Raw genomic sequence first — 72,089 nt, 5'->3', positions numbered from 1 at the left:
CTTGAATCTTTTAATTTACACAATACTTCATATCATAAAGATAAGCAATTAATCTGCCACTAAGAGACTTTGTTTAACTCTTTTAAATTTATTTGGTATCTTTAAACTTGAAGTCCTTAAGAAGGGTGCAATTTACTTCTTCTCTATTTGAACTTTTCTTTATAATTCAACCTATCCTCTTCTCTGTCGATCAAGTTACTTTCAAAAGATTTGAACTGAATATTTTAATCTACACAATACTTCATATCATAAAGACAAACAATGGATCTTAGACTAAAAAACTTCATTTAACTCTTTTAAATTTATTTAATCTAAATTTGAAATCCTTAAAAAGAATGCAATTTACTTATCTATTTTAACTTTTTTTCATAATTCAAATTGCTTTTTAATAATAAAAAATTAGTAAAATTCTTATTTTTTATTATCAAATTGCTTTTTAATAATAAAAAATTAGTGAAATTGTTATTTTTTATTATTGAAATGTTTTTTAGATGTATGAAAAATCCTTAAAATATTTACATTATACAAATTTTGTACCTCAAAATTTTGATTTCAGTTGATTAAATAATACTCTTAAAAATGAATTAAATGTTAATAATAAATTTGTGCATATCTTAAAGTACCCATATATAATAATTTACCCATCAAAATTTAATTGCTATACTAGTGATTTTTTTTTACCTATCCACTTTATTTGCTGAATAATAAATTTAACCACTGACGACTAGTCCCATCCAATTCTCTCAATTTGCAGACTAATTAAATAGCATAGAATTCAGATATCAATTATGTTACTGTTCAGATATCAGTGAGACGTCATATTCGAATTTCTGAATTATGTAGAATCCGTAGGTATATTTATTTTCTGAGCCAGAGTGATAAATGTAGTGCGCCGTTTCAGCCGGTCTTCTTCTGGAAAGCAGTCGATTAACTGGATAAGTTGTTACTTAATTTTATAATAAAGCAGATTCTTGATAAGTAGGTACCTGTTTAAGTAAAAGTTGTTCCTTAATTTTTATAATAAAGTAGATTCCATTAAGTACTTATAGAGGAATTTTAATGTAATAAGTTTTGTTTGAAATTGAATAAAATATTAACATTACACCTGTATCAAGTTTATGTATAAAGTTGGTTATCTAAAATAAATTGTTTTCCGTTTCCGCCGACATAGATTATCTCTAAAAATTGGTTTTAAGCAAGTTTCAGAATTACAACTTTCCCATACGAGTAAGTTAATTATGCCTAAAAAGTTAGGCTGCTTAATTTTGTTTTTTAACGCCATATAAATAATTTTTTACCATTATTTATACTTATATGATAAAATATATAATAATTTTATTTAAAAATAATTTTAATTTATTACATTTTAATTAAAAATTAAGAAAAAGTTGATTTTCACTAATATTCCCTGAATCAAAGAATATATGTGTTTTGAGAATGTTGTAATAAATCTAAATTTTTAAAAAATCAATTAGAAACTGTCACACACCATTACTGTACTAATTTTTTTTTTTACTTTCCAACATAGAATTATGCATATATACCACGTTGATATTCTTCACACGCCACACAATTATAATATGCTACTGTTTCTCGAGCATTACAATCAAAGTTTACCTATTATAACAATCATTTATGATATGTATACCTCTACCCGCTCATGTAAGGTTTAATATTATCTCCCTATATGCATTTTTCCATACCCATGACATTGGATAAGCTTTGGTTTGTGGCGAAATTCTAATAGGTGGGTTACAAATCCAAAGTGTTTACAAAGCACGGTAAACGGTTCTCATTCATAAATGTTTTGGTTTATGCCATTTACTATTCATGAGCTGGTTTAAGTCCCCGAGGGAATTGAAGTTGTGGCACTCTGTCCGGCCCTAGCGCTCATCTAGCTGGCTTGATTTGCGTCGACCATTTGGCTTGATGAACGGCTAGCCAACAGGCCGTCATGTGCCATTGCGTTCCCGGTGCTCCAAGCGCCATACGGCATGACATCTCGAGCTTACCAATTCGCGCTTGTTTCTTTTCCCGGTTCTAACCTGCTGATCGGACGATGGCAGACAGGCTCGTTCAGATCTAGGGCTATTATTGAGCCACGAGGTGGAAGGAAAGTTTTGAAGTATTTAAGAGGTGATTCTCCTTCCAGCTTGTTTCTTGTTTTCATTGTGGAATGATTGTATGCCGCTTACAGTGTTGTGGTGCTCTGCCTTACCCTGAAACCTTCTGTCTTCAAATAATTCGGCGCACAACAGCATGCCTCCGCTATTCTTCTTGGTATCAGGTATAATTCCCTTCTTCATCAGGTTCCGCATCTCTCTTTTCAATACTTGTAATTTGTCAGATGCATGAGCCTCTGCAGCTCCAGTCTTGGTTACAGTCTCTGCTAGCTCGTTTTATTTCTCTCAGTGTTTTGTTCAAGGTTCTTAGTTTATGGTTTAATGTCATACTCAGGAGGATGGCTCGACGACTAACCAGCGACGACGAGAGACTTCTCCACACCTCTGTCAACCCAAAATCAGGTAAGAGTCATGTGTTACCAGAGACCCCTTATTTGATTTTTGCAAGGTAATGGTTGAACCTTTGTTCATTTGAACAGGAATGTCGGGGGTCCTGCTCTCGCATTTGGAGTCCCTCCGCTATACTTCAAGGGTTTCCTTGCTTGACAGTTTCTTTGTCCCATTCTCATATTTAATGGTTTCTTTATGACTGGTTTCCTTGCCCATACTCAGGCGGGAACCACTGTTTAAGAGGCACTGTACGCTGAGCTTAACTGTTACTGTCTTTCATTTAAATTGTATAAATGTCTTTTATTTGTGATCTACGCCGCTGAGCGCATGCAATGCTTTTGTTAAACGACGTTATCGGTCGGTGTAGTGCCATTTCTTGGTTTAGACTTGATTAAGAAATCATGAATGTGGCATGGGAGTTCTGGTATGGCTCTAGCTCTGTTTTATGGTGTTTTCGGCTTACCCGTCTTCTCTGTAGCTTGACTATGAACACAGGCTTAAATTTAATTTATAATCGTTTCCTTTCCAGAGTAAATCTGTTTTTTTTTTAAATGATTAGTTCATCTATTTAATGGTTCAGCATTTGTAGCCTCTGCTGGCTAAGCACATGCTTAAGCTCAGCTACGGTGACTCTTCCAGAGCCGGGACAATTTGTTAATACCTGTTGTGCATGCATATTATTAAGGGTTATTCTCTCGTTCCACGATGACAAGGATGAATCTGTTTGTTTTATATTCTAACCGCAAGTATATGTGTCTTTAGTCAAATGTCTCAGTTATGAAATTTGTGAAGGAATGTTGTCGTTCCGGAACTTGGCCTTATTCTGCCAACGATCTGTTCGGCCCGTGATCTCATTGGTGGAAGGTTAGGATAGTTCGTTGTTTTTATTTTAACACTGTTGTAATTTGAAATATGAGCTCATTTATTCTGTACCATACTAGATTTTCTTCCCATTTGAATACAGAGAATGCTAGAGTTCCTTTTCGTTTTTCACTTCCATTTGAATACAGAGAATGCTAGAATTTCTTTTCGTTTTTTCACTTCCATTTGAATACAGAAAATGCTAGAGTTTCTTTTCATTTTTTTTTCACTTCCATTTGAATACAGAGAAGGGTTTACAGTATTCATTTCTATTAAAAAATTTTCTATCAACGGCGCCACAGAGCTTCTAGCTCGATTTATTCTATGTTTGTGTTTTGACTGGAAGATCCAGATTCTGTCTCTGCCGGCTGCGCAGAGACTGGATCTAGAAAGAAAGAAATGAATAGATTGCTTTTTCCGTTATTATTTACTTGTCTATAAAAGATCATAAAAGGATTCCACAGTTATATGCTTAGCAATCCATACCTGTTTAGCAACAGCAAACCTGTTCGTAATGCTTGTCAACCTCCCGTCCGTAGGAAGATCCTTCTCGATCTTCCACCCCCAAGCACTTCTGCAGATCTTCTTGTCTGCAATTCCTCTGGCTATGCCAGGTCTCGCTATCTGATCCTAACCAGACGTAGCGGATTCAGGAAGTTTCTACCTTCCAACACATGCTATCTGGTCACTACCAGACATAGCATCTTCCCCTTTCTGCCATCTGATCCTAACCAGACTTGGCATTTTTCCCTTTTTCCTCACCTTTCATCCTGGGGTCTCAACTGTCCCCTCAAGGTGGTTAGGTAGGTTTTTTCCATTTAACTACCTCAGCAGTTATTAACCAATATTAACCATACACTCAAATTAAATAGTGAAGACACAATTAGTTATCATAATAATTAACAACACTAACAACAGAGTTTTTATACTTATCAAACAGAGTTTTAGCTCACAGTTAAATTTACTATTTTACCCAACATTATCACTTCACGAGGAGCATTACATCTCCCCCTCCTGAAGTTCAACATCGTCCCGATGTTGCTGTTCATCTGAAAACAGTCTGGGGTAAGCTTCCTTCATACTCTGCTCATCCTCCCAGGTGGCCTCATCAGGCCCAAAGTGCTGCCATTGCACTTTAACCTGGTTGATGACCCTTTTCTGCAGCTCGACTCTTCTCCGATCTAGTATGTTCACTGTCTCGACCATGAACTCTCCTTCCGGATCCACCTGAAACACATAATATTCAGATTAGCTGCTTTCTAACATTTCATTTTAGTTTACGTTTATTTACAGCCTTTTCTTACCTGAATGTCCTGCCAACTTATTATGTGCCTAGGGTCATAAACATATTTCTTTAAAACTGATACATGGAAAACATTATGGACCCGGATATGGTTGGGTAGGGCTAGCTGATAAGCTACCGACCCCACTCGTGCTAAAATCTAGAAGGGCCCACAGAAGTGAGGTGCCAATTTGGCACAAGCGTTCCATTGAAGAGTACTTCTCCTTGCTCAGATTCGGACATAAACATGCTCACCTACCTGATATTCTCTAAATGTTCTTTTCCGATCTGCAAAAAAAATTTGTCTGTCCTGAGCCATTTTTAAATTAGCCCGAACCCTCTTGACCATGACTTCCATCTCTTCCAACATTTCAGGACCCAGCAAGAGTTTGTCCTCCGGTCCACCCCAACTGGATGGCGTACGGAATCTTCGGCCGTACAACACTTCGAATGGACTCATCCGCAAGGATGCATGATGTCCATTGTTATAAGCGAACTCTACAAGGTGTAGGTACTCCTCCCATCGGGTAGGTTGTTGCATCACATAAGACCTCAGCATGTCTTCCACCACTTGATTCACCCGCTCAGTCTGCCCATCAGTCTGCGGATGATAAGCGGTGCTAAAGTTCAATTGAGTACCCAGACCTTCAAACAAGGTCCTCCAAAAAACTGATGTGAATTTAACATCGCGATCAGATATTATTGTTTTTGGCAGCCCATGAAGTTTAAATATATTTTGCATAAAAACATTCGCGATTTGAGCCGCACGATATGTAGATTGGACCGATATAAAGTGAGCTGACTTACTGAGTTTGTCTACTACAACCATTATAGAGTCATTGTTCTTTTTGGATTTTGGCAATCCCATAATAAAGTCCATGGTAATGGTCTCCCATTTCCATTCAGGTATGGGTAATGGCTGTAGCAAACCCGCAGGGTGTTGATGTTCAGCCTTAACTTGTTGACATTCTAAGCATCGCGCCAAATATTCTACCACATCCCTTTTCATGCCTGGCCAATGGTACTCCTTCCGGAGCGAGGTGATTAATTTTTGGTAGCTCGGATGTCCCGCATAAGGGCTTTTATGATATTCATCCAGAATCTTTTCTTTAATACCGCCCTGATTGGGTACATAAATTCTTTTCCGGTAACACAGAATTCCGGCTGCATTCAAATTGTAACCTTGTTGTATTATGTGGGTATTTAAATCCTGCACCAGCTGCTTCTTTTGTAGATAAATTCGATCTTGTGCTGCAGCCTCTTCAATTTCTTTGTCAAGGGTGGACCGTCCTTCACTAATACCAATTTCATAAATGCAATGCACTTTTCGGCTCAGTGCATCAGCTACCCTGTTCTCCTTTCCTTTCAAGTGTTTAATTTCAAAATCGAAATTTCCCAAAAAGTCCACCCACCTAGCTTGTCTAGCGTTTAAGGTTGGTTGACTGAAGTAGCTATTCAAACTATGGTGATCGGTCATCAGCAGGAATTTCCTTCCCACTAAATAATGGCGCCACATTTTCAGCGCATGAACTACCGCGGTTAATTCCAGATCATAGGCAGAATACTTATGCTCGTGTTCCTTTAACTTTCTGGATTCGTACGCGATCACCTTACCTTCCTGCATTAACACCCCACTTATGCCCTCTTTACTTGCATCTGTGCAAACTACATACTCCTTTTCTGGATCTGCAACACTCAGCACAGGTGCAGTGGTGAGCAGGTGTTTGAGCTGTTCAAAGCTCCGTTGACAATCTGCTGTCCACTTAAATACCTTTCCCTTCTTTTGCAAGGAGGTGATAGGGTATGCAACCCTGGAGAAGCCTTCTACAAACCGCTGGTAATATCCAGCCAGCCCCATGAAAGATCTGATATCTGCCACGTCCTTAGGTATTGGCCATTCTATTATAGTTTTGATCTTTTTGGGGTCCCCATCTATACCTTCTTTTGTAATGATATGTCCCAAATATTGGATCTGTTCTTTATAAAAATCACATTTGCTAAATTTACCATATAGCTGATGCTCCCGTAGTGTCTGTAACACTATCCTGAGATGCTCCTCATGCTCTTCAATATTCCGGGAGTATATGAGTATATCATCAATAAAGATTAACACGAATTTGTCTAGGTATTGATGAAATACACTGTTCATCAAGCACATAAATGTCGCAGGTGCACTGGTCAACCCGAAAGGCAGTACCACAAACTCGTAGTGCCCATAACGAGTACGAAAAGCTGTTTTGGTTATGTCCTCATCCTTAATTCTGATTTGATGATAACCCGACCTCAAATCGATCTTTGAAAAGATTGTCGCCCCCCTTCACCTGATCAAATAGCTCATCAATGCGGGGTAGTGGATATTTGTTTTTAACTGTCAATTTGTTCAGCTGCCTATAATCTATGCACATATGGAGAGTTCCATCCTTTTTCCTAATAAACAACACAGGGGCTCCCCAAGGGGATACACTGGGACGGATATACTTCTTGTCCAACAACTCCTGCAGCTGCATCTTTAACTCAGTTAATTCCGGCACACTCATCCGATAGGGTGCTCGGGATACTGGGGCTGCACCGGGTACCAATTCAATGGTGAAGTCCAAATCTCTTTTGGGCGGCAGCCCTGGTATTTCCTCTGGAAATACATCTGTAAAATCTTGCACTACTGGTATATTTTCCACAGTCGCAACTTTATCTTCAGATCCAGCATACCCTACTTGTATTGCATATATTTGACATTTCTTCCGAACACTTTTAGCTAGCTGTGAGGCCGTAATTGGCCGGATCTGCACCGGTTTTTGGATACCTTGAATTTCCTTTTCCATTCCTAGTTCATCTCGGTAAGAAATTGTTTTTGTCTTGCAGTTTATTACAGACCATCGCTTTTCCAACCAGTCCATTCCTATCAGCACATCATATGATCCAAGAGGGAGTACATTCAATTATGTTATTATTGTCTGACCAGCTAACCTTAGTGGACAGTTGCTGACCTTAGTCAGTACTCGTCTTTTGGCCCCGGTAGCTAGCTGTACTAACCAAGGATTTTTAAACTTAATAGTTTGCAATTTACAGCTTTCCACGACTTTGGGACTTACATAGCTTAAAGTAGCTCCTGGGTCTACTAAAATGGAAACAGTTCGATCAAAGATCTTACCTTCAAACTCTATCATTGTTGGCTGGTAATCAGCTTGTCGATCCTCAAGTGCTGCATTTATTCTGGGCATGGACCGGGCCACATCTCCCACCGTAGAAGCTTCGTAGATCTGGGACACCTGATCGCTTTCCTTCCGATGAGGGCAATTTTTAATATAATGGGGTCCGCCACAACCCCAGCACTGAACAGGTGGCCTAGCTGAGCCCTCATTATCCATTCTCACCGGCTGTTCACCATATTTAGATTCAGCAGGTGGCTTAAATCTGATCTGACTTCTTGATGGGTTTCTAGTGCTGGCCCCTTTCGAGAATCCCTTGTGAAAATTGTTGCGAGTTCCCTTAGCTCCCACAGTCATTCTGCTGCTCTTTTTATCTGTCCAGCGCTTCCCAGAATTTTCTCCTCTTTGTTTGCTCTGCTGATAACATAGTCTAGCCTTCCGAATCGCTTCATCCATCGTCCTCGGATTATCAAACTCGATTCTTTCCCGCATTGCCAGGGGTAGGCTACTAACAAACCGCTGCACCTTAGCCTTCTCCTCTCGAATGTACGGTACATAGCGAAGCAGGGATGTGAATTTAGTTATGAACTCATCAATGGTCTGTTGTCCAAGCCGCAGATCATGAAATTCTCGTGCTTTTTCATCGTAAAAGCGTTCTGTCAGGTATTTTTCCTTAAAATATCTTTGAAAAGTTTCCCAAGTCACATCTTGTTCACTCACCCCCCACACCATCTTGACTTCTTCCCACCATAATGTGGCCTTGGCCTGCAGCTGGAAAATAGCCAGCCGTGCCTTAAGATGGTGATCATACTCGTACACTTGGAAATACTTGTTCATATTGATTAGCCATGCCTCTGTGGCTTCTTCTGATTCCCCATCGAAATGAGGTGGTTTAATCTTCCGAAACTCCCCTTGTAATTCTATCTGCGGTCTTTTTGAAGTTTGATATTCAGAAGCGTTAACAGACTTCTCTCCTCGCGTCTCCGCCCTTTCCTCTGCTTCCTCCTGTTCAGTGTGATAGCTTTGTTCATCTGTTACTCGTGTCTGTTCAGGCCTAGGATGAGACCGTTGTTGATGTTGTTTATCAGATAAACTTTTCAGAATCCTCTCTTGTTCCATGTTTAATCTTGCGTTGTCCTCACGCAAACGGGCCATTTCGTCCTTCAGCTCCTGGACTGTCCTCAATATTGTCAAATCAGTGTTGCGGCCTTCTGCTCCCAGTTGTACCCATAACTCAGGATTCCCCTGAGGACGAGCAACATTATCTGGTTGATCCAAATTTCCATGAGGAGCGCTACTTGTTCTCCTCATTCCGATGTTACCTGTACAGGATTAGCTCATTCAACAGATGTAATTTGTATATTCCAGTGTACTCTTACTTGTTTGCTAAGATACTATTTATGCATTGTTGTTTATTAAAATTAACCCGAGGTCACAGAGTAGTAACCTGGGCTCTGATACCAATTTGTCACACACCATTACTGTACTAATTTTTTTTTTTTACTTTCCAACATAGAATTATGCATATATACCACGTTGATATTCTTCGCACGCCACACAATTATAATATACTACTGTTTGTCGAGCATTACAATCAAAGTTTACATTTTGTAACAATCATATATGATATGTATACCTCTACCCGCTCATGTAAGGGTTAATATTATCTCCCTATATGCATTTTTCCATACCCATGGTTCGATAATGTTTATACATTGGATAAGCTTTGGTTTGTGGCGAAATTCTAATATGCGGGTTACAAATCCAAAGTGTTTACAAAGCACGGTAAACGGTTCTCATTCATAAATGTTTTGATTTATGGCATTTACTATTCATGAGCTGGTTTAAGTCCCCGAGGGAACTGAAGCTGTGGCGCTCTGTCCGGCCCCGGCGCTCATCTAGCTGGCTTGATTTGCGTCGACCATTTGGCTTGATGAACGGCCAGCCAACAGGCCGTCATGTGCCATTGCGTGCCCGGTGCTCCAAGCGCCATACGACCTGACATCTCGGGCTTACCAATTCGCGCTTGTTTCTTTTCCCGGTTCTAACCTGCTGATCGGACGATGGTAAACAGGCTCGTTCAGATCTAGGGCTATTATTGAGCCACGAGGCGGAAGGAAAGTTTTGAAGTATTTAAGAGGTGATTCTCCTTCCAGCTTGTTTCTTGTTTTCATTGTGGAATGACTGTATGCCGCTTACAGTGTTGTGGCGCTCTGCCTTACCCTGAAACCTTCCGTCTTCAATAATCGGCGCACAACAGCATGCCTCCGCTATTCTTCTCAGTATCAGGTATAATTTCCTTCTTAATCAGGTTCCGCATCTCTCTTTTCAATACTTGTAATTTGTCAGATGCATGAGCCTCTGCGGCTCCAGTCTTGGTTACAGTCTCTGCTAGCTCGTTTTATTTCTCTCAGTGTTTTGTTCAAGGTTCTCAGTTTATGGTTTAATGTCATGCTCAGGAGGATGGCTCGACGACTAACCAGCGACGATGGGAGACTTCTCCACACCTCTGCCAACCCAAAATCAGGTAAGAGTCATGCGTTACCAGAGACCCCTTATTTGACTTTTCCAAGGTAATGGCTGAACCTTTGTTCATTTGAACAGGAATGTCGGGGGTCATGCTCTCGCATTTGGAGTCCCTCCGCCATACTCAAGGGTTTCCTTGCTTGACAGTTTCTTTGTCCCATTTTCTTTATGACTGGTTTCCTCGCCCATACTCAGGCGGGAACCACTGTTAAGAGGCGCTGTACGCCGAGCTTAACTGTTTAACTGTCTTTCATTTAAATTGTATAACTGTCTTTCATTTATGAACTACGCCTCTGAGCGCAGGCAATGCTTTTGTTAAACGATGTTATCGGTCTGTATGGAACTATTTCTTGGTTTAGACTTGATTAAGAAATCATGAATGTGGCACGAGAATTCTTGGTATGGCTCTAGCTCTGTTTTATGGTGTTTTCGGCTTACCCGTCTTCTCTGTAGCTGGACTATGAACACAGGCTTAAATTTAATTTATAATCGTTTCCTTTCCAGAGTAAATCTGTTTTTTTTTTAATGATTAGTTCATCTATTTAATGGTTCGGCATTGGTAGCCTCTGCTGGCTAAGCACATGCTTAAGCTCAGTTACGGCGACTCTTCCAGAGCCGGGACAATTTGTTAATATCTGCTGTGCATGCATATTGTTAAGGGTTATTCTCTCGTTCCACGGTGACAAGGATGTATCTGTTTGTTTTATATTCTAACCGCAAGTATATGTGTCTTTAGTCAAATGTCTCAGTTATGTGATTTGTGAAGGAATGTTGTCGTTCCGGAACTTGGCCTTGTTCTGCCAACGATCTGTTCGGCCCGTGATCTCATTGGTGGAAGGTTAGGATAGTTCGTTGTTTTTATTTTAACGTTGTTGTAATTTGAAATATGAGCTCATTTATTCTGCACCATACTAGATTTTCTTCCCATTTGAATACAGAGAATGCTAGAGTTTCTTTTCGTTTTTCACTTCCATTTGAATACAGAGAATGCTAGAGTTTCTTTTCGTTTTTTCACTTCCATTTGAATACAGAGAATGCTAGAGTTTCTTTTCGTATTTGAATACAGAGAAGGGTTTACAGTATTCATTTCTATTTAAAAATTCTTGCTATCAACGGCACCACAGAGCTTCCAGCTCGATATGTTCTATGTTTGTGTTTTGACTGGAAGATCCGGATTCTGTCTCTGCCGGCTGCGCAGAGACTGGATCTAGAAGAAATGAATAGATTGCTTTTTCCATTATTATTTACTTGTCTATAAAAGACCATAAAAGGATTCCACAGTTATATGCTTAGCAAGCCATACCTGTTTAGCAACAACAAACCTGCTCGTAATGCTTGTCAACCTCCCGTCCGTAGGAAGATCCTTCTCAATCTTCCACCCCCAAGCACTTCTGCAGATCTTGTTGTCTGCAATTCCTCTGGCTATGCCAGGTCTCGCTATCTGATCCTAACCAGACGTAGCGGATTCAGGAAGTTTCTACCTTCCCACACATGCTATCTGGTCACTACCAGACATAGCATCTTCCCCTTTCTGCCATCTGATCCTAACCAGACTTGGCATTTTTCCCTTTTTCCTCACCTTTCATCCTAGGGTCTCAACTGTCCCCTCAAGGTGGTTAGGTTTTTTCCATTTAACTACCTCAACAGTTATTAACCAATATTAACCATATACTCCAATTAAATAGTGAAGACACAATTAGTTATCATAATAATTAACAACACTAACAACAGAGTTTTTATACTTATAAAACAGAGTTTTAGCTCACAGTTAAATTAACTATTTTACCCAACATTATCACTTCACGAGGAGCGTTACAGAAACTCACCATTGTATTAATATTTAATATTTTTAATTTAATGTTAATTTTATTTAAAAATCAATCTAATTATTATTATGTATAATCACAATATAAATAGGTCTAGAAACACTAAAAAAATATGGTAAATAAATAAAAATATAAATAAACTAGAGGCATAGTCAATAATTTATTTATTTTTTATATTTACTCTGGTAAATAACCAAAAATATAATTAAACAGATATATGATAAATAAATATTTTATTTATTTTTAACTCCATAAACCTCTTTATATTTAAGGAAACTCAAAAAGGACCTCATTATATTTAAGAAAACTAAAAAAAAGGGTTTTATTTAGGTGAAACATATGGGCCAAATACCAGGGGACAAATAATAATTAATACCATAGGCTAAATACCATGGGAAAATACCATATTTATAAAAGAGGTATGGCTATAAAAGAGGTATAAAAATATATGGTAAATAAATAAAAATATATCAAATAAGATTATAAATCAATAACTAATTATATACAAAGTCTATGGGCCAAATACCATGATAAATAAAAGAGATATGATAAATAAATAAAAATATAAATAAACCAGAGGTATGGCCAATAAAAAAGACGTTTTATTTAGGTGATAGAAATTATTTTAGTCTTTGGATGTCAAGAACAAATATTGTATGATGATCCAATGTTCATTGAACAACCAAGCACTGGAAGTGAGGACAATGATGGGTTATTGAAAATTTAAGGGCCTTATTTAAAGATTTTATGATATTTATTGTGCTTCACAAATGGCAAGTGTTTTTCAAAATTTACATTTTTTTAAGGTGTTTCTTGAATTGCTTTCGTAGGAGTTAAACCCCTTGTAAGAGATAGTAAGGGTCAATTTTGATCACTAGAAGCAAGATTGAAAATTGGGAATCTCTTCATTTTTCAATATATTAGTATAAATATACAAATAAAGGTGGTTCATACATATCAATAACTTAGTAAGAAATGATGCTATATGATTATTGGTGAATGTGATAAGAATTATTTAATCATTTTGAGAACTACAATGTGTTTTCAAAGGATAACTCAAAGTTAAGGATATTGGGATTTCATTATTGAAGATGGGATCGTAATTCTCGAATGAGCAATCAGACAGATTATGGAGCAGTGTCAAGTTTAGGTATTGGAGGAGTTTAGGTATTGGTCCTCCAGTGATAATGGCACCAAGTACTTCATTACTAGTTCTAATATGGTCATATTTGAGAGTAAGCATCTCTTGTAAAATATAAGCAACACCAAAACCTTCTAGAGCCCAAACTTCCATTTCTCCTATTCGTTGCACCCCTCGTTTGGATTTTCCTCTAAGAGGTTGTTGTGTAACCCGTGCATAAGGTCCACTCAAGGTGCATGTATTTTCTCATCAACTTGATGACTCAATTTCGACATATAAGCTTTTCCTATTATAACAGGTTGTTCAAAAACATCTCCTGTTCTTCCATCAATTAATCTATGTTTTCCAGGATGATATGGTTCGAATACCCATGGATTAGTTGTTTGCTCACTAGCTTTGTAAAGTTCAGGAAACACTAGTTTTCTCGAAGCTTCTCGCTCGTATTTTTTGTCAAAAGGTGTTATTCTATAATGTTTGTTCATCGGGTTTCCTGCTAAACCGGGCAAACATTCAAAGATATGTCCTACATTCATTCGTGACGGTACCCCTAATGGATTCAATACCATATCAAATGGTATTCCATTTTGCAAATAGGGCATATCTTGTTTGGGCAAAACTATTGAAATAATACCTTTATTACCATGCCTTCCAGCTACTTTATCACAAATGAAAGTGAAGTGAATAAAAAAAGATTTCAATTTTTTGATGTCTTTAAAGTTTGAAACATGGGTTGTAACAAGAATTTTCTTAGCTCAACATCATTTTTCATCCATTGTAACACGAGGAGGGAATCCCCTAGGACTTGTATTTGAGAAATTCATTTTTCAAGAGAAAGTAGTAGAACCAATGTAGGGGCAGTGAGTTCACTATGGTTGTTTGAAGAATGAATAGTACCAGATTTGAAGTTGAGGAAGTAATTTTGTGTGAGGTAGATTAATCTCCTTGCTCTTCTTCCATGTGGATCTTCTTGTGTGAGGTAAAATAGTCAATTTACCATTGCCTTTGGGCTCGGGATTTTGACAATCCATGATTTTGCCAACAATAGTGCCAACACTATTATTATTATGCAAAAGAGTGTGTATATATATATACTTGTTAAATCAGAAGCTAAAATAAATCTAAATTGATTTATAAAAATAAATTATTTAATCAAAACAAATTACACTAACCCAAAAAAACCAACCTACCAATCTTAAATTATTAAATTTAAATAAATTAAATGCACTGAGAAATACACACCCTCATATAATTATAATTACACCCTTATGTAATTAATAAACCCTAAAAGTAATCACTAAAATGAAAATTTGAATGGTCCCTCCGTTTTGGAAAAAAAACAAGCATTCCCAACTTAAAATAATTATAAAAAACCCAACTTAAAAAACCTTTGCTAAAAATAATCATAAAATAGAAAGTTTAAATGGTCCCTTCGTTTTACTAAAATCCTTCCTAAAATAGAATGCCCAATAGATCTATGGGAATGCATGCAAGGTACCTTGCCCAATAAATCCGTGGGAATACATGGAAGGTACCTTGGGGCTTTTAAGATTGTGCAAAGGAGGAGATCTTCGCAGGAACAATGTGGGGGTCGCAAATAAAAAAAAACTATATTAACGCATAACAAAAGTTCATCTTCATGCCGCCGACTTCCAAGGGGGCTTTTCAATTTTTTGGCCCCTGCCCTAATTGTGTCTCTTTATATAGAAAGCAGTAAGATTTGAACATATAGAATTTTGCGGTGTCTAAGTTCATAGGAGCTGAAGCTGTGTTGCCAATCAGAAATCATAACAGCACAGTGTTGACCTGTGGAGAAATCAAATTTCTGAACTCTTCGACTCGCCCAATTTTGAGCTTCGGAACCTAGATGATCGATCTTCAAAGACTTGTCGGATCCTCCTCGAGAAGCACTATGGACAATTTTAGTCCCCTTTGCATTGGAGTTGTCTATAATGCGATTTTTTGGAGATTCCGGAATTCGGCGAAAGAAATTGAGGTTAAATCGTTAAAATGGTTTTTTAACTGCATATTTCGATTCAGCACCCTGAAAAACTCCTGGTACACTTTAATTGTGGAGAAACTAACTATCAAACTTGCGATTCCAATAAATTACTGCTGGATTTTGACCAGAAAAACCCATCAAAAAAAACTTCCAAAAAGTCGCATTATATAGACAACTGCCTTCGCATTTCCCTCAGCAAGGTGAGGGGTCGTTGTAGGGAAGCAATTTAGGCTCAGTGTCGGAAGTGGTCGGCGCCTTCAACGCCACAACTCATGTTCTTTTATCTAATCTTTCGGTTCTTCAATATAAAGCCCGACAACTGGAGGCATTCGTTCAACAAGGCCGCCATGACCAACCAGGGAATGTATCCTTGATCCTGTATGAAATTATCCTGTTTTAGCCTCCATTCAACGTCGGGGGATTGGGAATCCAACATCAGTCGACTCTGATGTTGATCTTGAGGGTTTCGGTACCATTAATGTTCAATTCGAGGCGAGGAAATAGGGGTTAGGGTTCTGTCTTTGCTGATAACCTGCCCACCCGCGGGATGTAGAAAATTCTCAATAGCAACCAGCAGACCATCGGTTCAGCCGCAGGAATTTGGTTAGTGAAGCCTTGAACCCTTCAGTGATGAAGGCCTTTGGGGAGGCGAGGCACTGGAGCATAGACTGCCTCATAGAAAACCTGCAGAACGAAGAGACTCGTAATGGGGGATTGGTGACAGTCATGGAGCATTATCGAACCGCAGTCTTCTGCATGCTCCTATGCATCTGTTTTGGCAACAAGTCAGACGAGGAGATGCTGAACTCCATGAAGCGTATCTTGTGAGATATGGTGCCGGAAAACATTCAGCGGCGCAATATATTTGGCGGGATACCATTTAGGATTTTGGAGTGTTTCTTCCAGCGGCGCATGGTGCATTTAGTGGACTTAAATCGGAGGCACAAGGAACTCTTGGTGGGGCTCATAAACAAGCGTCGTGACGCACCGCTTCTAGCCGGTTGTGCATACGTGAACACGTAGATTGAGGCTGAACGGAGTCTGAAGCCTCAACGATGACGAGCTTGTTACGCTGTGCTCGAAAATCATGTTAGCCGGTGGTGACACAACCACATCAGCCCTACAGTAGTTGTTGGTGAATCTAATGATCTGTCAAGACATATAAGTGAGATTATATGATGAGATCATCAGCGTCACTAGGAACAAGACATCGGTGGAGGAAGATGACTTGCCGCGGATTCCTTATCTGGAGGTCGTCGTGATGGAAACCCTGAGATTCCATCCTCGCTAATAGAGAAAAAAGTATTGACTCATGTCTATAGACATGGTTGTGCTCGACCTTTTTGGATAAGAGAGGCGAGAAGGACAACCCACTTAACCCATGCACGCAGATCAGAACGAGAGAAGAGTGGGAATGTTGTTGGGTTCTTTCTACCAGATCTCTTTTACTGGAACAGATGGATTCATGTATTTTAGCACTCATATCCAGCCTCCAGCCACTCTCTATTCTAAAAGGTATTAAAATTGCCTTCGAATCCTGTTTAATCGCATATTTCAGTACTTTATAATCTTTCGTTATTATACGTTTAAATTCCCCCATAAATTTGAAGAAATTGACTAACTGCAATAGAAATTTAACAAAAAGAATTTATTGGTTTTGGGACTCACGAAGAGCATTAGAAGCAATAAAGTATTTTATGGAAGCAATTGCTAGAGGAGTGCAATTACCTATTTAAACTACGACAAAGTTGAAGAAGTCATTGAGTCAAGCAGGTATGCAAGATGCATATGCACAACTTTGAAAAAAAATGAAAAGTATTTAAATTCAGACGAAGTAATCACTATTTAAATTTTTCAAGCTAGTCCACTTGAGGGTTGAAAAATTATGAAACATTTTTGGTTTTAGGTAATGGTAATATTATTAATTGAGCTTTTCAATATTTCATATGGGTGGGGTTTTGTTCAGGCCCTTCATTTCATATTGTTTCAACATTTAGATGAGGGCTTAGAACTTTTTATTTTGATTGAATTAATAATTTGAGGGTGTCTTGGCCTGTCCAAATTTTCCCTGGACATCATTTTAGTGCCTTTGTTTTCTACGAAGGCACAAAGCAACTCAATGTCTTGACTCAATTAGCAATGTAGTTTTGTGAAGTTAGATGTTGTAAAAAAAATTAGTGCATATGCTCTTGAAATTGGGTGTTGCCAAACATGGTTGGATGGAACTTCAATCTGGTTGAAAAGTTGTGAAACAGTTTTGGTTTTAGGTAATGGTAAGATTATTAACTAAGCTCTTTAGTATTTGATATGGGTGGGGTTTTGTTCATGCCCTTCATTTCATATTGTTTTAGCATTTGGATAAGGGCTTAGACCTTCCCATTTTGATTGAATTAATAATTTGAGGGTGTGTTGGCTTGCCCAAAATTTCCCTAGACAGCAGTTGGCATTGGTGCTCTCCCTCGCCCTTCAACTAATCCAATCTTGAAGTGCATAGCCCCCATATGAAATTAGGAGGCCCAAAACTCCTGGCAACAAATGGTGTTGCTCATCTAACTGTATTTGATGATTTACAAGGTGTCTCAATCATCTTGAAGTGGCTTAGCTATATTCCTCCATATATAGGAGGACCTCTTCCTGTCGTGAAGCCTCTAGATCCTCCAGATAGATTAGTTGAATTCGCTCCAGAGAATTCATGTGATCCTTGTGCAACTATTAATGGTGTAGAAGATAATGGTAGGTGGCATGGTGGCCTCTTTGACAAATAGTGCTTCATAGAGACATTAGAAGGGTGGGAAAAACAGTGGTTACAGGGCGAGTGAATCTTGGGGGAATCATTGTGGGTGTATTGTTGTTGAGACCCAAACAATGATCTAGGTGATTCTTGCAGACCCTAGTCAACTTGATTCTACTGAGAGAGTAGTACCTCAAGTAGGTTCAACGTTACTCACAAGCGTGTGTCGTTCCATAATGTTGTATAATCCTCCGGCTGATAGGGGAAAATCTAATGATAGACGTAATGTTTAGAGGCTCCTTGTTCACCAAATCTTGTCCAACTTTGTGATATTGAAATTTCATAAATGCGAGATGTGACAAGAAGATAACTTAAATGAAAGCAACCAAACAACTTCCATGCAATTAATTGCTTTGAAAATAAAGCATTGGATAGGTTATAGGGTGACAACAACACTGAAAGTCAACTTATCTTCTGCACAACTTTTTTTAAGCATGTTACATGGAGTGAGAATCGACAATAAAGAATAGTAGTGAACTTATCCTCTCCTACACTCTACTATGCATATCCACATATCAAGGGATCAACAGTGAACAATATTGTACCCAGCTTATGGTGCATGCATCATCTACTCTCCTTCACTAACGTAATTTTTTCTAATCAATTTTGTCAAAAAACATGGCCCCATTTTGGTTCTACATATGTCATAGTTTCATAATTATTATTCTCAATATAAATATACTATTATTCTAATTTGATTTTAATTAAATCATTAAATTATCCACATATATTATTAATTACACCAGAGACATTTTAAAATGAGATAAATTATCATATATGACTAGGCATATAGAAGTAATTTATCCCTAAAAAAATTTAAAAATTAGAATTTTATCCCTCCAAAAATAAAAATAAAATTTAGAAATCAAAATTATTTATGACTTAACTCCACCCCTATTTACAACATTTGACAACCATTATCTAACCATGTGGTACCTCCACGCATAATCGATAGGGTGGGAAACAAAACATTTGAAAACCATTACCTGACCATGCATTACCTCCATGCACAATCAGCTAAGGGAGGGAAACAATGTGGTTTCAAATTTAAAACGCGACTTTTCTATTAGACCACCTTCACACATAATCGATAAGGGTGGGAAACAAAGCATTTGAAAACCACCACACATTACCTCCGTGCAAAATCAGCTAAGGGAGGGAAACAAAGTGGTTTCAAATTTAAAATACGACTTTTCTATCAAACCACCTCCACGCATAATCGATAAGGGTGGGAAAAAAAACATTTGAAAACCACCACGCATTACCTTTATGCACAATCAGCTAAAGGAGGGAAACAAAGTGGTTTCAAATTTAAAACACGACTTTTCTATCATACCATTGATTTAGAGTCGACGAAGAAGAAATATAGAGAGGCTTGGCTTCTCTCATTTCTTATCCTAATTGTAAAAGACATTGTCAGTAATTTAATAGAGTTTTGGTTTGGCTCATTACCCACAACCAACTTCTGAAATCAAACCTTGATACCATCTCCATATCTACCATTTCTTCACTCAATACATGACCCAGGCATAGGGATTTTATGGATGTATGCATCTACCTTTTTGGATTTGAATTCACAAGAATGAGGGCATGCTTTAGAGGTTAGGGTTTATTTTTTCTTATCTACATGCAGGAACAAGACAAAATTACTAATCTTCTATGATTTGGACGTGCTGCAAAACGAGGAGCCACATAGAGAAACTGTGGGAAATGTTAATTCTATTTCAAAAATTCAAGAATATAATGTAGGATATGGGAGCCCATGATTTCTCTTTGAAGGACATTTTGAGGCCCAATTGTGAGCGTACCATGAAGTTCTTTGGTACTTTCATCAATTTCTGTTGCTACAGGTGAGATGGACATCGTATGTTACGAGATCCTAGCGGTAGCGTGTATATTGGCTTTAATGTGTTTTGACATTTTTTCTTCGTACTCAAGGAAAATAAATTGTTAGGGGTAAGCCGGTCAATAATGGAATGCAACAAGGAACTTGAAAATGAATTACTGATAGAAGAGACGAACATCAAGGTTTTTCTGCCCAAATTCTCATATGAAAAATAATTGCTTTGCTTCATATTTTTTTGTAAATTTAATTAGCTTAGATTTGCATATTTATTCTTTTTTATTGGATATGAGCTGGAACAATAATTAAAATAAATTGAGGCAGAGTGACCATCAAAGCAGCCTCTAACTTAAGCACTAGAGGTTGAAATTAAGAAGTTGCAGCAAAACATCTTGCCCCTAAATAAACAACAATCTGATTTGAAGGCTGAAGTGTGTAATCTCTAGGAGAAGATTAATGAGTATAATAATAAGGTAAGATCTTGGATTTTGTGGGCTCTTTTCCTTTTGCAGAGTTGGAATTTCACTTTTGTACAACTTGGAAAACCTAACTTGGATGTCAATGTCACACTCATTTTATTTTTAAAAACCTTGAAATCTATCATCCTTTGGTTGAATGTTGTCACCCAATGCTTACGAGCTTTTGGATTGCTCCCTTAATTGTGTTGTACCATTATTTCTGCTAGACTTTCCAAATTGAAATACCTCTCACTTATGCTAGGAAGCAATCAAGTATATATTTCTTCTTTCCTTATAGTGTAATTATGATAATGGTACATTCTTTCTTGAAATAAAGAACAATATGATTACACTAATGAAATCATTAATTAGGAAGGATATATTGCAATTTTATCTCTCTCACGAGATAGGTAAGCATAACCAACATATCTACCTTAGTGCTAAACTCCATGGAATCCATATATTTTTTATACAAACTCATTTTGGTTGCAAATTTTGCAACTGGATCAACTTTAGACTTTGTTAACTCTACAAGACCGGTTGATGCAGCATTAAAGTCTTCCATACATTACCTTCTCCATAAAACATTGATCCCTGAGAGAAAAATAATACTTTATATTTCCTTTCCATTTTGTTTGACAATCAATAAATCTCCTGGAATTGCCACCTTCTAGTTGAGCTAACCAAGCATGAAGTTTGTTTATTCTAAATTGGTCCATACCCACAGCACTCAACGAAATCTACAACTTTAAAAGACATGTTTCACTATTTCATTTGTTTAAAATGTAAGAAAACCATTAGTTAACCCTATTTTAATATTTTATGAACTGCATTGACAACTAGGGACTCACTGATTACAAACTAGCCTAAAACTTGTGACTTGAAAGATGTTTCGACTTCAATATGGTTTGATACTATTTTATCCATTTGTCATTCTTATCTTGAATTGTCTAAATCTTGGTAATCCTTTCAGCTATCTGGGAGGTGACTCATATCCCTTAATGTAGTTTATTCGTTTCATAGAAAATAAGTTCTTGTCATATACTATCACCAATCCTTCTTATTAGGTATTCTCACTTGTAGTTGTATATTAAAGATACCATATTTTAGAATAATAACTTACTAAACTCTAATATAGTAGTTTTTCCATAGATATAAAGCATGTGGATATAAATCATGCGGACCAAATTTCAACCTATCTTTTCAACTAAGAAGCCTTTTCCTATTCCATAGTCTCATTGAGTCTTAATCCCTTCCTAGAGAATTTTTTTGATAGAATTAGAAAGATATCCTAACTATAATATAAGTGAGGGAAAGGTCCAAATATGGCTCCCAACCAACTCCCAAAACATTTATTTTCCCTTCAAATTTCCAGGACAAATTCCTTGAAACAATATGCTGAGCATACCAATTTCTTGCAAATATTGGCAATTCTGGCAATATAAAGGATCTAGCTTATCTAAAATCTCAAAAGCCCTAATGATACTGACTGCATGTACATATGTCTCTAAATGGTGTACACATTTTTGAATCAATATAAGTTTGAATTAATACAAAGGAGTTGTATAAACACTCGTTCCTTTCTTACAAACGAGGGGATATACACTAATTTGATGCCATAGTTTAGCGGTGATCTTAATAGGTAATTGTGCATATTTCCTAGAAGCAATTATTAAGGATCTTCATAGTGAATAATTTTATAGTAATAATAAATCAGTTAAATTTTGTGACAGAAGTTGTTTCATTATGAACTCATCAATTAGCCACATCATTCGAGTTTCCTGGCGATTTCCCAGGGTGCCCAGATCTCTATAAGCCTCGAAAATGGCTCTACACACTAGTACAACATCCTCTCCAACTACCCAAGCATCACATGTAACTGCTTCTTCCTAATGTTTTGGGCTAAAGAATCCACCGAGTAGATTGAAACCAAATCTCTGACTTTTCATTACAGGAATGCAGGTGAGGTCATTGATGTGGCGATGCCCAAACAAGTCATGTGTACCCATAACACAGACATTCCATTTACGTGTCTTGCCAAAAAGATGACCTCTTCAATCTAGAATATAGAGACCCCCAAGAAGAATTTTGAAAAAAGGATCCTATTTCCCAAAGAAGAAATATACCTACGACCTCTTGAATTTAGAATCTGGAGACTCGCCAACAAAAGTTTCAAGAAAAGAGATCCCTATGTAACATTGTCCTGAACTCAAAAAAATATACCTATTTCTCTAGAAAAGGTATGTTTATTTCCCAAAACAAAATGAAAAGAAGTTGACCCTTACACAATTTAATTCAACATCCAAAATGAATGGTACCAACATAATCTACTTTAGCACCCATAGTTTGGTTATGGATGGATTCCCCTTGCCATTGTTGACAATGTAGTTAGTCAGAACCTTTGTATATGGCCTTGTGTCAATGATTTCATCAGCATCAATCCCTGCTAAATAATTTCCCACAGGGTTTCTAACATTGTCCATTCCACTCTGCAAGCTTGACAGTCCAACCTCCTTCAGCCTTTTCAATATGGCAGGTACGTCATCCAGCATAACTCCACGAATCTGCCAATTATGCCGAGTCGTTATATCTGCGCATCCCTCTACTCCATATTTTTCAATCATGCTTGCCAAAAATTGAGTTTGGAGACTGGTAGTCACTCCATTTGGAATCTTAAGTGTCATCATGAATCTCCCATCTTCAAAAACCAACAAAGAACCAAAAATTGTTCGGCTCAAAATTATCAAATAACAAACAAAAACCAAAACTTCGGGTGAAGGCATAGCCTAAAGGAATTGAATTAGGGCACCTACACTGATTCTTTTTTCGGTGAAAGAGATACAACCACTTTAGCCGTACATCGATATCATCCTTATTAACCTTCTCACTCTCAATTTCAGCCAAGGGCTACTTTGCAGTTCTTCAATCTCATTCTCCATGAACAATTTCATGGGCTCCCTTTCTAACTTAATCTACACACAGTAATCATCTCCATGAATGAATACACTCCAATTATTTCATTAGACACTTCAACCATATATCCATGGTTGAAGTGCAAGACATTTTCCATAATTTCTAAACACAATTACATTAAGTGGAACTTTGAAATTGAAGTTCCTAAACACAATAATTACCTTAATCAGTTGAGCTTTGAATTTGAAAGACATTTTGCTGTAAATTAGCTGCTTTGGAAAATCCATAAAAAATTAGGTGCTTATGATCCATAAAAAATTAGGCACTTATGATCCATAAAAAAATCGCTGCTTTGGAAAATCCTATTTCAAAAAATAAAAATGTTATAGAAATAATATGTTGTCCGAAACTCTTGCCTTTATATCCTATGCTATCACAACAATTAAAATGAAAAAACAGATGGCGTATAGCATACAACATGATAGTTTTCCAGAATCTTGAATTACATCATGGAAATGCTCCATGGAAATTGTTAAAAGAGAAAATAGAAGAGTCTAGTGTCCAAGCGTACTTGGATGGATCTATAGATTGATGCCAAAGTTCTCATTTATTATTAAAAAAGGGTTGGGTTTGATCCAAGCATTTTGAAACAAATTCGTGAGTATTTAAGGAATCATTTGTATTCAAAGTCATTAATTCTAACAAAGGGATCCAGCGACCACAAAAGGAATCCAAGACAGAACTTTCCTTTGAACGGAAAAATATTACAAACATGTACTCTGCTAATAATGGTGCTAAGTAATTCTTGACATTTGGAAATCAATCAACACCCTTGTTGAATCTAATGATCCATGCCTTATATGGCAATATGTTCCTTCTATGACCAAATCAAATTTCCAAAACCCGATTTTTGTACAAATATCTCTGCATTATGCGTCTTGTGGCCCAGATCTATCATTTTAAACATAATTTAAGGGTGCAGATTCAAATTGAAGAGATCATATCTATGATTCTCACTGCATATCGATGATTGGTTAGTGTTTCTTGGTTCTCTGACAATTTATTTGATATAGCAAATCTGTGACTGATCTTTTCTATTTGAAGCCTCACAGCTCATAGCATACCTGGTTTCAGATCCTTGTTTTGTTATGAACACGTTTTGCTACATTAGGTATGCTCATTGCTTATGATTTTGTTGCAGGTGACAAGTGCGTTTGAAGGTGAGGTAGAGGTGGCCTAAGCAGAGTAACATCAAAATAATTGTGATGAATTTATGTTCATTGCAGATTCCAAAAATATCGTAAAATTTCACTGTCAAGAGATCAAGTAATTGACCCCTCTCTCTTATTCTTCAGATTTAAGGATATTCTCGTAATCTGTAATAAGCATAAGGATGCTCAAAAATTTATATGTAATTCAACCATATATTAATTATTAATTTACAAAATTCATGTACAAAGTGTGTACAAAGTTTGGATTAATGAAATTGGTATATTCTATTCTCAGTTTTATGAGTTCAATGTCTCCGCGTTAATGTGCCAACATAATGCATATTATCCATTCAATGTGTCTATTGTAAGAAAAATTGGGTCGAATCGCATCCAAATGGAAGTGCAGCATTAAAGTATTGTGTTTTATGGAATAGGGAAAAGGAATTATGTTCGAGGTCAAGTTTGGGGGAACTTTTCTCTGTATAGCAAGCTATTCATCTAAATTGATGATGTAAATTCTACCTAGTTCATCATTTATATGGAACCAATGGTTAAGCCTCTGTCCAACACATCACTCATTTAAAATTGAGTTCAACATTGATGCATATCGACTTGATTCATCGAAACAAAAGTAGAAATTAGTATCCAATGAGTATATACAATTGTAATTGAGGATGAAGTCTGTATAGGAATTTGTGTTGATTGGAATTGATGGTAAAATCAGCTTAGTAGGTTATAGACACAAAACCATGGTTGTAGCATGTGTGCATCAAATCTTCACAGATTATGATTGTAGAGCTATAAAATTGGTTGTAGAGACAAATGATTGTTGGTTCGAAGGTTATAAAAATAATTGCAGGCCAAACACCAAATATCTCTATCACAAAGACAAGTTGGTTCTCAATTCTTGTGGTCATGGGCTTGAAATTTTATTCCTCATTGAATGAGATATAAAAGCCTCTTTCCATAGGTTATAAAGAATACAAAACCTATCAAATTTGGAATTGGACCTCTATCCTTTATCCAGAAATAATGAATCAATGGTTGATCCTTACAATGTAAATGGGTCTGAGAAGTAGAGTGCAATCAATTTCCTTAAGGCCAATCTAGTTTGGTTTTGGAACTTGAACTCAGTCTTCATAGAAGACAAAATCTGGCGTGACTTCTAGAATTTATTGAAACTATTACTAATGTGTAATGGTTTTCATTGAATGAACTCATCGGAGCATTTTTAAGGCTCCACATTCTTGCATTGAAATAAATTTGATCGCACTCTCTAAACCAAATTCTCAACGATTTGATCTATATCTCTATTCATTACTTCACTGTGCAATCATATGGGTTGGGGTGCATTCAAATCTCACGGATATGTCTAGATATCGTTGATATACTCACTTCCTAATCTGAATGAGCTCAATATACATGCAAATCAATGTGATGCTAATTGGCCCAACACCAAACATTTGCATAATGTTTGAATTGTTTTAATGCTTGGTTGTAATTGGGAAAGTATATAATGCATTCAAGAAATTGCGCTGCCACAAATGTTTGAACTCTGGCTTACAACATTTAATATAGCCATTCAATATGTATAGTAAGATAATTGTGCCCTCATGGTTTGAAGTCGTTTTGATTTTCATGGTTCAAAAGTAACTCCAGGTTTATTAGGCATCCACGTTATGGTTGACACTTGGGAGGGTACCTACTAATGATAATCTTTTATCCACGTGGTTTATTCGTTGTGCCTAATGGGTGGTTTTGTAATCACTTATTAATCCCTAAATGTCCACTTGGCTTTGAATATTCACCAATCAATAATGGGTTGACAGTGAATTAATTTGGTGTTTTGCCAAAAATTAAAATATATTTTTCAATTTATACATTGTAAAAAAATTAATTTACTTTTTGAAATTATTTTAATTTTATTGCTCGAAATGGCTTGAATATTATTTTGTAATCAATGCAATCTTAATAAAGGTGCAAATTGCAGTTACCACACTTTCCATGGATCGTTTAAATTTTATTGATTTATATATTTATTGTATTGATTTATATATTTATTATGAAGTTTGATTTTATTAAGTGTGGGGATGTTTTAATTGACGTTGTGAGAACCCTGTATGAAGAATTCTTGAATTAACTGGGCGTTGCCTACGCAATTTGGGTCGTTTTAATCAATCAGAGAGATGGTTTGATAAGACAATTGATCACAAAAAGACCCTTTCTATGTCAGGAACTCTTTCACAACATCCTACGCCTCATGCTCTGGCTACGCCACTGCATGCGAAGAATGGTGCCACTGTTAAATTAAATCAAATAGATGTCATTTAATCTGGTAAAAGAGCATATGGTAGATGTCAGAGGCAGATGAAATGGGTAGATGAAACTAGAAAGTGAAATGATTAAAAAAGAATGCCTATCAGCATAAATATTGCAAAACAAAAGGAATAACTTAAGAAGTGTTTTATTTTTTTCTCATATTAATTTGTGAAAGAGCACTAATCTAAACACGATCATGATCATTGCAATATTTAGTTGGATTTCCATATGTAAAAATGTGGTTTTCTGATCCAACATTCAAACTATTAATATCTGAACATACAAAATTAAAATTTAATGCAAGAATCAGAAAAACATTGGGATCCCTAGTATCTGAGTGAGAAAGGATGGCTAGTTGATCTGTCCATCCACTTACTATGAAGTGACGATGCTACTTAGTATAAGTTGGATAGAAAAAAAATGGGATCCCTAGTATAAGTTAATACCACAGAGTAGTTACTTATAATCATAGTAAATCATGAGATGACTTTACTTTAAAAAAAGGGTTGTGTAGAATTCATATGGTTCAGGTAATAAGAGTGTGAACGATCAAGCTGTGTGGCATTGACGGTTTTGGGAGATAGTTGCACTACATTTTAGAATTGCATATTTCTGGGATATCAAAACACCTTGTTAGACGACAGTGGGAGGCATTATTTTCAAAACTATTACATTGAGGGTGTTTTCGACTTAGTATGTGGCAATGGAAAATCCCTCTATCAGGAAATGGAAAATTTATCTTTCGATTGCTTTTATTTTTCTGTTTCAATATCATTGGGCACTCATTAATAATAATACAAAAGAAAAAAATGTTGGCGGCAAAAATGCCAGCGACATCCCATTCCTAAACTTCATGGTGCATTTACGACTCATAAGAGTATGTATGCATCGGAAGACTCAGGCTTCATCTTTTTAAATTGCGGGCAAAGGAAAAATGCATCTAGGCAGGCCATGGGGAACTTTCCATTCAGAGGTAGGAGGCCAAGATAATCAACGTATGTTTATTGCAAATTATTTCAAGGAAGTTGTATGTCGTGTACCAAACACAACCTTTGATGGTACTACTCTCCACTTTTGCATGTTCTCTAATTTGAAATGTTTTTCTTTATGCTGACTTCGAGAGTGTTTATAACAATTACATCGTTGGGATTTAATTTCTAGTAAGAGTAATCATGAATAGGTTAATGATGATTTGTTTTTCGTATTATCTTTAAATTGGTCATTAAATCTGGAGCCTATTGAATACATTAATTTTGTAATGGTATACCATATTAGATACGTTGAAACAACCATTCTTTTCGTTTTTTGATTTTTAAAACCTTTTCTTTTGTAGGTTTGACATTACTATATTGCAAGGCCCATGAGGCGAGGTGTAAAATATGTTGTATTTATGAAAAAACCATCGAAATTAATCTATAAAACCCAAGGGATAAAATCATTAGATATAAAATACAAACAACTCTAGTTTCAACAATATGGTTTTGTCAATAACCTTTTCAGAACAGTAGTAGAGACAAAGTATATGAAATAATATTTGGTAAATTTTATGCCTCAAAAGAGAGACATAAGTAACAGAACCACCTTTGTGTAACCATAAAAAGACATGACTTAATTAAATACTCACTTCACTTCATTAAATACTCCCAACTTGAAAACTTGAAACCAAAATTTTGTTTACCTTTTTAATGGAGTGGTAGAATTGTGTTCTAAAGGTTTAGCCAGAAATTAGTACTTGAAAGGTAGAACTTGAGAATAGCAAGATATCTAATCTGGATTTTGAGACACAACAAACGTGGAAAAAAATGATGGTATTGACGAGTCTTCCCATCAAATAAGCTCTAACTGTTAGACCACTGCCCAAATTTCAGTTATCTACAATGACAATAGTGACTCTAGCTTTATTTGTATGGATAGTGACTTTGGCCATTGTCTTGTTCATTTCCTATGAATGATTTTGATTTTCAAACTCCAACTTGTTTGTTGTTAAACTAAATAAAGCTTTGATGACAAACTTATAGTTTTCAAAGATCTTTTCTAAATCTATTTTCTTGAGAAAATTTGTATTTTTACTTTAGGTACTATAGATTGCTATTGTGTGACATATGCTATGATATAATTGCCTAGATAAATAGACAAAAGTATTGTACAACATAGTATTTTTTAAATCTAAAGAAACAAAATTTCCAAATACAAAGTTTATTAATTAATAACATCTTTTAGACTTCTTAGCTAAGTTATGATTATATTTCGCTAGGGGATTTTGTGTACGCTGATATTGTGTTGTCTCTTTGGTTTTTGTCAGGTAACAATGGTTAATAAGGACTGTGTTCTTGAGCAGTAGGCACACATCTTATTTTACTATCAACGAAAAACTCCATGGTTTTCAGGCATGGCAAAAAAAAACACAGATGTCAGTGAGATACCCAAAGTCTGCGTTGGATGAATTTAATACTAGTGATGATTTTGATTCCTTGTCAGATAAAGAATGTCACAAGTCAAATTCAAATAAACAAAAGCAACTCAAGAATGAAGGTGAAGCTATTGTTTTTTGTCCAAGTCAATTTTTTTTTATTTGTTGGTTGTTGTCATGTTTTGAGTGCGGACTTGAGAAATTGCAAATTACATGTTGGATTATGTGAAGGGGATATATATATCATTCATGGTTTCCGGAGATCTGTGTTACATTTGCATAGAAATTTAGATATCATTCAAATATCTAAGCACCAAACAACAACAACATTGATATTTTTCTTTCACTCAACCTATAACATGTTGCATCTACCTTCATCAATTCTCTTGTTCCATATGCTATCCACTTATGACATTTCCCTTGCTTTGCTGCATTTGCTAGTTATAGGTCATTTATAGGTTATAAATGTCTTCATATTTTCACTTCTAATTGAGTATTCATCTGAACATATTGATTCTCTTATACATAACTATTTTTCCCTCCACCCACTTTTCATAACTTCCATAACCATTAGGTAGGGACTTGCAACTTTGATGTTGCTTTGTTTTTTTAGTAAAATATTGTCGAGACTTAATTTATTACAAGTTATAGAATTTACAATTTATGAAGTTTCAAGGTCTAATTTTTAAAATTCTAATTCTTTAAAGGGTGCTAGCTCAATGGAAGAGCACCTGCTTTATAAGCAATAGGTTGGTGGTTCGATTCCATCATGCCCTGACATCCATATGGAATGGCAATGATCAATTTTTGGTGACGGAGGCTCTTTTGACCATCACCAATGAGCTTTGGTGACATTTTTCGACCTTCACCAAAATATGAAATGGTGATGGTCGACGAATGCCACCATATATATGGATCAATAGAGACAACCCTCAAAGGTCTGTAGCCATAAATAATTGTTGTTGATATGAAATGATGACGGTCAATGTCCGTCATTATAGTCATTATTCGTGATGGATCTTGAATGTCACCACAACACCTATACTTTTGGCAATGCGTCTTTTGGTGACGGTCAACGAACGTCACCATATATATGCACCAATAGTGATGGTCATGAAAGATCCATCACAATAAATCGTTGTTGTTCATATGAAATTATAACGGTCACTATCTGTCATTATAACCAATATTCGTGACGAACCTTGAATGTCACCATAACACCTATGCTTTTGGCGACACCACCTTTGGTGACGTTCATTTTTTGGTGATCGAGGCTATAGTTTGTCACCATTGCTCATATGAAATGGTGACGGTCGCTATCCGTCATTGTAAATCATTATTGGTGACGAACTTTGAATGTCACTACAACACCTATGCTTTTGGTGACGTTCACTTGTTGGTGACGGAGGCTATGGTTCGTCACCATTGCTCATATGAAATGGTGACAGTCCCTATCTATCATTATAAATCATTATTGGTGACGGGCCTTGAACGTCACCACAACACCTATAATTTTGGCAACGCCACCTTTGGTGACGTTCAATTTTTGGTGATGAAGGCTCTTTTCACCATCACCAATGAGCTTATGGTGACATTTTTCACCCCTCACCAATGTCATTTTTTCTTGTAGTGCATGTTCAACAACTAACTATCAAAGCGAAATAGATTCATCACCTTGAGCCTTCATGTGGAGTTTCTGGAGAGGGCAATGTAGCTAGGCGGAAGTCCCTTGAGCCAGCTCCATATCAAGTCCTGCACATAGAAAAGACAAGGGTAATCACAACATAAAACCTTGATAATCAATGCATAAACATACAAAAGACATCTAGTTTCACATAACTAAGCCACTCATGCTAAAAGAAATTGAATAAACATATAAATGAATTATAATACCAACATCACGGAGTGGAAAGTACAACTACAGTTCTACATTAATGTCGAAAGAGTGATTACAACCATCGGTTGCATCAACCTTCCCTTACCCCTCCAAATCCTCTCTATCTCTCCCTTCTTACCAACTTCTTATGCTTAAGTCTGAGACTCTGCTCGACAGTCAAATAAGCTATCCTTTCAAATGATTTGACCCCTTTCACAATAGCCCTAGCTCTACCTATGTAGCATGTGAGGCTAGGGTTACCAAGTTTCTCCATGAGTTTCCTTAGGTAAAAGCAATGATGTTGCCATTCTTTTGAGCTCTTTCCCATTTTCATACTCTATTAGGATTAGTAATCCCCCAAATAAGTCAAATTTTGATGTTTCCTTACTTTTCTTAGTTGATTTAGGAGAGAATATAGGGATATTTCTTAGTCAATCCACTCCTTTGACCCTTAGAAGCTCATTAGGGTTTACTAACGTTGTTCCCGAGGTAACAAGTAGAGTTACTTAGGTCACTAATGCACCCTTAGGCCTGCTGAGAAGCTTTATAAAGCAAGTTTCTAGTGTATAGGCAGCGTTAGCTTGGAAACAAGGCTTCTGAACTTGGTCATTGCTTCAATCATCATGTCTTTCCCCTCTAAGCCGATGAAGAGGTCATTTTACTGTATAATAGATGCCCCCTAAAATGTGAGATCAGAGGCTACAATGATGGCCAAAATACTTTATACTTAACTATTATGTTCCTTCTTGAAAAAAAGAGAGAGAGGATCGGAGCTTCGGGCGGTACGAGAAACCTGATACAACACACACACACACACACACACACATATATATATATAGATCTATATATATATATATATATATATATAACAACTAAAATCATGTCCTGAGTCAGGCATTCCCACACTCAGTAGCTATGTCAGAGTGATTTTATCATAAAAGAGATATGATGATGCTAGCCGCCGCTAAGAACAATGTGGAACCGGTGTCATGATAGGATCATTCTAATGAGTTGTCTCCAAAAAACAATATACGCAACTTGGGAGAGGAAACAAGGCTGAGTGATGCAAGCCTCTACCCAAGGTCTTGATTTCCGCTTCACCGAACAACATAGATCGATATATGTGAATATATGCATTGATGTCAAACATGCACGAGATTGTCTGATTACCAGTCAATAATGGAGACCGTTAACAGATGCAAGGAAGGCCACCAATAATGGTGATGGTCTCCAAGATGCATAGTACAATCTAGTGGGTGTGAAAAATGTTTTTGTCGTCGAACACTGGTAGAATCATTTAACCAGGAGCCAATAATGAGAACCCCTGACCAAACAAAACATAACCTACCACTGATGTCTGCAAGTATCGAGGCACTGAAGTGTTTCTGTATTGTCTTCCTAGATAGAGTGTTGAAGTCGATAGGAAGAGGCCTCTTGAAAGGTAGGCAATAATGTGTCCTGCATCAATCGACACGAAACGGGACAAGAATGATTTATTTTTTGAGGAATCTTTGAGCATTGGGTCAAAATGATAGAGGGCATGATGAAATAATATGCTTGATGGTTTGATGGAGGAAACATAAGAAAAAAGATTTTCCCTTGAACAATAGAAGGCACCACAACGATTTTAACCATGCAACACTAGACTCATGAACACCAAAGAGTGTTAGGATACAGAGATGCAAGAACATCGGAGTATATCGGATAAACTCATAGGATGGTAAGATTCATATTCAGAGGCCATCACAAGGAAGGTTTATCTGAGGGAGTGCCATGTTCAAGGGAATGTCTGCTGCCAAAACACGCCTTCAAATACTAAACATAGTTGTATTGTCCACTTTCCACATCTGATTAGTTTAGTGAGTCCAGACGGGTAAATTCATCGATCTTTTCATATTTTAAGAGTCTGAAAAGGACCGCAAAAAGATTGACTCTATGCCCTATCTGATTAGTTTAATGAGTCTAGACAGGCGAACTCGTCGATCTTTTCATGTTTTAAGAGTCTAAAAAGAATCGTAAAAAGAGCGACTCTACTTCACATTTGTGTAATTTAATGAGTCAAGATGAGATAACTTGGTGGTATTTTCATATTTAGAGAGTCTGAAAAGATCATAAAGAATGACTCCATGGTGGTCCCTTTGTCATAGTTGTTAACCAGGTGCGACAAAGGTTTAATAGTATACCCAGATCGGTTACTTTTCCGTGAGTTAATCTACTGAGTCCGGATAAAGAGAAACCTATGCTCAATAGACGTTGACCTCATTTTGTTACGAGTACGAGGAGACAGACTAAAATCGATATTCGTCGTGAATTTTTAATGAGTCACCCGACGACAAACTCAATACCTTCATCAAATTTTAACAAGTCAAATAAAGAAAACTCAAAGTATCTATTTTAGTTTAGTGAGCAAGGAAAAAGAGGTAAAAAAAACTGCTCATTCCTAATTTTTAGATTTAATGAGCCCGAAGAAGGGAAAAAATCGAGGATTTTTTTATTTAAGAGCGAGAAATGGTCCCAAAAAAGAAAGTGCTCATATTGTTTCCGTAGATTTTTAACGAGCCCGATCACAAAAACTTGCGATTTTTCAGTTTAACGAGCAAGAAAAGTACCTAAAAGAATGCTCAGATCATCTTCATAAGTTTTTAACGATCCTGAAGAAAAAACTCGGGATTTTTTTCAGTTTTATGAGCGAGAAAAAGCGCCTAAAAAGAATTCTCAAATGATGTTTTTCAGTTTAATGAGCTAGAAAAAGAGCGAAAAAGAGTTGCTCAAACCGTCGTTGTAGGTGTTTAACGAGCCCAATGATGAAAACTTGGGGAATTTCAATTTAAGAGAAAGAAAATATCCCATAAAAGAAGCGCTCATTGAGAATTTCATGCAGCGATAGCTGCCATTCATTCCTGAAAGTGCTTTCATCAAAAAAACAAAACAAAAGCTGCAATTTCTGTCAATATAGGGTCATGCATGATAAAATTCATGGAGAATGGACTAATTCCTCTTTAATGACTTCAATTAAGATAATTCATGTCTCCAAAATAAATATAAGGGAGTTCTTGAGCTTTCACATTCACCATTTTCACTATTTGAGAGCTGTGAGAGCATTTTGGAGCCAAAGAGGAGCATATTTTCCATGGATGATTGCGGGAGATCCGGGAGACCATTCGACGTGCCATCAGTCCCAGGTAGATGAAAAAACCTTAATATTTTCTTTATTTAACCATTTTTTTATCAGTTTCTGGGGTGGATTTTTGCAGATCTGGGGAGCCCTAATTCAATTATTGTGCCTTAACGCCCTCTAACAGGCCTGCAGGGAGCGGTAAACGCCCTTTACAACCTGCTGGAGGGCATTAATCCTACCTATGTACTACTAGGGGGAGCGTTAAAGCATCAGGGCGCGTTTTAAAACCCCAGGCAGCGATTTCAGAAGATTTTTTACCCCATTCTCACTGATTTTTTGGTTGTTTTTCACAGGTTTCGAGCCATTATGACTAGCCTATGGAGAGAACGGGCCCATGAAAGACATGAATTTCTAATGCAAAATGATCCAGCACGCATACTTGCATTACGTCGTTGTGGTTTGATGAAGTATGCGAAGTTGGAATTGATGAAAGGGCAGGATGACTTGTTGAGTTGGATTATTCAGTGTTGGAATGAACATGAGCAGGTGTTCAGGATTGGAGATCATGAGTTGGCCATTGACCGTGATGATATTTATTTTTTGACTGGTTTTTCATGCCAAGGAGCATAAGCAAACCTGACCGGTGGTAGGCTTGATCCTTGATCCACCCTAGAGCTGGTTCAATCTTATTGTACCCCTGAGAGTGGACTCGTCAGCAACAAAGTCCCCATAGAGAGGATTAGGTCCAGATCTATGAGGGCCATTTTATGGTTGATTGTGCGCTTGGCAGGATCAAAGAGTCCCCACATTGCAACAAAGGCCCAACTATTGCTTGCAGTTCACTGTGTCCAACCTCAGATGTTCAACTGGTGTGAAGCAATGCTTCACTAGTTGAAGGCAGAATTGACCACATGCAAGACTCAAACCCATAGAGTTTTGGGTATGGCACTCTCATTGTCTCATTCATACTTGAGAGGGTACTTGTTATGCGCCCGAGGATGAGATTATCTCCCCTTGATCCGAGGGAACCGAGACAGGGGTGATGGGAATCACTTGATCCTCGCACAGGAGGAGGACCTATCCGACACTTCTTCGAGGAAGAGTTCTTCGAGTGGCTTCATGTCCAGATTGTGATGATTGACAATTATGCCTATGACGGCATGGACTTAACCGGCGACATTGACATGATGCTGCCTCCCGGGACCAACTGGGGTCCTTAAGGTAAGAATGATTTTTTAGAGTACTTAAATTATTTTTACGCTTTTGAATATTTATGTTATGTTTTTGTTTATTTTATGGGTGAACAAGTACTGACATGAAGCCTTTTGCTTGACATAGATGTGGCGCCAGTACGACCTGCAGGCAAACCTCGCCACGTGAGGTGGGGAGGCCAACTACCTGATGGGGGGGGTGATGCTGACAGTCTTCGTGAGGTTCTGAGGAACCTGGAGGGCTTGAGCATGGGTGTTCCCCCCCTTCCTATGAGGGAGATCCCCGCTCATATGCAGCGACACACAGTCGGTGTGCTTGAGCAGTTTCTGGTTCCTCTTCGAAGGATAGCTAGAGTAGTGTTATCATTTCATGAGCAGTAGGCTCTATTAGCAGGCACTTTAGCATAACCAACGAGTTTTTATAGCTAGGCTTAGCAGCCATTTTGTACTTAAAACACCCAAGTTTTGGAATATTTTGATGTAAAAGACTAGATTCAATATATATATATATATATATATATATATATATATATATATATATAGATATATATCTGCAGATATTTTGGTATTTTATGATGTAAATGTTTTTTAAGTGTTTTTGTAAATTTTTAACTCTGTAAATATTTACTTTTCATACATGTATCTATAGTGAATGAGACAGATGCCAATCTAACACATAGTTTGCCAATGAATCAGCAACTGTATTAAATTCTCTAGGAATGTTTTCATATGTGATATCTTCAAATTGACGTTCCAAGAGTCGTACCCTTAAATAATGACGCAACAAGGTTGGATTACGAATGTGATAATGATTTGTCAATTGCATAACAACAAGCTAAGGGTCTAACCTGACCACAAGATTGGCGATGTCCCTTGATGACGCTTCAGTGAGAAGTGAAATTACGAACATGTACTCAGGAATATTGTTGGTGGAAGTGCCACGAAAGACTCCCGTGGAACAAAACAGTTTTGACTCAAGTGTGTAAATGACCCAAGCAACTGATGCAATGTGCCGTGTGTGACGACTGGCACCATCCGCGTATCCTACGTATGTTAAGTGTAATGAAGGCATCTGCATTACGAGAAATATGTATGAGACAAATACTTCAATAAATACAAAAACAATACAATCACATCAAAAAAAAAGAAAAACTTAAAAATACATAAAATTATAAAGCACATGCCTAGTGTAGTACTAGGCATAATATTTTTTCAGATAGAGCCCATTTCAGGGCTCAGCGAGCGAGACTCCTTCCCAATTCTGAATTTCATATGCCCCTTTTGAGAGGGACTTTTTGACGACATTAGGACCGATCCATAAGGGTTGAAGTGTTCATGCCCCCAAGAGGTCATGTTTTTTATCGTAGAGTAAAACAAGATCTCCCTCTTGGTAAGAACGAGGCTTGACCTTTTTGTCGTACTAGGCTTTGACCCAGTGCTTATGGGCCTTGAGTGCCAATTCGGCATCTCGACAGGTTTCATCCAGTTGATTGAGGTATAGAAGGTGCTATTCTTCGGCAGGAGTTATTGGCTTATTAGGGCCTGACCCAGGTTCGGAAGAATTATTAGCCAAGCAAATCCCACGCTACTGGCCCTTTCGGCAACAGCCCGCGGAGCACGGACTGAAGTCTCACCCGAGGTAGCAGGGGTGGGTGCTGGAACCAAGTTTCGGCAACCTAGGGATGTCGTGATGAGAACTTGGAAGGTTCGTGATTAAACCTGCGGCTTCGCGCCACTCTGTACTGTTGTTAGACCTTCGCGCAGATCCGGAACTGAGCACTCTTTTAACCTTTTAATGAGTTTATTATATATCTGATCTAATTCTTAAGGTCTTTAAGCAAACATTTAACAGAATTAACTAGCGCGCGTACCCAAAAATGTTATAGGTTCACATAAATTCAGAACATAAGCATAAAACATAGATCATAACAGATGCATAACCTAGAATGATACCAAATCCGTAATGTCTCAGAATCCACTTAGCTTTATTAATATCTTCAATTCAGTACAATCCTCTTCCTGCCCTGCGCACTCAGCTGCAGGGGTCCGCCACACAGCTGCGGACTCTACCAGGCCTCTGCGCACACAACTGTAGAGCCTATTCCCCTACTATCCAACCCGACTCGGATTTACCGTTGCCTTCACAAACCCATACAATCAAGATCCAAAATCAGAACCAAAAATTGTCCTCTACTCTTATAGCCTCGCTCTATTTATACATTTCCATGGTCCGCGACCCATGGTCAAGCCGACTCAACTTCTATTATTCTATATTATTTTCGGGCAGACAATCCTTTAACTCGACCAATTACATATCGCGCTTCGCACACTTCGCGGAGGATTTACCCTACTATTACCCAAAATTTCGGACTTTAAGCCCAAAAACCCTTACGCGAGGGATCCGCTACCCAACAGCAGTGCCGGGAAAGAGTTCAATGACGATTTGTAAGGAAGGAATTTGACACTCAATTGGTAAAACTACTTCTAGGTCGTAAGCCCGTTGAAAAGGTGTGAAGCCAGTAGTAGTCTTAACCAAAGTTTGGTATGCCTATAGTGTAGGATATAACGTTCAATGCTAGTGGGTTTTATTATTCCCTACTAAACTATGGATCATGGTTTTTAACACGCCATTGACAACCTCTACTTGACCATTAGCTTGGGGGTAGTAGGAGGATGATTGATCCTGGCGAAAACCTAGCAAGTATGTTAAGTCGGACATCATGTGATTCTAAAAGTGAGACCCATGGTTAGTAACGATTGTGCGGGGTACACCTAAGCAACAGATGACCTGATTAAACATGAATAACGATGCAGTTTCCCCATCAGACCGAAAGGTGGGAAGGGCTTCGGCCCATTTTGTGAAATATTCCACAACTACAATAATATAGTTGTGTCTAGCAGAGGAAACGGCGTTGCAAGTTACGAAGTCTATCCCCCATTTGGCAAAGGGGGCGATGGAGATAACTGGGTGCAATAGGGATGGAGGAGCACACATTTTATTTGTAAACACTTGACAAGGATGGCATTTCCGGATAGCTTTGATACAATCTTTGAACAAGGTCGGCCAGTATTAGCCTGCACACAAAAATTTTTGTGCAGTAGATATGCAAGAAAGATGACTGCCACATGCCCCAACATGGCAGTCATTTAAAACGTGTTCTACCTCTTCATGAGTGAGGCAACGTCGAAGAACTGTATCCACACCACAATGATATAACGTATCATTAAGCACTAAATAGTGTCATGCTTGGTGGCGGATGCAATGACGGTCACCTGACGATAGCTCGAGGCGGAACCATTGTGCTTGGAGGTAGACAAGAATGTCACCATACCAAGGGTCAGTTGTGTCGATAAGATAGACAACTTCATCTAGAAGAGGATCGTGGGCTATCTCATTAGGATCGACAATGGGAAGATCCGACAAAAGTTTGGCGAAGACTAAGGAATTTTTCGCCTTGGTAGCAGTGAAAACCAAATCAAATTGTTGGAGGATCACGATCCATTTTGAATATTTCCCTCCAATTACTTGATGAGACAAAATGTGTCTCATGGGATTCTCCAAGGTGATGATAGTAGTCTGTCGCAGTAGTATGTAATGTCGAAAGCGGTTGACAGCAAAGACAACTGCCAAGGACAACTTTTCCACATGTGAATATCTGAGTTCGGGCCCAACCAGGCCTTTCAACAAATAATATATCACATGTTCACTCCGGTCATCATGAGTTTGAACCAAGACCATTCCTAGTGAGGATGGCGATGCTTCCAGGTATAGAAGAAAGTCGTGTCCATAATTGGGAGCGCTAAGGAGTGGGGTTGATATAAGCGCCTTTTTCAAGGCATCAAATGATCGTTGAGCTTGATCATCCCACAGATACGACACTCCCTTCTTAAGTAGGCGCATAAAGCCTTTCGTCAACTCAACATAGTTTACGATGAACCATCGTAAAAAAAAATTCTTTCCCTTGCAAACGTTGGAGCTGCAGAATGGATTGTGGTTTGGGAAATTGAGTAATTGCCTTTACCTTGTCGGGATCAACCCTAATCCCGTACTTGGAGACAATGAATCCAAGTAAGCATCCAGACTCGACAAAGAAAACACATTTATGCGGATTCAGACGTATGTTATAAAACCAACACCTAATAAAGATAGCTCTTAAATGATCTAGGTGTTGCGCTTGTTGCTTGGAATGGGCAGGAAAGGTCATCCAGGTAAGCTTGAACGATATGCTTGATATCGTGAAATGCGTAGTCCATGGCCCTTTGAAATGTTTCTCCAACATTCTTTAAACCGAATGGGAGTTTTCGATAAGAAAAGATTCCCCATGGGCAAACAAAGGCAGTTTTGTGCTGGTCTTTGGGTTTTATAGCAATCTAGTTGTAACCTAAGAATCCATCCATGAATGAAAATGACTCACAACCGGTGCAGTCATTGATGATTTGGTCAATGAACGGTGTTGGATAATTATCCTTTGGACATGTGGCATTCAAGTCTTGATAATCGACACATACACGGATGGTTCCTTGTTTCTTATCGATAGGAACCAGATTGGAAGCCCATTCTGTTAAGGGAACAGGATAGACGAAATGAGCACGTAACAACTTTTCCACCTAATTTTTTATGGCTGCTGTTTTGCGGGGGTGGACTGGTCAAAGCCTTTGGCGAACAGGTTTAGCATTGTCGATATCTTGATCTCATGCTCGATAATAGATAGATATATGTCAGGCATTTCCTCGTAAGACCAAGCGAATACATCTTAGAATTACTTAAAAATGTAGGTGAAGCTTGCAATTTCCTCAAGATTTCAATCTGCTCCAACTTGGATGTTTTCCACGATGTCTGTCATGACAAAAATATCGATGAGCAATGTCTTTGAAATATTGCCCATGTTTCCTTCCGAGTCCAAAGTTTGGATAGTCATATATGGTGAGGAAATGATTTCAGGTGTGTCAGGTGATAGGATTTGAAGAGGCATCATGTCTGAATCAGATATCGAAACATGATGGTGCGAGTCCTCCCAAGGTCGCTCTTCTAAACTCATGATCTCTCTAATAGCTTCGTCCATAGGTAGGACTTGATTGAGGGGATCGAAAAAAGGAGCATTTATGGGGGGGCAGTGGTATCTTTAGTCGTGACCAAAGTGACCGGAGACTTGGATGCAGATTGAATGGCCTCGTAGGCCAATTCAGCTGGTGACAGCGGCATTTATTCTCCGTAACTGTCAATGTCTGAAGGGGCCGGTAGGATCCAAGGATTGGTCGGTTCATGAGGAATGGATGAAACCATATTGACCGTCTGTGGAACCGCTAGTGGCAGAAGAGGGAAACAACCCATCAGGGAAGAGCCCTTCAGTAGACTGGTACTGATACTGATGTAAGAGTCAAGTACACCACCCACTAAGGGTACAAAGCTGCTTGGTAATGGGGAATAATCAGGGGTGCAAAAGGACAGTTGGTCCACTGTGACTACCTTTCCATCCAATGGAAATAGGATGATGTGAAATATAGTAGACACAATGGAAGTCATGGCGTAAGTCCAACTGTGACCCAACAAGAGATTATAGTCAAGCTTTCTATCTACGACTTCGATGTCCACCGTTACCGTTTTCCCATACAAGGTGATAGGGTAGCTAGCTAGGTAACCTTTTGGGATGAAAGTGTGGTCGTCAAAAGCTTTAAGGGAACTTGACGGTGGGGATAGTGTTGGAGAACCCAAAGCGAGCCAACATGAAGCCGACATTACGTAGGTAGAAGCACCTTCGTCAATGATAGTTCTATGTATACCTTTACCTTTCGAAAAGATTTGCACCTGAAATGAAAGCTGGTAAGAAAGGGGAGGTTAACACTTTTCCATGTTGAAAATTGTAAGCATGGAATCCCGAGGGTCGATACCACCAATGGCCAAACGCAGAGCTTTCCTTTGTGTTGGACATGTTTGTAATACTTCGAGTGCTGACATAGCCGACAACGCTTGCACCAAGTCTTCTACAATGCTATAGTTTTGGGCAGCACGTGCAAATGTATTGTGCATTGCGCATCAAAGTGTCCCTTTAGGGGGGCAAATCACAAGGTCAGCAACCGGCCTTTCGATATGAAGATCGTTAGGTGGCGGTGGGTTTTGACTCTAGGAGGGTTCCTCTACATGAGTGACAGGAGCTCCATAAGATTTGGCTCTGGTTTGTAGATCTACCATTTCAAAGGTGTAAACGGTAGAGGGTCCTTCACTAGCTGAAGGATGTTGTGAACCGCCATTGCCCCCTTGCAAGGGTTGGGGTTGGTTGGTGATAAGGTGTTGCTGCTGCTGATCGAGGAAAGGATCATTCAGGATAGCAGGGGTCCTGCTAGTATCCTTTTTAGCAATGAAATCTATGCACTCCTAAAGACGCGGGCAGCGATAAGTCATGTGGTCTTTGGCACATATTTTGAAAGGGAATCTAGCAGGTTTATCCTTTCCATCGTCATAGGGCGCAACTGCCTTTTGCTTAGGGTTAGACTGCTTTGAGGATTGCTCTTCAGAAGGAGTGGTCTTTTTATTATTCTTCTTGTTCTTACTACTGGGTTTTTGTGTAGACTGCACAGAGTTGATCGTGGTGGTAGGAAGAGCAGTCGATTTGGTAGAGGGGCCCACTGACATCTAGGCAATATGACTGCTGAGTTGTTTTACAGCAGCCCTGGAGGTTGCACTGATAATCCCATTGGCGTGCGATCTGGGTTGCTAAGTAGCGGGAGCATTGGAGTTGCGAGGGGCATTGGGAATTACATCGTATAGAGTACCAGACTTCGAATATATCAGATCTAAGTGTCAGGCATGATGAATGGACTGGTCTTCTATGACCACACCACCTAAGGTGACATCCTTAGCGATTTGGGGGAGTAGAAACTTGCAGAACCAATCCGCTAGGAGATAATCTAGGAGGGGAGATTTCACTAACCTCCGCCTACATCTCCATTCATGTATATGATCAGAGATGTGGGTGCCAGTATCCTGACGTAATGAAGTGAGGAGTTTCATCCCAGTTTCATAGAGGATGGGTAGCTGGAAGTGCTTTAATAATTCCATCGCTAGAGCATCAAAGGTATTGACTGACGCGCGTGGTAACTCTATGTACCACTTGGCTGCGTTTCTAGTAAGGGTGCAGGGAAAAAGATGTAACCGGATACTATCATCCACCATGGAGTTAGAAACACACCATAGATGATAGGTGGTGATGTGTGTACCCGGATCCTCCCCTTGTTTCCCTTCGAACTTAGGGATTTTTGTCAGTATTTTATGCGGGATTGGTGGTCAGAGTAAGTTATGATATATGGGGTCATTTGTAAGTTTGTACAAGTCGGGGATCTCAAGCGTTGCCAAGAAAGGCAGAGTGTGCGATGCCCCCAAATCGGACTAAGGTGATGACATATGACTTGAGGATCCTTGCAGTCCTCCCATCATGTTGTTCCCAATATTCTACATAAGTTGCGTGGTATAGTAGGTGCCTTGGGGTATGGTAGGGTAATGTGGATTTCCATAGGGATTGTTAGGCTGGGGGATAGAAGTGCCCCCATGATAAGTAGTGCCCCCTTGACTCATTTGAGGTTGTGAGTAGTGTGACCCAATGGATTGATTGGGACCTCCTTGAGGATTTCCACTCACCACAAAACTAACCATAAGTCCTTGAATAGCATAAGGAGTGTTCATGTTAATCAGTGACTGACCATGCATGCCTGAAAATGGAGGGGGAACTGTTACACTCCCGGTCGGTTTATGCATATTGGGAGTGCCCCCAAATACTTGAATTTGGGGGTTTGAACTATATAATGGATGCCAACCATATTGTTGGTTGAAGGGACCCATGCTAATTGTGCTATATTGAGCATTATAAGGAGCGTTATATGTAGCACTTGTCGAAGGTACAAGGTTTGACACTAAAGGGGAGGAACCCAGAATAGACTGGGTTCCACTCGTGGAGGGTGTCACCATAGGGGTTGAAACTGGGACAAATGGGATAGCAGGGTTCTCCATCAAAAGTGTGGTATTGACTGTCGATTGGGGAAGTGGTGGGGGACCAAAAGTGTCCAAAAAGTCACACGACCCATTAGGCATCGACGGGATGGGTTGACGTGTTCCAACTGAAGACAAAGGAGGTACAGATGCAACAAGAACCAAGAGTGGGCCCAATGAATTCGTGATCGGAGGGTTGTATGGAGGAAGAAATCCTTTAGTAAAGAAATCCTCTGGTAAGCTTGAATCATTGGATGTCCAAACTGATTCTATGTGAGATCTCAAAGACTGATTTCCTGAAGACGGGGAATCCAGTTCACTGGAGCTCGGCGGATCCTCCACAGTGATTGGGGGAAGTCCTAACAATCATCTATATTGACAATGAGTGCCGGATGTAGCCACGGTGGACAGTAATTTTTATCAGTAAATTTTATAGTGATGTTTATTAAAGTCTCAATGATAACACTCTGGCACCTAAAAAATAAAAAATACACTAAGTAAATCAATCAACAAGCAGAGGGAAATGACCCTGTCTAATAAGCACTAATCATTGGAGATGAAACCCAGTATCACAATGAATAACAGAGAGAGTTGACCAAACGTACAGTTACAGTTACTCTAGGGCTTCACCTGAACCTTAGATTTAGGGGCCAAGTACTCTCGTGAAGACGAGCACCCTCCAAGAAACTGAAGACATAGTAGGTTCGTTTGTGTTAGGTACCAGGGCAACCCGCCTCAGTGACCTTGTGTTAGTCCCTAAAAGTATGGCCACTAAGGATACCTCATATCACAGACACTACCGGGGGTGACATAGTCGCAGATAGTACGCTGTGTGGGTAGGACACCTGAGTCCCCGACTCAGCTCCGATATCCCCGAAGGGATCCCAAATACACAGAATACCCAAAGGAGATGTAAGCAAAGGTGGGCTACCTTCACTTACAGTCCAATGTTGTCTCGTATTTAGCTCTGCTTTTACTAGAGTGGTCCCGGTAGTATGAGTGCATAAGGATTTCTCTCTTTAATGACACTAGTTTTGGTGTATGATCTTGGGCAGTTTACTCACATTGCCTAACCCAAGATCCTAGCCTAAACTAATGTGTGTTTATTCTAGAAAGAGTTGCTGATTGATTTTGTTAGGTAGATTTTAAGTGTACTTCGTTAGAGTCTTCAGTAGGGTGTGTTGACGTTTCTTCTACAAAGGGCGATTCATTCATACATCAATATTCATTCCATGCATCCTATTCAATACAACACTAGCATAACCAACAGATCTTTTCAATGCTCACTAACAACTATTCAAACCAAATAATGCAGAACTTAACCAGCTAAGCAGAAAACAATAAAAAAATTTGATTTTTTCTTTTATGAAAATAAAAACTTTAAGAAGGAAAGTTATTTTCTTTAAAAAAAAGTTGTTCAAGACACGGATCAGTCAAACAAAACATAGCTACAGATCCCTTATTAGTCCAGAAGCAAGTTTCCCAACCCTTTGAGGTCACAGACATTGTTGTTTATCAAAAAATGGGTGACTAACGCTCTGTGCTAGAGGCCACAGAGAGTTACTGGTGGCACTAACTCTCTGGTTGTGAAGCCACAGTGCTTTATAAAGCTTTGTTTACATAGGTAACAAGCGTTAGTGAGGAAAACCACTTCAAAAAAGGGGTTGTGGGGATCAGATCCAGTGCTGAGCAATGAAAGAAGAGTGCTGCAAGGTCTTGAGTGGTTAGAAAAGGAATGAATAAGTACAAGAAGGTCTGGAAGGAGGAGAAATCTAAGAACTTTCTGGGAAAATCGGGAACTAAACTGTAGTCCCTAATGGAGTTGCCAATTTTGTTAAATGCACGGTGTATGGAAGATGAAGGAACCCTCAAGGGTCTTCCCGGGACCCTTGGCAGACTGTAAGATTATTTGTAGCTATCACAAAGATACATGCATGTCCATGTTCAACAACTAAATATCAAAGCGAAACAGATTCATTACCTCGAGCCTTCGTGTGGAGTTGCTGGAGAGCGCAATGCAGCTAAGCAGAAGTCCCCTAAGTCAACTCCAGATCAAGTCCTACACATAGAAAAGACAAGCGTAATCACATCATAAAACCTTGATAATCAATGCATAAACATACAAAAGACATCTAGTTGCACATAACTAAGCCACTCATGCTAAAAGACATTGAATAAACATATAAATGAATTATAGTACCAACATCACGGAGTGGACAGTACAACTGCAGTTCTATATTAATGTCGAAAGAGTGATTACAACCATCGGTTGCATCAGCCTTCCCTTACCCCTCCAGCTCCTCTCTCTCTCTCCCTTCTTACCAACTTCTTATGCTTAAGTCTAAGACTCTGCTCGACAATCAAGTAATCTATCCTTTCAAATGATCTGACCCCTTTCACAATAGCCCTAGCTCTGCTTACATAGCATGTGAGGTTAGGGTTGCCAAGTTTCTCCATGAGTTTCCTTAGGTAAAAGCAATGATGTTTCCATTCTTTTGAGCTCTTTCCCATTTTCATACTCCATTAGGATTAGTAATCCCCCAAATAGGTCGAACTTTGATGTTTCCTTACTTTTCTGAGTTGATTTAGGAGAGAATATAGGGATATTTCTTAGTCAATCCACTCCTTTGACCCTTAGAAGCTCATTAGGGTTTACTAACATTGTTCCTGAGGTAACAAGTAGAGTTACATAGGTCACTAACGCACCCTTAGGCTTGCTGAGAAGCTTTATAAAGCAAGTTGCTAGTGTATAGGCAGTGTTAGCTTAGAAACAAGGCTTGTGAACCTCTTCATTGCTTCAGTCATCGTGTCTTTCCCCTCTGAGCTAATGAGGAGGTCATTTTAATATATAACACCCACTGTCCACTAGGACTACACAATTCATAGTTGAGGCAATGAAAGACAAGGCAATGGAGCAATGAGGGGTTTCAGTCAGCAGGAGTGGCAAGAGTAGGCCTTGTAACTATGCAATGTGCAGTGATTGAGGAGGAGAATCAAAGGATTGTGCAGTCAAGGGTTGAAGTGGCCCAGAGATGGACCTATTATTCACTAGAACTATTCAATGCGCAGTAAGAGGTTGACTTGGTGAAAGGATTGCACAGTTGGTTGGTGCAAGTAACAAAAATTTAAGTCAATTTTCTTAGGAGATTCTCACTGCACCATGAAAGTAAATAAGCCTTTGTATTGTGTAGTTTTTCATTGCAAGGGGATGAAGAAGTCCTTGTTATCAACTAGAAGTGTGTAATTCACAATACATGGAAGGACTGATCAAAGCTTTGTGTAGTGAGGCAGTACAAGCAGTAAGGTTTTAGTGACTATGATATAAAGGTGTTAATTGTGCAATAAAGGTAGTTGTGCCTAAAAGAGGTTCAATGGACAAGTCCAAGAGGTGAAGGTTTCATCAATGAGGCTTGTGAATGGGTAGTGCTCATCACTTGGTGGAGGGTTAGTGCTTTTATAACTTGTGCCTGATGGAAGGATCAAGAAGAGCTCCAAAATGGCTAAGTGTGGGATCAATGGAACAAGAGAGATAAATACATATGAACAAGTCACATACAGAGATAACACACACGTTTACCATAAAATACAGGGCAAGCAAATTTTATTATAAACCACTGACATATATATATATATATATATATATATATATATTGAAACAACAACAAAGAAACACTTGTTTCTAAGTTCTATAGTTAAAACATAAGTTTGTGACACTTAAAAATACAAGTGGGACTACCAATTCCAACCATAATCAAAAGGTGAACTATGCCATAATAATATGTACATCACATATTCTAATGATGAATACCATCAGTTAGAGCAAGAGAATGTGTTGGAGCTACCTCTAGGAGGTATGCCATTGTGCTCTTAAGATGTGTAAAAACAAGTGAAAGCAACACATGCAAGAGTGAAAATGACACTTGCAAACACAAATAAAACACAAGCGACACATGCAAGAATGAAAGTAGGAAAAAGAAACACTTGTGGAAGATATAGCAAGGAAAAATGACACATGTAAGAGCAAAAGAAAGAAAAAGTGACACTTGTGAAAGAAAAAGTGATAGTTGAGTAATTCACCCAAATGATTGGGAATTTGCAAACATAGGTGAGATAATACTCCTTATACTACAATAGTGCACAAAGCTCAAAAAAAAAATATAAGGATGAGCTTTGGAGTATACTCTTTACACAGGGAGAGCAGACATGCCATGAGAGTTATAATTGATGAGGGTGCTTAATGCATGTATGGAAACTAAGATCCAAGAGCGAATTAACTTACTTGAGAAACATTCTCATTGTCAACAAAAGATGCATAGTCACTTTCTGCAGAAGCTACCCTCACATTATCACTATCCATTAGGATTGTGCAGTCTCAGACTCGAGGAACTGCATAATCATTGTCACCAGAGACTTTGTAATCAGTGTCACCAAAGGTTGTGCGAGAACTGTTTTCAAGGATTGCATAGTCATCATCCCTAATGAGCTGCATAATCACTGTCATTAGGGAATGTATAGTCACTGCCATCAAGAATTGCACAATTATGTTCATCAAGGGTTACACGATGTTAACTTTAAGTATTTAATAAGATAAGAAAATCACTTAGATTAATTGGGGAATCTACATGGCACGCTGCCATAGCAGCACGAAAGTACCTAAGCAGCAGGTTAGGGCTGCGTGAAGGTCGATCGTATACTTTCTTCTTTTTTGGATTTTCTTGAAATTAGGTTAGGATTATCAACTACTAGGGCAACATTTGGATCTGGATTACCCTAGTAAAATGAGTCTTCCTAGAAGCCAGAATTTCAACTTTTTTATTTGCTTTTGTGAGATTTTTTCAAAATAACTTCTAACAAGTGACTTTAAGAGGCTCAGAATGAAGATTTAGGATTTTCTTAAAGCTTTATTAGGGCTGAGGATTCGATGTCCCCAGTATGGTAGCCACTATTTAATCACTTAGAATTTTCTCTAGAAGTTATCAGAAGAAAGAAAATGACCGAGGTAACCACAAACCAACTTTTAAGCATAGGCTCTAGCCAACCTATGGCTCAGAGAGGGCTCTCTCTATATGATTTAGCTTTGTTTGCTGGGATTTCAGGCTAGTTCTGAATGTTCAGGGGGTTTTTTATTTGTATTGAAGATTGGATGGTGGAATCCTTAAAACATATGGATAGAATGATGTCTTTAGACCATTGGGCTATGGAGTCAACAGAAGGGTAGTAGAACTGGAATTAACTCACTAAAGGGAATGTTCAAAGGGAAAGCTAACAGAATAAAGTGCAGGTATTTGGACCAGAGGGGTGAAATGGTTTAAATCAAGGTGAGAGAGAAATCAAGAATTCTCAGACCGAGACTTAAACAAGGAACAGAGGGTAATCAGAAACAAAGGGAAATTAAGAATCCTTTGCTATAGATTATAAAGAGACAACCTAAACTAAGGAGAAATTAAGAATTCCTTAACTTAGATATTAGTAGAAAACATTTATATGTCTAACTGTTAAAATAGAGTGTAATTAAACAAATTCTGAGATAATACTCCAGTTATAGCATTCAGATACATAAATACATTAAAGATTATGGAAAAACTTTAAGGAAGATAACAATAACATGGTAAAATACTTGGCTACACTTCGCTTTACACATGAATCTTGTGAAATATCTTGTCTTTATTCATCAATCTAGCTTTCTGGTCTAGTCAGTGATACAATAGATTTACAGTCTTTTGATCAAGAAGTCTATAGAAATGTCTAAGAATCCACCCTACATACTTCGAATTGTGAAGTATTTATACAAAAGTTTATTACAAAATATCCCAAACTAACTTGGGATTTAATCTAGGAAATAAAAATATCTTCTTGCTAGAAGGTAGAGACAGCTGTTGAACTGCTTCATGTTGTCCCTAGTATTTTGGTGCTACTGGCCTTTATAGTTGGGTTTCTAACATTTTATGCTGCCTTTCTATTTGGTTTTTTACGCTAGAAGCTGCATTCACTTTTGGCTTTCGTCTGATACACTTTGACCCTGATACTCTTTAATCATGCTGACCTGGCTTTACCTTTTACCCTGCTAACTGTACATTAACCTTTTTACTACATTTTACTATAATAAATCAGTCAATTTTCCCATAATTCAGCATCAGGTAACTTGATTTTCAACATCCTTCTATATCTCATCTACCTCGGTATACTTAGCAAAAGTAGGCTTGGTGATGAATAGGTGTTTCACCTCATACTGGGGGGAAAACAGGTTTTCAAATGTCTGGTAAAGAACTTTGCCTGTTGGCAATGCTTTTATTGATGATGTACTGGCCTGTTCTTTAGCTAGCTCTTTGATTTTGTTGTCATAATCATGTTGTTTCATGAGCTTTCCATTTATGAACAAGGGACTAGGTAACCCTTTCTCTCTCAAAATTTGAAACTTGGTCATAAATCTATCAACTACTACCTGCATATTTTTACATTTGTCCTCCAAGTTTAACATTAAGTTTCTCTTGGACAGGACCTTTATTACCTCCAAAATTGTTTCTGTCCTATCCTCTATATCCAATTCCTAAAGTTCATATCTGTTTTTACTATTAAGGAAGTGGATAAGTCCGGTTGCATCGTCAGGCATGTCTCCTAGTTCTTTCTTGACTTTTTGGATAACTTCTGTAGCTATCATTATCAGGTCTATCTGTTCAAAAATCACTTGAATGAATGTCCAAATATCATTGGCAGAGTCAATGATATTGGCCCATAATAGTTTCTTCGCTTGCCTAAGGGGTTCCTTTAGTGTTAGATCTTTCTCCATGGCCTTTAATCTTTCATTCATTCTGGCAGCGTTCTGCACTTCTTCCTTGTGCATGATCTTGGCAAGCTTGCAATATGTTTCCAAGCTTGTCACCTTTTCTTTCAATTTGTTCATTTCTGTAGCTTGAATAGACATTTCCTCCATGGCTCTGACCAACTCTGTTTCTTTTTCTCCTAATTCACCTGTTGCTAATGTAGACTCTATTGAAAGTGGTTATGTTGTAGGCATGGGAGTTGTGGGAGCCAATGAGGCTACCAACGTTGAAAGGACTATTGTTGAGACTGTTGGGATGACATTTGCAGATGTAGTGGCAATATCACTTTGCTTCAATTGAATAAAAGTGTCCAATTCTTTCACTGTCTCCTTTAACTGATCATTAAGTTTTAGGACTAAGTCCGTCAACTCTTCATGTCTAGTTTGGCTCTCTAAGACCTCCAATGTTTGGGGATGATGCATCTGAGGTATCTTCAATTGTTTTTTTAGTGCAACAATGTCATCATTTTTCTTCTTTATCAGCTGTTATGTGGCTTTGATATCTTTGGGATCATGTCCCAATTCAATCACTAAGTCTTCTAAAGACTTGGTTCTAGAATCCTTGGCCTATGAGGAGGCCTTCTCTAATTGATATTGAGCTGAGATATTGCTCAATGAATTCTGTAACTGATGAGCAGCTATGGATTTACCTGTGAGGGTGAAGTATATCATCTCTCCAGCCTGTTTGTACAATTCAATTTGGTCTATGGGATGAATATCCCTTGCCATCACTTCAAAATCAATTCTCTTGTAATCTATTGATGTCCTTGGCTATTGTGTATTTGGTTTTATGAACGACATCTTTAGTTTTCCCTCTTTGATGTCGAAAGCAGAAATCAACCTGGTCTGATTAGTAGGTGTGATTTTGAGATACTGAGCATAAGTTTGAGCCTTTAGTTTCTCATTTCTCATCTTGATCTCTTTATATCTATCTTTTATATCCTTATCCTTATCAGTGGACCTACTATATGAGGATACCTCTACACTTAGTTGTCTTTCCAAAATCTGGGTATGTGATGTAGATGGGCCCTGTGTTTCCTTAGATAGATTTGTGCATTTACTTCTGTCCAGCTCAGTATCAGTTAATTCTACTGAGCCTTCTGTGTCTTCCTGCTCCGAAACAGGATTTAGCCTAAGTCTTTTGCTCTGACTGGTCCCATATTGTATATTTGATGTGCTCATTCCTGAACTTGAGGGTTCCTCTCTGGTCCTTTTGAGGTTCTTTTCCTCATTCTGAGGAGTCTGCATGATAGGAAGGGTGTTCATGGCTGGCTCTTGTTGTTCAAGTACCTACAGAAACGAGTTCTCATCAAACTATGTTTCTAAGTCACATAAGGCATTCTCTACATCTACCTTTGTACTGTCTCTGTCTACAAGAGTGTTTTCCACCCACTCAGATTGATTTGCATATCTTTCTATCTCTGGTATGGGGTGGTGAATATAAGGTCCCAACTTGACCTTCTTTCTCAATCTAGTCATAAATTCTTGAGGGTCATAACTCCACATGAAACTCTTTTGGAACTTCATTTGCTGCAAAATTTGGTCTGCCTCCTTCCCTGTCTATCTAGAATTGCAGATGAAGGGGCCTAACTCGTTTTTTACTTTAAATTGTGATCTTTTCTTGGCCGAGACAAAATTTATCTCATCAGAGTTCATTATTTTTCTATAGTACTCTAGAGAAAATAACCTCATAGGGAGGTATTTGGGTAACTTATATGGTGCAAGCTGGCAACCATAAATTCTTATCTCTGTGTGGTTTTGGTAAAGGTACCAATCTCCCACTTTTCTTTGTTTAGATAACTAAAGGACCCTTTTGATCTCTGGACTTATCCTCGGTGGAGGGCTTCCTTTCAGCATAGTCATGAGTGGATGATAAAAAGAATCTATGAAATCTGAATAGGTATATGGTGACTCAAACTTATGGAACAATGGGGTCCAAAAAATGACAGACCTGGGGTGGCCTTGGTATCTAGCTTCTGAAGGGAAAAAGGAAATCTGTCTGGTTGATATAATAGGAACATATGGTAGAGGACATATGAGTATTTAAACACTCTTTCATTGTGCATCCTAGTGAACTGTTCATGCATTCTCTCAGCTCTGAACTCATCATAATTGTACAAAATGGTAGGAGTTTGTTCTGGGATATATATTGACATGAAGGCCAGGATAAGTTCATCAACAAATTCATCAGCGAAGCAACCTAGGACACATGATATCATGGTGATGATTTGTTTGCCCCTTTCAGAGAACATGGCATAAAGATATGGGGGGGGAGGGAATTTAGGAATGTGATGCTCTTCAACAATGAAATCTTCGAACAATTGGGCCAGTTTAGAGGGACTTAACTTGGAATATTGGTCTAACAAATCTCCAATTGAGATTGGAGTCAGGTTTGGTCTCGGTTGGAGTTGCTGCATTTCATTTATGGAATCAGCTGTAATGGTGAATAGAATCTTTTGGTCGGGGTACATAATAGCTCTCAAGCTGGGAATGTAACAAGCATGGCACTAGTGGACAATTTTAGGGAACACATGTACCTGTGGGAACTGTTATTTGGGAAAATTTGACTCCCAAAGGCCAATATCATCAGCATGGTTGAGGTATTTGTCCCTACTTGAACAATGGATTTTAAGCAGGAGGTTTTGGGTAGATGTATCCTTAATTTGGAAATCCCTGTTAGCCAAGGGAAGGTGGTCGAGGTCCAAATGGGGAGTTGTGATAGGTCTAACGTCCAAGGCAATAGGGGCAGCCATAATTTAGTTCTTGTGGATTTAAATTTGGCTTTATAGGTTTATTCAGAAGTTTTTCACGGCAACTGGGATTTTTCAGAGGGTTCGGCCATGGGTTTTTAAATTTAAAGTATTTATTCAATTAATTTTACTTAATTGAAACACTGTACAAGGCTGAGCATTTCCGAATTTGAAAGGGCGAGTGGTAATTTGTGGTGAAATACCTGGAATTGGGTGAATAATCTGCAAATTTTGGAGTTCATGGCAGCTGCAGAGGTCTGAATGAATCTGGTATGGACTGAGAGGTCGACTGGGGTCTCTGCAACTTTCTTCAAGGGTGAATTTGGAGTTTAAATGGTGAATTTAGCGTTTGCAGGAATCACACTGGTTCGCAGAGAAAATGAGCGAAAAAGGGTGAAAAAGGGCTTCTCGGCCTTTTTATGGAGCAACGGTTATTTTTTGGTGGGTGATTTCGAATGAACAGTAGGTGGTTTGGCGAGTTGGGCGGGAAGGCAGTTTCCCAGGCCATCACACGCTTATGGAGGTTGGGCGGTATTTAGGAGGGGTCACCCGATCTAGTCTAGAGCTTGACACGTAGCCTTCGGGGGGTCGGGGAAACCACTTTATCGGGAAAGTAATGTTTGTCCATCGGGCGCGGCCGATATGGATGTGGACCGTTGGATGAGCGTGAAGTTGATCTAATGGCAGTCAGGTGGACAACTTGAGCGAGGGAAATGAACGGGAGTTTAGGGGGGGGGCCTAGAGGCCTTAATCACGACGGTTTGTGATTAACGTGAGGTTAATCACAATGTTAGTGGATTCGGGTGGAACTTAATGACATGATTAACTTAAGTTTACCGAGATTTGGTAAATTAAGTGGGTTTTGTCGGGATATGGGGTAACTGTATTAGTTTCTATTAAAACTAAGGGTTGGGGGTATTTACATAGGGATTTAGTTAATATACGGGAAAAGGGTTTCATCAGGGAGTTATATAATAAAGTTAATATGAAATGTGGCGGAGTGGGTTTTTTCTTAAGCAAAAAGGTAAAATGTAATTTTTGCACACATATGCTCAATACTTAGGATAAAAGGTTTTTTTGTGGGTTTTTGGCTAAAAAGGGATTTACATGGAGTTGTTTTTACTTTTCCTAAGAAAAAGAATTTAACCATAGGAAAAGGGGGTTTTATTAGGGAAATGAAGGGGAAATGGAATTTATGAAGGGGATTCTAGCACTTGATGTCCTTAAGTCATTAAGACGAGGGTCTGGTCCCACCAAAAGTTAGAGAAATGCTCTGAGCCTCTTTGACTTGTTGGATAGTACTAGAAAATAATTGTGGATAGGAAATTAGTAAGTAAAGGGGAAATATGAATGAGGGGGAGTTAATCACATGATCTTGTAAAACTTTGTTTTTTCCTTCATAATTGATCATACATGTTGAAATATGTATCTAAGCATGATGCATGTGTTTCGATCCAATTAACTTTATACTTCAACAACCTTTCTTCTTCTTATCCATTTACCTATTCTAACATTTTTTTCTTCATTTATTTGGGTGCATTTAGGCTAGCAAACCCTTATTTTATCTTTTCTTTAATAAAACAAACTATCTATTTCTAACCTTGTATCATCCAAGGGCCCATATTAAGCTTATGAGCTCCTTTTATTTTCTCTACCTATCTAATGATCTGCCAAGATTAAACTGTTTGGTCAGATTTTATTCTCTAATTATAAACATAAAATTCAAAGCATGATATAATCAAGATTAAACAGTTTGATTACCATGGATTGTGGCATGAATAACAAGCTGCACACAATCATTATTATGCATAAAAGTAAATAGTAGTGGCATTTAGACTTGCTCACTTTCATGGTCTCTTTTTGTTTTTTGGGGTTCATATATTTTCATTTTTTGACCTTTTCTCACTCTTTTTGTCTTTGATTTTTCTTTTAAGACATACCCTCTTTACATTTTTTAATTTTTTAATATGGAAAACATTTGCAGAAAGCAAAGGTATGTACAATATTACAAGGCTTAACCTTAGTCATTCAAAATTATGACTCCTATTGGTATAGGAACCTAACAGTGGCTCCACTTGGGGATGGCATTTTCTAGTGAAATGTCAAGAACTTTAAAGATCAGTAGCCTTTGAACTATTGTTGATGTTACCTTGCAAAGTGTTCCTCTATGCATCTGCATTATTGATACTTATGACAGTAAATATTTCAAAGCTTAGGGCCTTCTCTTCGGGCTTCAACTTCAAAAATCACCATCCAATCCAAACTAGACTTTTGAAAATAGAATATGTACAAATGGGAAATGAAAATTAGTAACTAGGTTCAAAGTAGTGTTTTAGCATTCGACCATTCACTAGCCCACCTTCTGCATCTGTACCATCAATTTCTCTCAGGAAGAAAGCATTATTTCCTCTGTAAGCATAAATGACATAGGGACCTTTCCATAGGAAATCAAATTTCCCATGTTTACCTTTGTCTTCCCTCCTTGAATCCCACTTGAGCACCTTGTCTCCAAGGTAGAAATCTTCAGCCTTGGTTCTCTTATCAAAAATCTTTTTAACCCTTTCCTGCACAACTTGAGACCTGATATAGACCTCTTCTCTGGTTTGTTGTAGATGAATAGTTTGATTGATTCTTCTTTGGATACTATTTGGTTCAACCTGCAATTCTTGAAGTATCTTCATTACTGGTACTCCCAAAGAGGACAGAAAGATAGCTTCCATCCCATAAACTAGTTGATAGGGAGAAGTACCAATTGATTTCTTAGCAGTCAATATGTCTGCCCATAAGGCATTGACTAGCTTTTATTTCCAAGTTTTCTTATTGTCCTCTAGTAACTTCTTGATGATGTTTACCAAGATTTTGTTTGAGGATTCTGCCAGTCCATTTCCTTGAGGGTAACAGGCTGTAGAATGGCCCAGGGTGATATGATACTTATTTCATAAATCTATCATTCTTTTGGATTTAAAATCTACTTCATTATCAGTAATGAGCTTAGTTGGACATCCAAATCTTGATAGAATATTGGTTTCAATGAAGGTTATGATAACAGTGTCTGTGGCTTGCCTTGAAGGTATGGCCTATATCCATTTTGTGAAGTAGTATGTGGCTGTGAGGATCCATTTGTGCTGGGAAGAGGAGGGTGGGTGAATTTCACCAATGAAGTCTAAACCCCATTGTTGAAAAGGTATTTCAGCAAAGATTGGCTTGAGGGGTAAAGGTAAAAGCTTTTTCTTCCCCTAAAAAATTTGACATTTGTGACAGGAGGTCACATATTTTTTTACATCAGAAAACAAGGTAGGTCAGTAAAAACCAGCTCTAAGGATTTTATCTGTAGTGGTCTTCCAGTAAAGGTGTCCTCCATAGTCACCTGCATGAAACTCTTGCAAAACTTTGTCAGATTCTTCTTTTAATAAGCAATTGAGAAGAATACCTTCATGATCTCTCCAAAACAGAGCATTGTCTAATATACAAAATTTCAAGGATTTCATCTTCAAAAACCTGCTTTTAGTCCTAGATAATTCAAGAGGAGCTTGTAAGTTTAGTAAAACATAAATAATATCAGCATACCAAGGTGATTCAATAAAGGCCTAGATGATTAATGGAGTCGCCATCTCCTCTTCATTATCTATTGTTGCAATAAAGTTTATATCCAAGGCCTGACAGTTCGATTCAGCCATGAGCTTGGCTAAACCTTGGCCCTTGATTAACTTAGTAGGTTTGATTTCTATATCATACTCTAAAATAGTAGCAATCCACTTTCCCCTCTTTCCATCAGGACCATCCTGAGTTAGGTTGTCTTTGACTACTAAATTTGGAACGTAGGCTACTATATGAGAATATAAGATGTATACCCTAAAGTCCTTAATGGCTTTGACTAAAGTCAATGCTTGTTTTTTCATGATATTATATTTCAAGGGCATATCTCTCAGGGCTTTGCTAAAGAAAGAAATGGGTTGTTCATATCCCTGGTCATTTTTCTGCAATAAAACTGCAGCAATTGTGTGCTCAGAAGCAAATGAAAAGAAGATGAAATCTCTGTCAAATTTAGGACTGATTAACATGGGTGTTTTAGTCAAGGCTAGTTTAATGTATTCAAAGGATTTTTTAGCCTCAATAGTCCATTTTATGGTAGAGTCCTTTTTCAGCATGTTGTTTATTGATCTAATTAAATCTGCCAGATTAGATATAAATCTTCTAAGAAAATTAATTTTTCCTAAAAAAGCTTGTAACTCTCTAATGTTCCTAGGGTGTTGTATTTGCAGGATGGCTTCTATCCTAGAAGGGTCTATTCTTATACCATCTTTCAAAATTATGTGACCTAACAACTTTCCTTCTTCTAACCCAAACAAGGACTTTTTGGGGTTTAAGGAGATTCCAAATTTCCTGCATTTAATAAAAACTTGTCTTAGATGATCCAAATGTTGATTGTCAGATTTTGAAAACACAGTAATATCATCTAGATATATCACAAGGAAATCATGAATTTCTTTTGTGAAGGCTATATCCATAGCCCTCTAGAAAGTGGCTCCTGCATTCATTAGCCCAAAAGGAATTTTCACATACATAAATGTGCCCCAAGGAGTAGTAAAGGCAGTTTTGGGTTGGTCATCAGGATGAACCAAGATTTGATTGTAACCAGAAAACCCATCCAACAATGAGATTCTGGTTGATCCAACTACTCTCTGTAAAATGTGGTCCATTTTGGGGAGAGGGTAATTGTCTTTCAGTGACACTTTTTTGAGGTTTCTGAGATCCACACAGAGTCTGATCTCACCAGTTTTCTTTCTAGTTGGCACCAAATTTGAGACCTAGTCAGAAAATCTGATTGGTGCAATTATTTTGGCATCATACATCCTCTAAATTTCTTTTTCAATTGCAAGTAATAAGACAGGATTAATCCTTCTAAGTTTTTGTTTGAAAGGATTTTGATTTTCTTTAATAGGAATTATGTGCTGGATGATGTTGGTGTCATAGGATTTGAGGTCCTCATAACTCCAAGCAAAGACATCCTGAAATTCTTTCAACAACTCAATGTATTTTACTTTTTCAGGCTGAGGTAATGATTTTGAAAGTTTGATCATTTTAGGATTTTCATTGGTGCCTATATTACATTCCTCTATATCAGACCTTAATGGTTCCATTTTAGGTCTCATAAAAACATAATTTGAATCAAATAAATCTTCCAGAGGGGTTAATCCCTTTGGTAAGAAGTTATCCTTGAGATTAACTACTTCAGTTTCTTCACTGATTATTTCATCAATCTCAATTTGCTCTAAGTTATCTACATCTAATTTGGTAAATTTAGTTGAGTTGACTCTATCTAATTTTTCACCTTCTATCTCATTTATTTCTATCTCATCCTTAGTGTCAGGATCTATGGATGTATCAGTATCTATATTGTTATTTACAAACTTTTCTTCTGAAAGTAAAAAGTTATTTATCTGTTTGTCATTAGAAAATATTTGCCAATTATTCAAATTATCTAAAATTGCAGGTATGAGCATCCACATAGCAAATTGTCTTGGACATTTGTCCATCCTCACTCATCGCACCCCACACAAGGCCTCTTCAGTATGCATCGCACCTGGCTAGTGTAGAAGTCAGTATGCATCGCACCCTGATAGTGGAGCAGTTAGTATGGTCCTGTTTTGGCCAGTTTTGTATGGTTTTTTAGGTGGAACTTTTGGGGAATGATGTAATCAGTTGACCATGATATTTTAGGGTATGAAACAACACTTTTAGGGGTTAAAAAGCCCTAGTTTATCGACATATAAGATTGGGGTTGAAGTTCCCAAATATGTCTATACCGAACATTGAGGTTATGTGATGATAATGGTGGAAAACAAGTGCGAAAAAAATGGTTGGTGGTGAATGATATGAAAGGGTAAGAGTGTAGAACTGAGAAAATGGAGGAATGTGCATACACATTTATACTATTTCAATTAGTAAACCAAAATGAGATAATTAAATAAACATTTAAACATACTCTAATTTGATACATGATACTTGAGAAGGGGGACATATGTCTCCCCTAGGTAGTTCTAGCTCCTCCCCTAGTGTCATGACAATCTATATAATAAAAAAAATGAACACTACAATTATACTCAAAATAAAATAATCTATATTATGGAATAAAAACATATGGAAATTGTTTGGAAGGAGGGATAGTTTTAATTCACAATACTTGACTGCATGGTACACTGAAAAAGAAAGTAGCATTGATTTCATCATCAATGCATAAAATTGGCACCAATGCATCAATAGGGTTGGGGTGAGTGTTATTAGGGAATAACAACTATAAAATATATATAATTAGATGGATAAAGATGGTCAAGATAATAACCTTCTCCATAAATATCTATTACATGCTTCCCTCCATCTGGCCATAAGTTTTTCCATAGTTGGTACATCTGTGAGGATCAAGTGAGCCTCCATGTTGCCTTTTTTTTAAAACCCTACTACATATTTTAATGGTCTAACCCCACTTACAACATTAGTTATTGGTATCCCCTCACATGATAAGTCCACCAAGATGTCATGTTGCACTAGCATGTGATTCAATGTGGCTATCGTCGTCTAGGTCTCAACAATGCTATCCATAATTGGAGGATGTTTGGTAGGGGGTTAGGCATTCTTCTAAGTATACGGGGAACTAGTGCTAGGTTTCACCTATCATTTTTTCTATCTTATGAAAACCCATGACCCACCCCCTGGAATTTCTAAATGAAAATTTGCCCATAAATTCCTCAAGAAATATAGAGGTCCCTCCATATTATTTCATGGATGTTTATCAAATACCATAAACCACATATCCATCCAATATTTTAGAAATTGTTGGCAGGTGCACTAGTCCATACAAATGCATTTTCTATTGACTGGTAAAGGTTGATTGTTTCTTGGGTCACCAGAAAATTAAAATAACTCTTGTTTAGTAATGTTGAGGTCTTTGATTTGTTTTATATTTAGATTGATTCTATAGTGTTCATCAATTCTACCCCTGTAACCAAAAATATTTGTTTACTAGATATTGGCATTGGACATGGATGATACAATTGAGTTCAATGAACTTGAAAGAGACAATCACAATGGATCTCTAGTGTTTTGGAGTTCCTGTATCGGTGACCTCAATGTAGCCAATGATACATCAATTTCATTGTTTGGATTTCTTGTTTCTTGGTGTTAGTGTCAGTGTCTTCACACCGTCATCAGTGATCAAAATTTACTCTTTTGCATTTCATATTAGGAGTCCCATTCTGATGAGGTTGCATTCCATTAGGTCATGGATCTACTGATGGTTGGGTTCATTTCAATTTTCCCTCATGATCTGTACTTGTTGATCCTCTTCCATATATTTCAATCATGGCTCATGTTCCCTTTGAAATTCATTTCATTAGGTCTTAGGGTTTTCATCATGGTCAAATTTAATGATTATTGTCAATAATGGTCAGCAGACACATGAGGATGATAATAATGATCAAAAAATCATAATTTTTAAATTTGTAAGCAATAATGAAGTTCTCACCTCAAAACTAGTTTTGAGGTGAAAAAAGAGCATTTGTGTTTTATATTTGAATTTGATGTAATTTTATTGCTCTCATATGTAATAAATGGTTCCAAGCTGCTCCTGGTCACCCGGTGATATTACCTAGTTCCTGCCATTGAAAAAGTCAAAAATATGAGCATCAGTCCACCTATCAAAGCAAAATGATCAAGCATCCAAAAAAAACAGAGTATTTGAAAAAGCAAATAGACATTATGAAAGTGGGTTTTCACCATCAAAAATCAAAAAGTGAAGATATATATAAAGCCCATCCTTTTTTATTATTTCATTATGAAGTTAAAGTGCCAAAGAAGAGAAAAGTGTGATTTTTAAGTGCGATTGAAGAAAAGGTGTGCCATTGCTGCTTTTTTGGAACAAACTTAGCTGGCGCTACACATCAAAGACTGGCGCTGCGCACCTGGGATATTTTAAAAGTTGAAAAATACACAGGCGCTGCGCACCTGTGCAGTCAAGCTCCACATTGCCCAACAAAGCTCTACAATTGCTGAATTCACCTCAAATTCCTCATTTCATCTCTTGCAAGTAAGTTCCATAACCATATCACATGAACTAGGGTTTAATTGCTAAATTGGTTTGTTAGCATTTTTTTTTTAAATTGAAACCATAGTTTCTAGGGTAAACTCTAGTCTTCATCATCACTCCATTGCTTGCTTGCCCCCTTCTTGCCATCATTCCCTAGACTAAACCCCATTCCCATTTACCTATTTCCCAAGCCCCATCCCCCTCATACATTTTCCCTATTCCCATATTCCTACTCATACTACCCCCAAACCCTACAAATCCCATTCACATTCCTTAAAACCCTACTCATTTATAAAATCTCTTCATACTCATCTTCATCCACCCTTCCTATCATTGACCACAAGTGATCACAGTCATCAAGAGAAATGGAAAGAGACAGTGATTATGAGTTTGAAGAGGACACCCTTAGTGACAGTTCTAGGGAAAGAAACTTGCAGCAGAGGAAGCCTCACCAAGGAGGAAGGATTATCAGGGAGGAGCCCACTAGTTTGAGGGAGTTGCAATCCTGTCCACTTGCCATTACATGTTTCAAAAACCAGTCCTGTTTTGATTTCTTTGAAATGGTAGAAAGAGTGAAATTTCACCATGAGTTGGCAAGGTTGTTTGTGATACATTTGCACGATAATGAAGTAAGTCTTGTCGGAATAACATTCACCTTATCACCAGCTATCATCTTAGAGGCTACAAGTATTCCAGATGTGGGTGAAAAATGGAACAAAGGTCAGGATATTGACAGGGAGTACTATGAGCCTTACATCAAGGCTAGATAAAAAGACAAACTAAAGAGAGTGTTCCCCTTCAAGTTTTTGGAAGATAAGTTTTCCCCATTGATGAAAATCATTATCAAATACTTGTGAAGGTAGGTTCTCCCAGTTGTATGTCTACCACATTAGACTTCTGATGCATTTCACTAGAGTAAGAATGATGAATGTCCCTTACTTCATGTTCAGAAATATTGAGAAGATGGCACATATTGTAAAGAAGAAGCTATACCCCCAACAGTTAAATAGCATTTTCCATTACTCTTTGATTAAAATCATTGTTCTACATCAGCTGAACCTTCTTAACATGCCATGGGAGACTTTCATTTCTCATGAGATGTTCAAAGGCCCGCAAATCTTTTCATTAGTACATCATGAAGAAGGTGGACCTTCAGGACATGAAAAATTCAAAGAGACTGAAACTGTTGGAGTGCCAGTGTTTGTGACATATCAGAGGGGCACTAGGAAACTTTTTGCAGCTGCTAGGTGAGTATTATCTCCACCAGGTGTGGAAGGGTTCTCACCTTCGTCATCAGGCCACAGGCAAATGCTATCTCCACAAGGTGTTGAAGGGGCTTTGCCTTCTTCTTCAGCAAATCAGGTACAAGTAAAGCAGCACAGCAAGGGCAAGAAAAAGAAGCAAAAAACACATATTTCATTAAATTTGGAAATATTTTATTACAAGGGCATCACTAGAATTGAGCTTTTTGGTTATTTTGAAATTCTAGATCCACTATTTACTTCTAACTTTAATGAAATATGAGTTAAAAGAAGGATCTTAGTGATGAGCGAGAAATAGATTTTAAACTTGTTGAGCATGACAAGCCATAACAGCACATCACTCATCATGGAGTTGGCATCATTGACTTGGAAGATCAAGATGAGGAAATTGTCCAAGACATTTTTATCCGAGAGAGAGGCTCAAATTCAAGCTTTGTCCGATAACCTTGAGAGAGCCAAGTTCATCATCAAGTACTTGGAGTAGGAGAACAAACAGTTGAGTGATAAACAAGATCTCATGGAGCTTGAGACACTGAAAACAAAGATGCCAAGAGGCCAAGTGACCAAGAAGCAAAGAGGCAAAGCTAGAAGACAAAAGGCTAAGGAAATTGAGAATCCTAGGGAGATTTGTCTCGAGAGGGTAAACATACATCTGAAGAAGCTGATTGAGAAAGCCAACAGGGACAAGAAGATGCTTCGCCACATGGCCTACCACTATTTGAATCACAACAAAATCTGCAACATAAGGATAAGGAAGCTTAAGGCTAGGTTGAGGAAGGCCTTAATGGACAATAAGGAGCAAGATAAGTTGGAAATATTGGATGATGCCTCACTAGCCCATCAAAGCAGTGGATGATGGTACCTTGTGCCAATTTTGGGCAAATTTTGGGAAAATTTTGCATTTTTCAAATTTTAAATTTCAAAACATAGAAAATTGGCCTAGGTGATGTTGCGCTTTTCACTGTGGCACTTTTTGGAGAAATGGCTTGGATATTTGGATTCAACATGATGAAAGAATCAAACCCAGAAAATCTCAGCAATTTTGGAGCAAAACTAAGTCACCAAAATGTCAAAAAACTACCAAAAGATGACCTCTTTGCCACTTTTTGGACACACAGAAGCAGCCTTGGGAGATTTCACTTTTGAGGGGGAAATAACCTCCAAATACAAAAATTCAAGATGCTCCAGAAACTAGACAGGAAGACCTTTCTAATGAGCTATCTTGGGCTCAATTTGGCTAAGGGGAAGGCCTTCAAAACAGGGTGGAAAGCGGCACTGCACACCTGGACAGTGGCGCTATGCATAGAGCCAGTTTTACCAGTTTTACCAAAAAATCACATTTTCGCCTAGTTTCACTACTAGTTGACTTTTTCTCTCTTCATGGATGATTTTATGATTGTAATTACTGCCTTGGTATGTAAATGTAATAGTGAAATGATCTTAGAGGGTAGATTCATCATTTTGAGGTGGTTTGGGGGTGAATGAATCAGTTTCCATGCTTATAGAGGTAAGTTGTTCCACTACATATATTCCTGTTCCCTGTTTGGACATGGTTGTAACAACTCCTTTTCTCTTGGATTTGACCCCTGATGGCTAGCATAGGTGGTTTGATGTCTATATTATGTATTTTTCTTGTCATTAGCAAAGGTTGGACTCTCTTGGATGCTCTGAGCCACATTGTACACTTTTATCTGCAGTTTGGCAAGGAAATAAACTAGGATTTGCAGTTATTTTTATGGGATACTTGTGGTATGGTGTTTTTTCATAGTTTCTTCTTTTTTTATCAGTTTTTCTTATATTTTATGTGTGCCACAATCTAATTCATTGCTTCTAGCTGAATGATATCAAGATAGATAGGTAGAATTCATTGTTTACAGTGCTCTGCCTTGGGAAATCATTCAATTTTTTATGTTTTCTACTGTTTGAGAAGGATACATGATCTTTTCATACCATCCTTAACTCCTCATCAATATTACACCTTTCATCTCACTCAATTTCAAGTGCCAAAACACCTACCTACCTCGCCCCATAGAACACCCTGCATCCTAACTTGATTTCCCGGACCCAAAGCTACCTGCTCGATTTGATCCAACAACAAAACCAACAAAATCAATCAAAAACCCTAGAGCTACTATACCTAGCCTAAAATTCATATCTGATCCAGTCATTTTGACTGAGATTCATAAAGGAGAGATCCCTCTCTCGACCTAGTAGGGCTAGCTACCAAGTTAAGCGTGGTTTGTGGTTATCCTAGGATTGCCTTTCTTTTAGCCTGAGGTCAATCTAGGCTCTAACACTTGGTTTGAGTTTGATTGTTCTAAAATTTATCTGGTTATGACGGGTTTGGTTTCTGATTAGGTTCCATATTAACCAATTTCCCTTTAATCCAATATAATTATTATGTTTATGGTATTTTTCCAATTTTAAACTCAAAAAAAAAAAACATTATAATTCTTACTTGGACTCCAAAGACAACATATGGTGTTGATTCGACACTCAAGGTTGTTCAAAAATAAATAAATTTTCTCAATAACTCCCAAAAGCATGTCACAAAATCCTAATATGGTAAAAATTGGGGTTGAAGGTGCATAAAATTAAATCTTGCCAAGAATGTATGTGTGTTCCTAGAGCACATGCATATTCCTTAGAATGCACGTGTGTTCCTAATCCATGCCAAGCTAGCAACCTCACTAGCGTCCTAGTTGGAAGCTCAAACCTTGCTAATCCTAGATTCCTATGAGTGAACACGCAATCCTAATGGCCCCATTGCCATTGTTGGGGGCATAATTTGCTTGCAAGCACCCTATTACCTTCTTTTTCTTTGGGAAATGCTTGGGCGCCTCTCATGCTGCAATTTCCAACAAGAATCATTAATGTCCCTTTCGATCACAAAACTTACATTGCTTGACAAAATATATTTCCTTTATGTCACTACTATGATATTTTTCTCATTGCACTTCTTTTTTTTCCCTTCTCTACTACTCATATTGCTTTTTTTCCTTATGTATGCTACACTATTACCTCTGATTGTCTCCTTAAGGCATTATTCTTGAACACTATATATCTTCACTAATCTACATAAGCTCGAGCAACAAAAATTGATGTAAAATATAAAGTAGCAATGCTTAGAAGTACTTAATGAACACACTTTTTTAAAAGACACCCAACTATATTGCTATATTTGTGAAATCTATTATGAACCCCCAAATTCATTGCCATTGGAATTTTCCTAAACTAGTCCCATGCCATATGTTGGTGTTTCTCATATCCAATTGGGTAAAATTGAGCTTTATTCATGTTTTTTAACACCTCCCAGTTGATCACCAATGGGTCTTTTTTTGCGTTATATTTGTACATCAATTTCCCACCATGTTAGAGTGTGTCGTTTAAGCATCACTCTAAAAAATGCAATCCTTTGCTTTCCCATGACTTTGTGTTCACTGAAGTACACTTATGTTTATGGTATCCATTGATTCTGTTAACACCCAGGTTGTTCCCTATGACTCCCAAGGGAATACGGCCGGGGTAACCACTAACCAGTCTTTGGATTGCAGTGCCTAGCCACACTGTAATCAGAGAGGGCTCTCTCTTTATGATTTATCTCTGTTTGTGATAATTTTAGGCTAGATATAAATTCAGGTTTGCTTTAAATCTTTTGTTTGGATAGTAATTTCAAACAAGGTGCTTGTGTGTTTTCAAAGAGTTCTAGTCCATTGGGCTAAGGAGTCAGTGTTCCTTAAGATGTTTGATGTGTCGCTGTGATACCGTAGTGATGTTGCAGAGCCGATTTAGTGTCTGGAAAATAACGTTTGGAATAGTGATGGAATGGGGTGCTTTGAGTTAGTGCAAGGCAATTAAGAATCTTACAGCTTAACTGTTTGAGTAAGAAAATGAGAATATTTACCTAGGAGCATTTAAGTATTTCTAGGTGATATTCATACACACAGAATTAAGTGATACATGAGCAATTAAGAATTCATGTACATATTTAATCCAGAGGACAAACATTTTCAGCAGCAAAAAATTGAGGACAAGGTGTGATAGAACAAATCTTGTACTATTCTTTCTTTCTTACTGCTAGCTTAGTGTGAGAAGTGTGATTTGATAAACATAAGAAAAACAAGAACAGAGTTTTGAAGAAAACTTGTTATCTCTTCCGACGGTATAGGAATTCTGCATCAACACATAGAGCATCCTCCTGACATCCAATAGTTTCCGGAAATCACTGAGCTCATCAGGCCCTTTGTATTAGATAATTGACAAAATACAATACAAGTGTTCTCATAGAGAAAATTACCAACCCTTTATGAGTTACTTAGGGGAGTATATATACAAAAATTACAAAAAATATCAACGAAATGAGTTATTATCTCATTTATGATATGCTAATCTCAAAAATACAGTAGCTGAAGGAGTGAATGCAGCCGAAATTCCTTTATGCTTCAGCTGTCAAATAGTCAGAAGATATTTGGTCTTTATGACTGTTGGAGTCGGTTGGAGATGCGCTGTTCAAAACTTGGATGGCTGTCATCGCATATGTGATGAGTCACTTTTGGCCGCTTTTAGATACTAACCCCTTTTTCGTTGTTTTGTCTTCTAGTGACCTGGAGCTGGCAGTGACCAAGCAGCTGGAGCTACCGTGGCAGAATCTGAAGCATTGCTTGCCACCAATCTTCCTTTGGCATCTGATGCCTCCGAATTTTTATTAAGGTCTCATCGGCCTCTGTATACCGCCAAAAGTTAGGGGGGGTTTCAAACAGATGATTTGCCTCATTCTCAATGAAGAATAGGCCTTCCAGTTTTGTGTACAAGCTCTGCCCTGTTGTAGGCCCTGTTTGCTCAGTGGTACTGCCCGATGCAACGATTTGATTTTCAATGTAATTGGCCATCTTGTTGGTGAATTGATCTTTGGTGATCAATTTCCCCGCGCTGCTCAGTAGGCTAGGCAGTCCTCTTGCTTGCAGCATCCCCATTTTGAGTTTATACTCCTCTACCTCAGCCTGTATTTCATAGCATTTTCTCTCTACAGTCTGCACATAATTTCTGAGGGTCAGCACCCTTTTAGTTGTGAGGATGGCCTCTGTCCTGTTGTTGATGCCAATGGCTGCCAGCTCCTCTTTGTCCTGCCTGTTCAAAAAGTCTATCAGTTTGTTTGCCTGCTCAGGCCTATTTCCCAGCACTGTTTTGGCCTTCTGGATTTCTGTTTGTGCTTGGCCAATCAAATCCATATGCTCATGGATTGTTTTGATGGATTTCCATTGTTTGGTGATAGTTTGGCTGATCTTACCCCATAGAATTCTTTTTATGTCAGCCATGGCACTGTCCAGATTGAGCTCCTTCTCCAGGGCCTTTATTTTATCCTTTAGGGCCTTTATTTCTCTGCCCTGTTCTGCTACAGTTACCTTTGATTTATCATATTTGGCATCCAGTTCTGCCAATCTCTCCTTTGCTTTCTTTATCTCATCTGCCTGGAGCTCCATAGCCTTGACCGCTTTGGTCAATTCTTCTACACTTGGGTGGGCATCTGGAGCCGCTGTTGTACCTGCTGCTTCTGTTGTGGGGTCCAGTGGTGCCCCTGTGGTTGTTGTTGTAGTCGAGGTTGTTGGAGGAGCTTGGGATGTAGATTCTCCCTGTTTGTCCTGTAGAGCTTCTTCAAGCTCTTTCTCCAATTCTTTGATCCTCTGATCCTGCTGTATTAGGAGGTCAAGTTGTTCATCGACCTGCTTTTCCTTTTGTAGTTCTGCTGTCTGAGGGTGTTCTGTGGGTGACAGCTTTAACCTCTTCTTTAGTGCATTGAGGTCATCCTCCTTTTTCTTCATAAGGGCCCTTACACCCTTTGGGTCCTTAGGATCATGTCCTAGGTCTATGATAATGTCCTCCAAAGATTTTATTCTGTTATCTTTGGCCAGGGAGGACATTCTCTCAAAATCCAACTGAGTGTTGGTATTTTTGAGTGACTCCTTTAGTTCATGAGCTACAGTTGTATTCTCCACCAAGGTCGCATAGACCATTTCTCCAGTCTGTTTGTGGAGTTCAATTTGATCCAGGGGGTGGATGTCCTTTGCCCTTACCTCCACCCTTGTCTTCACATAGTCTGCAGCTGATTTCGGCTGTGGTACTGTGGGCCTGAAATGACTTAATATCATTTTCTCTTCTTTAATGTCATAGACAGACATTAATCTTTCTTGCTGGGCTGGTGTAGCATTCATAAATTGTTTGTACACCTCCACCCTCAGTAACTCATTAGCTGCCTTGATTTGCTTGAAAGAAGCCTTAGTGCTTTTAGGCTTCTTGCTTCGCTGAGAAGAGGATGATACCTCCAAACCAAGTTGCAGGCTTTGTTCCTGTTGGAATGAGCTGGTACCAGTGTGCTGGCTTGCTTCCTTGTCTTTCCTTGAACTGTCAAGGAATTCCTCAGTGATGTCTTCAATTTCTGGGGAGTCAGCCCTTTGCCTTTTGGCCTCTGGCTGATGGGAGGATCCACTGATAGGAGTGGACTCTTCTCTGTCTCTCTTAGTACCCCTCTCCTCATGGGCTGGGGTCTGCAAAATTGGTGCTATTGGTGGCTCCGTTTGTGGAGGAGGAGTTTGATCTTGCTGCTGTTCTGTTTGCTCCTCTCTCTGCAGCTCATTTTGCTGTCCAGTTTGCTGCTCAGTTGAAGGGGCAGCCTTGTCTTTCACTGCCTCCTCTTCAGCACCCATTATTCCTTTTCCTTTGTCTAATCCTGGTGCTGTTGTAGAAGATGCTTGTGTGATTGGTGCAGTCCTTGAGGTCGAGGTCCCTTCTCCTGCTAAATGAGGCGGTTTGAAGGGTACCTGCTGCACAGAGTCTATGTCAAGAGTCTTTTCTAATTCCTTGACATTCTTTATCATCACTTCTTCTTCAGTTAATTTGTCAATTATAGAATCCTGTAGCCATTCCTGCTGGTTGGCATATTTTTCAATATGGGGATAACTGCAGTGCTTAATGCCAACTAGTCTGTATTTTATTCTTCTAGCAGAAATGAAACCTTCAGGGTCATAAGGGACCCATCGAAAGCTATATGACAGCTTGTATTTGTCTTTGAGGATCTGGTGAGCCTCTTCCCAACCTTCCTTTTTATTCATGATGAAAGGGCCCAGCTGATGTTTGAACTTGAGGTGGGCTTTCTTTTTGGAGCTGTGGAAGTGGGTTAGGTCAGACTGAATCAGCTGCCTATAATATTCAAGGGCAAATATTCTCATAGGCACATACTTTGGGAGCCTGAATGGACAAAGCTCACAGCCATACACTCTGATGACAGTATGATCCTCATATAGGTACCAGTCACCTATTTTGGATTTCTTGGACAGCTGCAAGGCTTTCTGTATTTCAGTTGACACTCTGGGAGGAGGAGCCCTCATTAATAAGCAGGAGACCGGGTATACAAACTGGTCAATAAACTCAGAATAGGAATAAGGTGACTTGTGGACCAGGTGATAGACAGATGTCCAGAATATGACAGATCTTCTTTCCCCTCTATAATCCAGCTTTTTAATGTAGCATGGAAAGACCTGGGACTGATAATACATGAAAAGATGATAGATGTAAGAGGAGTACTTGAACACACCCTGTCTGTCCACTTTGCTCAATTGGTCATGAATTTTGTTGGCTATGAACTTGGCAAAGTTGAACTTACGAGCAGGGGGTTGGCCTGGACTATAAACAGACAACAAAACCAGCATTGTCCCATCCACATACTCACTGGTTCTGTACCCCAACACATAAGAGATCATATCTAGTAGCAGTCTGCCTGTGTCTGTAAAGGAGACATCCATGTAGGGAGGTGGCCCTGCAGGCTGGCATTGAGGCTTCATGAATGTCCTGGTGACATTCTGCAGCTCCTCACTAGTCATTTTGGCAGCAGCATCCAGCAGATAATTCATGGAAAAGGGGAAAAGCAGCTCAGTCTGGTCAAAGTGAAGCATTTTATTAATGGATTCAGGATTGATGTGAAAGAGAATGCTCCCAGATGGAGACTTAATGGCTCTTTGCTGCACATCATAATTTTCAGCACATAGACGCACAATCTGAGGGAAAACATTGACAGAGGGGAGGCAGTAGTAAGGAAGGTTGGACTCCCATATCCCATAGGTGTCCTTGCCATTCAGGTAGTCTTCTCTCAACTGTCTGAAGGTCTGCAGGAAATCCCTGTTACCCACAAAGTCTTCAATTAGGGAGTCCCTGTCAACAAGGGGCAAGGCCTCCAGGTCCTTGTTTGGTGGATTTAAAGGAGTGACATTTAGAGCTGTAGGTGCAGGGGCAGCCATTTGTATAATCTGGTTCTAAATAGTGTAATTGCAGAGGCTTGCTAGGCTCCTCAGAGTTCAGTAACAGCCTCAATGTTGACAATGCTTGAACTTTTATTCACAGTGAAGAAGGCTAGCCTGCTTCTGCAGGTTTTAATCAATTCTCAGGGACTGTGAATTGTTAGGAATGATGTGCAGAGGGTGTGCAGGATTTGGTTTGCAGCTGGCCTGTACTTGGAAAAAGGGAACAATGCCAAGTACCTTGAGGACAATTTTATTGTTCTGATCCGTGGAATGACTGTTTCAATGTCAAATTGTAGTTCAGGGGCAATGCAGGTTGCTTTAGTTAACTCTCAAGCAGCAGACAGAGTTAAATTTAGGATTTTGACCGGTTTTTTAATGGTGAATTTTAGCAGAGAAATGGTATGTATGGGCAAAGCATGGGATTCACGGTGAATACCTGAATAAATCGTTCGACAAGCCTGCGGGCCGAGCTATTGAAGACTTTGTAGCAGCTGATGGATGAGTTGACACGATCAAATTTCGACTTTGGAGACCCGGAAATACGTTGGTGGTGAGGGAGCAACAGGAGTTTTGTGCAAATTAGCTCCAAAAATGGAAAAAAACGGCTATCTTGGGCGTTTATAATGACTAATTTGGCAAAAATACGCATTTAGCGCCTTCCCGCCAATGACGTCAGCATGACGTCACGGCGGGCCCGGGTACGGGTGACGTGGACGCTGAGCTGGAGGCCAGCGTGCCCGGATGAGGTGGCAGGCGGATGTGGCGGCAGGGTTGCATGGAGGGTGACGAGCGCGGGGGTGGGCGGAAGGGAGGTGACGTCAGAAGGGCATCATGGTGACGTGTGCGGAATGGGTGGTAACGGGGAGGGGGTAAGCGGTTTCCCCGCACCGCCTTTGGCAATAAGTGGTATCGGGGAGGGGGGCTCCGAACAGCCCCAACGTTTGACACGCGTCTTGGGTACGGACCCTGATACCGCTGTTCCCCGGACGCTAAAGGGCGGCAGATTCAGATCTGTAAATGCCCGCCCACCGTTGGATCGTGGGTGGCAGAGGATCTACGGCTGGCGGGCCCTCCGACGGATCGAGCAGGTTGGGGGGGGGGTCCCGCCAGTCTATTAAAATATTGAGTTAAATATTTCGGGCGGGGAACCTTGGGATAGTGGGTTTTTATGGGTTTTTCAGGATTTCTTGGGTTTTTCCATAGTTTTAAAAGGGATTATGGGTAGGAAGGGGTTTTTATAGGGTCTTTCTCTGCAGATGGGGGTTTAATGAGTGGAATCATTTGAAAGAAAAGGGGGGGGGGAGATGAGGTATAGGTTCATCCAAGTGGCCAGATGTCACTTTGATCCCTGACATAGGACTTATTGGCTATAATGCCAAGGGGAGGGGTATTTATACAGAATTTGGGGTTTATACACCATGGTGTTAATAATATTAGGGGGAAGGGTAATATAGGGGA

At 38.5% G+C, this 72,089-nt stretch overlaps 1 pseudogene; it reads right to left on the bottom strand.

The window, feature by feature from the left end:
* Positions 1–22,083: 22,083 nt before the first annotated feature.
* LOC149239706 (ferredoxin--nitrite reductase, chloroplastic-like) lies at positions 22,084–47,782 on the bottom strand (annotated as a pseudogene).
* Positions 47,783–72,089: the final 24,307 nt, after the last annotated feature.

This window comes from Pinus tabuliformis, chromosome 8 (genome assembly GCF_031772625.1).
Source record: "Pinus tabuliformis cultivar Carrire ecotype Pingquan chromosome 8, CPIR1, whole genome shotgun sequence".
NCBI classification, from domain to species: domain Eukaryota; kingdom Viridiplantae; phylum Streptophyta; class Pinopsida; order Pinales; family Pinaceae; genus Pinus; species Pinus tabuliformis.
The sequence above is the reverse complement of the archived record's forward strand: the minus strand, read 5'-3'. Positions and strand labels throughout refer to the sequence as shown.